Source organism: Elephas maximus, chromosome 10, assembly GCF_024166365.1.
Source record: "Elephas maximus indicus isolate mEleMax1 chromosome 10, mEleMax1 primary haplotype, whole genome shotgun sequence".
Lineage (NCBI taxonomy): Eukaryota > Metazoa > Chordata > Mammalia > Proboscidea > Elephantidae > Elephas > Elephas maximus.
In genome coordinates, this window is record NC_064828.1 from 27,106,685 (window position 1) to 27,178,773 (window position 72,089).

General features: G+C 37.5%; 1 protein-coding gene across 1 annotated transcript; it reads left to right on the plus strand.

Annotated features, from left to right (window-relative positions):
- The first annotated feature begins 40,570 nt into the window (after positions 1–40,570).
- Positions 40,571–41,497, plus strand: LOC126084590 (olfactory receptor 4K15-like). The gene has a single exon (XM_049899185.1). It carries the CDS (start codon positions 40,571–40,573, stop codon positions 41,495–41,497), a length of 927 nt encoding a protein of 308 aa, XP_049755142.1.
- The last annotated feature ends 30,592 nt before the right edge of the window (positions 41,498–72,089 follow it).

Genomic DNA, 72,089 nt, shown 5'->3' on the forward strand with positions numbered 1-72,089 from the left:
AGGATTTATTCCTTTTTTTTTCCTTCTATACTGATTTGGAGTCAGTAGGACACACCCATATGGTTTTCCATAAGAGTCCCATTATCTTTAAAAGATGTAGAGTCTATGGAATTATTCAAAATTAAATAATCAATGATAGAGATTTGGATTAAGATTTGACCTCTGGTTCCTAGTCCTGTACCCTCAGCATGTGTGTCTACCTCAGGACTTACAGTACCTAGTGATCCAGAAATTCCATTAGTGTTAAAACAGTGTCTTGTTTCTTATTATTTATGAAGTTTCACCCAAATTCATGTCATGCAATAGGTTTCTTTTTTTTTTTTTTTGTATTCAAAGCCATGCATTTAAATGTGATTCCTAAGTCAGTACCTCCAAGTAATATTGCCTTCTGATTTTCAATATCTGTTTCTATGTTTACATTGTTAGCCATAAAATAGGAAGAATATGCTGATGAATGTTAAGAAAAATGATTCAAATGGAGAGTTTTATCACAGTGCTTACAGGACTTTACCAATGCTCAGTAAATTAGTATAATTATGATGGAGAAATAAAACCAGTTTGAAGACACCCTTCCTTTCTTTCTCCCTCCTTCCCCCTCTCTCCTTCCTTCCTTACTCCCTCCTTCCCTGCCTTTTTCCTTCCTTCCTTCCTTTTTTTTCCCTTTCTTTTCAAAAATCAATTGTCCTTTAGCATAGTCATGGTTTCAAGATGATACACAGAATGTGAGTTGACTTTTTTGAAGTTTTTCATGTTTGGAGATTCAAAAAATCCAAGTAATTACTTATGATTCACTCTGTGGCTTGGCTTCTTTTGTCTGTACACAAGAAAGGGGCCCTGGTGGCACAGTATTTAAGCACTAGACTGATAAGCCAAAGGTCAATGGTTTGAACACAACAGCAGCTCAGCAGGAGAAAGATGTACCAGCCTGCTTCCTCATTCTTTATAGTCTTTCTACTCTGTCTTAGGGGGTCGCTATGGGTCAGAATGGACTGGATGGCAATGGGTTTTTATATACAAGGGCGGAATGTTGATGTAACAACTTGTATTTCATCAGTCATTATTCTGCCTACTAAAACTGTGTTGTATTAATTCATTCATGCACACAATCATTCCTATTAGTATTATTTATAAATCTATTCATTAATTTGGCAACTATTTTTTGAGCTTTTATAAGCAGGCCCTTTGTAAGACCCATGCTTAAGTGTGGTGAGAAAAAAAAAAAAGGTTTGTTCCTTTGCTTGTGGAAGTTAGAATCATATTTAATTACCTGAGAGGTTATAACTTCAGCTTCCTTATTTTAAAATACATAGCAGCTAAATGATTAATAAAACAATTTTTTATACATTTTTATTTTGAGTTGATTGTTTTTGGTCCTCCCTTGGGTAATAAAGAATGTCTTAGACTACCCTCTGATCTTTGGAGCCTCTGGTATTACATCTTTCTCTGGTAAATCCATGTAGTAGGGTTTGGTTTATTTTAGGAGATTAAAGTTGAAGAAAATATATGGCCAATTACAAGAACACACAAGAGAGATTAGCCTGCTTATGAGGCTTCTTAGCCTAGTACTAGGCAAAAGTAATAGCTATGTAAAATAGTTGGAAATTTTGTGGAGTGATTTCAGCAACATGCTGAAAAGTTCATTTCTTAGCCTCCTTCAACACTTCACTGGTACTTGTATTTTCTAAGAGGGAATTTAATCTCCTTTAGTATAAGGCTTTCATTACCATAGAAATGGAATCCTTCATAATCACCTCCACCCAGCACTGGTATGCCCATTTTCCAGTAAAGGTGGCATTTGAAGATGTGGCCTCTCAAACTTGCACTTATAAGAACTCACTCAGTATACTTTTCTCAGAGTCATCATTGTTTTCAAAGTTTTATTTAAAAAGTGAATTTATCAATTTATAAGCTTTTTGACTATTTTTTTTTAAATAATGAATATACATTGGTGGACAAAAGCTTTTTAAGTTGGACAACAAAGGCAGAAAACATTTAAATAATTTTATGGAAAATATGACACAAATAAAAAGGAAAACAGTAAACTAAAATGTTTGCAGAGTATCTGTAAAAAAGGATAATACCTGAATAGCTAATGCATCTTTATAGGTAAATAATAAGAAGATGGCTAGCCCAGTAGAAAAATGGTCAAAAGATATTGATAGGCTATTGAGGAGAAAAAAAATACAAACGACAAATTCGTGAATGAATAAATGGCCAACCCCATTAATAATGGCTAAATGCATGGAAACATCATTCAGATGTACCTTCATGAAGCAAATAAGACAAAAACCGTGATATGTTGTCTTGCCAGGAATGGGACAGATGAAGAATGGGCATTCTCATACACCAATTTAGTGTGAAGAGTTGTGATATAACAAACAGAAAGTTTCTGCAGTGTATACTTATAATGAGGTATCTTAAATAAATAAGTATACCCATAAAGTTGTAGTTAAAAAATATGGTTATTATATAATAACATGGAAAACTGAAAACATTCACTTCATAAAATACCAAAAATATATTTTCAAAAGCTGGTATAAAATTACTCTGTTGATATGTAAATACATTTATGATAATCATTGAGTGATGTGTTATAAAATAATATGTATAGTACATACATATATTGATACATATATCCTTTAATTAGAGCACACAGGGATAATACATACATAATGTATGTATAGGTATTATACCTGTGTGTTCTAATTAAAGATAATTTTTAATTTTATCATATTACTTATTTGACTTTGTAAGTTAAAAAAATAGAACCTTATCAATTCAAAAGAGCCTTACTTTTTTTTTTTTTTAATCTGATGAAAAAGATGTTGTTTATGTGTCTCCTTGAGTCAATTCCAACTCCCAGCCACCCATAAGATAGAGTACAACTGCCCCATAGGGTTTGTTAGCCTGTAATCTTCATGGAAGCAGACCATTTTTGTACTTTAGAACAGTTGGTGGGTTTGAACTGCCAACCTTCCTGTTAGCAGCTGAATCGTTAATCACTCCACCAACAGGCATCCTTCATTAATATGGTAAGAAATGCTCATGACAAAAAAAAAAAAAAAAAACCTCAGGAAATACAAAATTATACACAGAATAAAATGACTCTCTTCTGGAGATAGTGTCATAGATTGAATTGTGTTCCTCCAAAATATCTGTCAACTTGGCTATGCCATGATCCCCAGTATTATGTGATTGTCCAACACTTTGTCATCTGATGTGATTTTCCTATGTATTATAAATCTTATCACTATGATGTTAATGATATGGATTAGCAGAAGTTATATTGATGAGATCCACAAGATTAGACTGTGCCTAAGCTAACCTCTTTTGAGATATAAAATGGAGAAGCAAGCAGAGAGACATGGGGATCTCATACCACCAAGAAAAAAGAGCATCCTTTGGACCCAGCGTTCCCGTGCTGAGAAGCTCCCGAACAAGGGAAGATTGATGACAAGAACCTTCTTCCGGAGCAGACAGAGGGACCTTCTTCTGGAGCAGACAGAGGGACCTTCTTCCAGAGCAGACAGAGAAAACCTCTCCCTGGAGCTGATGTCCTGAATTTGGACAGTTAGCCTCCTAGACTGTGAGACAATAAAATTTTGTTCATCAAAGTCATCCACTTGTAGTATTTCTGTTATAGCAGCACTAGATGACTAAGACAGACAACCACCGTTAACATTGTTATAGGGATGTAAAAAGTTTTCTATGTATATATAAAACCTAGAAACCTAGTGCTGTTGAGTCTATTCTAAGTCTTAGCGACCCTGTCTGTTGCAATTTTAAAAAGAGACCTCTATGGAGGTCATTTTAGCAAGTGAGTTTCATACCCCTATAGTACTTTTCTTTCATTTTGAGTAAAGAAACAGAGTTTTGAACAGTTAAGAATGTTTATTTTGCCCGATGCAGGTTTCATCAGCTATCTGGATGAAGGGGCCTGATAAGCTTGGAATCCTAAAAGGGAACAGATACAAAAGGAGCAATTAACTGACTTTTGGTGAACAAAGGAAAGTAGGGACAGAATGAAATACATCTACGTCCTTTACCATCTTGACGATTTTGACCAAGGTGTGAAAGCATCTTTGTTGTTGCTATTAGCTGCTGTTGAGTCAGTTCTGACTCATGATGACCATGTGTGAGCAGAGTATAACTGATCCATATGGTTTTCCATGTTGTGACCCTTTGGAAGCAGATTGCAAGATCTGTCTTCTGAGAATCCTCTGGGAGGGTTTGAACTGCCAACCCCTAGTCTAGTAGTCAAGTACTTAACTGCACCTACTAGGGAACGTATGGAAGGCAATTTATTGCTCTACAATGACTTCCTGTCTTCTCTTCCAGAAATAGAGTGCTACATGCAATGACTTAACTCTCCCCCAGGTCAGGATTTTTTGGGAATTTCTGTCCAGAGAACGAGCCACTTCCGTTTCTTGATCAATGGAATCAAAAGTAGGGTGCACATATGTATCCCAGCAGGTAAGGTGCTCGAATGTGAGAAACATATTAGTAGTTCATTCTTGCTTAAACTTCAATTATATATTATATTGCATGTAATATTTTAGTGAATATATATATGTATACAATTTATGGGTAAAAGAATAAACCTGGTCATAGCCTTTTGCTATTAGAGAGGTGCAATGAAAAAAATCTGGAGACCACATTTCTAAAGGCAAGATTCCTATGATGTTGCATCCAGGTGTACTTTATTCTGGCATCCTGTTTAGCTTCTTCATAATTATCCTAGTAAATTAATTTTCATACCAAGTAAAAACTTAAAAATTTACCAAAATAGAACTGTTTTATTTCTCAGGTTAAAAAAAAAAAAAAAAAACCTGAGGCTCTTAAGAAACAGTTTTTTCTAGTGCTTTCTTCAAAGAACACAGATATAATTAGCCAGTAAAATAAAACCACTTCTCTCTCGACTGTTATGAAGCCAAAAATACATTTAGATCTACAAATATTATTGAACACAATCTATGTGCAATGTGCTTTGAAAAACAAACAAAGAAAAACAAAGGACAAAATATGGTCCCTTTCCTTCAGAATCATAAAATATGTTACAAAAATTGTAGGCAAGAGAGGTTGATCATATCAGCAAATATGACATTTTTTGTGTACTTCATATTGATGATCACATATTAAATTCACTCAATGTCAGAGTCATTGGGTGAAGAAGAGCCATCACAACTTTACAAATAGTTTAAATTAATAATGCTTAAAAAAGATTAAAAAAATGACATTAATTATATTATCTCAAATATTTATTTACATGCTTGAATGCAAATAGATGCCACTAAAGTGCATTAAATAGTCTCCTGTGTTAAGTAGGATGAGAAAACACTTTGGTATTTGTCTACCATGTTAATTCGCATATAGAAATGTTTTCATCATTGATGGAAAAAAGGCATAGTACCGAATGTCTATGGGTCTGACAGCTATTTTAAAGATTTCACCTAATATAACAACTCTTACAGCAATTATATGAAGCATATATCATTCCCCTAATTTACAGAGGCAAAGATTGAAGCACAGGAACTTAATGAACATGTCCAAGGTCATACTGCTAGAAATGACAAGAGATAGAATTTGAAACCTATCAGTTTGACTCTAGAGCTTCATTGCCCTGTTTACTAGGAATTTTTAAATGGTGGAGGTGAGGGGTAAAAATTGTATTTTCAGAATATAGCTGCCATGCTGTGATGCAGAGTTGAAAGCCAAGCACATGCAGTCTCTACAAAAGAAATGGCTATAGACAATGTGTATCTGCGTGCTTAACAGGATCTAAAGGAGCTCCGATGGTGCAATGGTTAAGCTCTCAGCTGCTAACTGAAAGGTTGTCAATCTGAACCCACAAGCAGCTCCACAGGAGAAAAGACCTGGCTCTCTATTCCCGTAAGGATTACACCTAGGAAAGCCTGTGAGGCAGTTCTACTCTGTCCTACAGAATCCACTGAGCCTGAATCTACTCAACTGCACATAACAACAGCACGAAAATCTGCAGTATATAAGTATATAGAGTGAGGTTTGATGCCAGGCTTGGCTTTGCTCACTTACTCCCACAATCCTGTGATATTATTTCCAATTCCACGTCTTTACAGGACATTTTCTGATCTGATCTCAGAAACTTGAAATCATAGACCAAGGAAATAACTCAAGAGTGGCTGAATTTGTGTTGCAGATTCTTTCAGGTCCTCGAGAGCTACAACTTTTCTATTTTGCATTTTTCGTGCTTTTCTATTCATCCATTGTGCTGGGAAACCTACTCACTGTGCTCATGGTCCTCTCTGAACCTGCTCTACACACACCCATGTACTTCTTGCTCAGCAACCTCTCCTTCATTGATGTGGGTCTATCCACCTTTGCCAATCCCAAAATGATTGTTAACTTCCTCAAGGAGCACAAGACCATCTCCTCTGAGGGCTGCATGGCCCCGGTATTCTTTCAGCATGTCTTTGCTGGTGGTGAAATGATGCTCCTTGTGGCCGTGGCATATGACAGATATGTAGGCATATGTAGACCCCTGCACTATGCAGCCATCATGAGTGTATGCAAGTGTACAGGCCTTGTCATGGGCTCCTGGCTCATTGGGGTCCTACACTCGGTAAGCCAGTTGGTTTTCATAGTAAACCTTCCATTCTGTGGTCCAAATCAAGTGGACAGCTTTTTCTGTGACCTTCCTTTAGTTATCAAACTTGCTTGCACTGATACCTATATCTTTGAGAAACTGATGTTTTTAGACAGTGGTCTAATGGATATGAGCTCTTTTGTGCTCTTGCTTATCTCCTACACAGTCATCCTGGTCACTGTGAGACGTCGATCCTCAGCAAACATGGCCAAGGCCCAGGCCACCCTGACTGCCCATGTCACTGTGGTGACCCTCTCCTTTGGGCCTGGCATTTTCATCTATGCCTGGCCTTTCAGCAGCTTCCTAGTGAATAATATCCTCTCAATATTCTATGTTGTTTTCACCCCTCTCTTAAACCCCTTTTATCTACACGTTCAGAAATAAGGAGATAATATCAGCAATGCAGAAACTGAGTAGAAAACAAGTAAGTTCCTAAAGGTTTCTTGGCTTTCCCTTGTGGTAATGACAACCATACTAAAGGCATCCACTTGTATCCTTTGCTATATTTGAACTAAGCATTTAAATACTTGGAGGTAATTTCTTTTCATATAGGAATGGTATTTGTTGCAATGTGAACTCTACCAACTATCCAAACTTAAGGACTAAATCGTGAATATCTTTGGTGAACTCAGAAACCAAATTACATTCATGTACTTAACCACGTAAATACAGCATATTTCACCATCTTTCGGATATTAAAATATGGACCCACAACTAGTGTTTCTTTGTCTCAACATATTAAATTAAAGTTCTGAATTGCCACTCAAAGTCAGTAGTTCAATGACTACATGCCATAATGAATGTCTCAGTCTATATAAATAAAAGTTTTTTTTCAGCAACACTGCTAAGTATATGTCTTTGCTCTATGTATTCTTTTACCAATCTCTTGGTCCTGCTATCTAATCTATACCACCTACCTTAGTCATCTAGTGCTGTTATAATGGAAATACCAAAAATGGGGGGCTTTATCAAGCAGAAATGTATTCTTTCACAATCTTTGAGGCTACAAGTCCAAATTCAGGGTATCAGCTCTAGTGGAAGCCTTTCACGTTCTCTGCCAGCTCTGGGGGAAGGTCCTTGTCATCAATCTTCCTTTGGGTCTAGGAGTTTCTCAGTGCAGGGACTCCAGGTCCAAAGAAGGTGTTCCATTCATGGCAGATAAACTTAATCCTGAAGATGTGTTTTGCCTCATTAACATAACTATCTCTAATCCTGCCTGTTTAACATCATAGAGGTAAGGATTTATAATACATAGGATAATTACATCAGATGGCAAAATAGAGAATCGACTCAATGGCAATGTGTTTGGGATTTTTTTTTATATGTTTTTTTTTATAGTTTATAAATGGTATCTTTATATATTATCTCAATTGACATTCACAAAACACCACAAGGTTAGAAGATTATACTTCTATTACTGACAATGTTGAAATTTAGGTATTCAGAATACTTGAAGTAAAATACCTATGAATTCTGGAAGCATTCTTTAAAACAAACATATGATGTCATCGTATCCGAAAGAGTGCAAGCTTTGAGAGAAGAATGGTGATGGGAAGTGATTTCAGGTAGTCAAAATGACGGGAAGCCATTAGGTAGAAATTTTGTCCTTTCAAGAGTGTAAAGTACAGTTAGAACCCTTGGATCTGAGGCTCTTAGAGCCTTTTCCTTCTATGATGTGGTTTTGAAGAGTGTTCTGAGAAGCACAGGGAAAATATCAAAAATGTGTTCTAATTTGCCTGACCTATGGATAGAAAAATTGTTCACTCTTGGAAATCATAATCATTGGATTGTCCATATATGAATTCAGAGTTTGAATTTATACTCTCTGCATAGTCAGAAAAGCTTTAATATGAAAAAAATCAGCATAAAATATAGTTCATTCCAGGGGTCAGTGAAATTCTTGGGGCATTTGGAAAAATAAAGACAAAAACTTCTCTGTTGGGCCACACCCTTAACACTGGTCACACAGAATTCTGACACACAAAGACCTGCTAAATTTGAGTTCATAATCAAACTCACAAAACACATAGGAAGCATATCTACAATGAACAAGTGTCAGAAGACAGAATAAACAGTAGGCTAACCTCCCCTTTCCCATGTAAGTAATAAATCTATTGGAAAAGGATATGAAGTGAACATGTTTAAAATGGTTTAAATATTAAAAGTGAATAAAAATAATATTACCATTAAAAAAAAGCAGGTGAATGATGCACTTGGGAAAATGATTTTTTTTGTTCTTCTGTATTCCTTCTCCTATTTACCAGTGAAAACATGCGAATTTTCTTTGAAATAAACATAATAATACTCTAAGAATTGGAGAGATGAAGACAGACAGGCTAGAGATTCAAGGAATGACCTGGTAGTAAGTTCCCTGAATTTTCTTGGAGGTGAAGAAGCCAGAAATTCAGAGATATCAATGGGAGCAAAAGGAAGACAGAAAGAAGAGGGGTAGAAGGGAAGGAAAGGGAAAGTAATGAGAGAAAAGGAAAGGGAAAAAAAGGAAAAGAAAGAAGGAAAGTAGGAAAGAAGGAAGGAAAGAAAGAAGGACCTGGAAAGAAGTAGCCTAGCAATACAGAAAACTTTTAGATGGTAACCACTCTACTCTAGCCAAATACGACAAAAAAACAAATTTTGGTGCCAACCCCATTCATGTCAGCATAGGTCAAGTGGGGATCCTACACTTCTACTTCCCCTTCATATCAGGCGCAACTCTCCCCTCCAACCACCTGTGGTGGAGGTCAAAGAAGGCCAAGCAAGGAACCACCATTTCACTCTCATGGGGTCTGTTGAGGCCATATAGCAGTAACAAAGTATTTCTCCTACTCCCAGTCTAAGAGGTATCAGTGGAGGTCTAGTGGAATGTCAGAACTCTCACTACCATCAAGCAGTGCCAAGGAACCCTCCTCCTTGGGTATCAGTGGAGGTAGAGTGGGAAACTTCACTTCTACTTCCACTTTGCAGTAACAAGGCAACATCCCCCCCTTCCATTCCACTGTCAGAGTGGTATAAGGAAAACCAGCTAAGATAGAAGGTTTAAATGAAGTCCATTCCAATAATACTTAAAATAACTAGGTTTCAAGAAAAAAAAATTACTAGCCATACAAACAACCAGGAAATCTCACCATGAATGAAAAAGGACAGTAGATGCCACACCAAGGTGACAGAGAAGTTAGAAGTATCTGACAAATATTTTAAAGCAGTCATCATAAAAATGTTTCAATGAACAATTATGAACACACTCAAAGCAAATGAAAAACATAAAAATCCTCAGCAAAGAATAGAAATTTTCAGCAAAGAAATAGGAGATATAAAGAAAAACAAAATGAAAATTTTAGCAATAACCAAAATAAATAAATTCAATAGGTGGGCTTAACAGCAGAGTGGAGGAGTTGGAGTAAAGAATAATAGTGAACTAAACATAGAAAAATACAAATTACATAATCTTTTTTTTTTTAAGAGAAAATAGACTAAAAATAAATGAGAATGCTGTACGTTCAAGGAGGAAGAGCATAACTTCTCACTCCTTAAGTGTGAGCTCCCCATAGAAACTTTCTTCCAAAGAGTAAAATATGAAAAAGAGGAAAAAAGTCTAACTTTACTGTGGAGAAAACCAACAAACATTGTCTCAGCCAGGTACTCAAGGTCAATGCCAATAGTAATAGGTTATGCTGATAACATGTACCCTTCATATGATATGATGAGTATGAAATCTTTTTCTTGTGTTCTTCATTCCATATCCATATCCTGGGTAATCATGAGAAAATCCATATCCTGAATATAATCATGAGGAAAACATTAGGCAAAAAAAGAAAAAAATTCAGTAAATGAACAGACCTCTGGGAACTGTGAGACTATAACAAAAGATCTAACATTTGTGTCATCAGAGTCCCAGAAGGAGAAAAAAAAAGGAATTGAAACCACTTGAAATAATTACTGAAAACTTTCCAAATTTAGCAAAGGCCATACATCTACAGGTTCAAGAACCCAAGCAACCCCCAAACAGGGTTAACCCAAAGAAATTCATAACAAGACAAATGGTGGTCAAACTACTGATAACTACAGACAAAACAAAAAAAAAGAAACACTGAAAATAGTAAAAGAGAAACAACACTTTACTTACAAGAAAAAAAACAATTCAAATGACAGTGGCTTTAACCTCAGAAGCCGTTTTGGTCAGAAGGAAGTGGAATAACATATTTCAAGTGCTGAAGGAAAAGAACCGCCAACTCAGAATCCTATACCCAACTAAAACATCCTTCATGAATGAAGAAAAATAATGACATTTTAGGATGAAGAAAAATTGAGATTATTTGTCGCCAGACTGCTGATCCTAAAGGAATGGATAAAGGACAAACAGAAAGGAACCAATAAAAGACAGAATCTTGGAACATCTGGAAGGAAGGAAGGAAGAACACGAAAATCAAAAATATAGGCACATACGATAGATATTCTTTCATCCGTTGAGTTGTTAAGATCCTGTTAAGTGGTTGAAGAAAAATTACAACACTATCTAATGTGATTTGAAATGTATGTAGATAAAATATTTGAGATAATTATATTATTGATGGTGGAGGGTAAAGGGGCATAGAGGAAGGTAAGGTTTGTATGCTTCAATTGAACTGAAAAAATGACATCACAAGTAGACTGTAATATATTATGTAGGTATAATGTAATATCTAGATAAACCACTATAAATGCTGTCCAAAGAAATACATTCAAAACACTAGTTAAATCAAAGGACATTTTAATAAAAATCTAAGTAACCTATACCCACAAACAACAGGAAGGGAAAAAAAAAAACAGATATGCATCAGAGGGACAATCAGAAAACAAAAAATAAAATGGCCAATACAAGCACAAATTTATCAATAATTTCATTAAACATAAAGGGTCGAAATACACCATGTGAAAGGCAGAGATTGGTAGTGGATTAAAAAAAATTGATACAAATATGTTTTTATTATTGTTGTTAGGTGCTGTCGAGTTTGTTCCAACAATTAGGAACCCTATGTACAACAGAATGAAACATTGCCTGATCCTGCACCATCTTCACAATCTTTGTAATGTTTGAACTCATTCTTGCAGCCAATGTGTCAATCCATCTCATTGAGGGTCTTCCTCTTTTTTGCTAAGCCTCTACTTTACCAAGCATGATGTTCTTTCCCAGGAACTGACCCCCCTGACAACATGTCCAAAGTATGTGAGACATAGCGACACCATCTTTGCTTCTAAGGAGCATTCTGGCTGTATTTCTTCCAAGACAGATTTGTTTGTTCTTTTGTCAGTCCATGATATATACAATATTCTTTGCCAACACCATGATTCAAAGGCATCAATTCTTAGTTCTTCCTTTTTCATTACCCAGCTTTCACATGCAGATGAGGCGATCGAGAACACCATGGCTTGCTCATGCTCACCTTAGTCTTCAAGGTGACAACTTTGATTTTCAACTCTTTAAACGTGTCTTTTGCAGCAGATTTGCCCAATGCAAAGCTTCAATTGAATTCTTCACTGCTGCTTCCATAGGTGTTGATTGTGGATCCAAGTAAAATGAAATCCTTGACAACGTCAGTGTTTTATTTGTTTATCATGATGTTGCTTCCTGGTTCTGTTTTGAGGTTTTTTGTTATCTTTATATTGAGGTGGAATCCGTACTGAAGGCTGTAGTCTTTGATCTTCATCAGAAACTGCTTCAAGTCCTCTACACTTTTAGCAAGCAAAATTGTTTCATCTGCATAACGCAGGTTGTTAATGAGTCTTTCTCCAACCCTGATGCCACTTTCTTCTTCATATAGTCCAGTTTCTCTGATTATTTGTTCAGCATATAGGTTGGTTATGTGTGGTGAAAAGATACAACCCTGATGTGCATATTTCCCGATTTTAATCCACACACTATCCCCTTGTTCTTTTTGAATGACTATGTCTTGATCTATGTACAGGTGTCTGACAAGAAAATGAAGTGTTCTGGAATTCCCGTTCTTTGCAACGTTGTCCATAATTTGTTATGATCCGCACAGTCGAACGCCTTTGCGTAGTCAATAAAACACAGGTATACATCTTTCTGGTATTCTGTGCTTCAGACCAGGATCCATCTGACATCAGCAATGATATTCAGTGTTCCACATCTTCTTCTGAATTCAGCTTGAATTTCTGGCAGCTCTCTGCCAATGTACTGCTGCAAAGGCTTTCGAAAGATCCTCAGCAAAATTTTACTCGCATGTTATATTAATGATATTATTTGATAATTTCCTCATTTGGTTGGATCACCTCTCTTTGCAATACGCATAATTATGGATCTCTTCCAGTAGGTTGATCAGGTAGCTGTCTTCCAAATTTTTTGTCATAGACGAGTGAGCACTTCCAGTGCTGTGTCTGTTTGTTGAAATATCCTAATTGGTATTTTGTCAGTTCCTGGAGTCTTGTATTTCACCAATGCCTTCAGTGTAACTTGGACCTCTTCCTTCAGTACCTTCAGTTCTTGATAATATGTGACCTCCTGAAATGGTTGAACATCAACCAATGCTTTTTGGTACAGTGACTGTGTGTATTGCTTCCATCTTCTTTTAATGCTTCCTGCATCATTTAATATTTTCCCTGTAGAATCCTTCAATATTAAGCCTTTGTTTAAGACCCTCCAAAATATAGTCCAGTAAAACTCTCTGACATATGCTATGATCTAGCCAAGCTCCAGCAGTGGTCCTTGTGTCACTGCTACTTTTCTTCACTCACGCCTTTGTTTATTTTGGTCTACATATACTTCATAACCTTTTTTCCCTCACTATTTTATTTTTTTTTGTATCTCTGCCTTTCAAAACTTTATGTCTCATTTAAGGCCCTTCACAAAGACTATATTTTTGTCTTTTTCCTTCTTCTTTGCATTTATTTCTTTCTCTATCCTTCTCTTTCTTCATACTTCTTCCTTTCTGGAAAAATATAATCTCTCCCAATGCTGAATATCTCTGCAGTTTTGTTTGATCTTCTCTTGCAATATGTATACTTTCTCTTTGTATTATTTTTCTTTTATTCTTTAGTTGCCCATTCTAAGTTGCAAGCACCATGTAAATAGGCACTTTGTCTTACTCATTCTTGACTTGCTATCCTGTGGTTTGGATGTAGTAGATACTCAATTTTTTTTAATTATTGAATAAAATTTAATTGAGGGATACAGAAAAAAAAAAGACATATTCCATTTTGTCCATGTGAGTTATAGTTTTGCTACATTTCAACATTTTGCTATATCTATTATTTGAGCAGCAGTCCCTGGATGGTGCAAATAATTAATGCACTCAGCTGTTGAATGAAAGATTGGAGGTTCAAGTCTACCCAGCTGTGCCTCAGAAAAAAGGGCTGGTGTTCTACTTCCCCCAAATTAGCTATTGATCTCAGGGGACATCTAGCTCAATCGACATAACATAGTTTATAAAGAAAATGTTCTACATCCTACATTGCTGAGTAGTGTCTGGGGTCTTAAAAGCTTGTGAGTGGCCATCTAAGATACTCCACTAGTCCCACTTCATCTGGAGCAAGGGATAATGAAGAAAACCAAAAACTCAAGGGAAAGATTAGCCCAAAGGACTCATGGACCACAATTAGCACAGCCTCTACCAGCCTGTGTCCAGTACAACTTGACGGTTCCTGGCTACCATCGCCAACTGCTCTCACAGGGATCACAATTAGAGGGTCCCAGGCAGGGCTGGAGAAAAACGTAGAATAAAATTCTAACTCACAAAATGACCAGACTTACTGGGGTCTGACAGAGACTGGAGAAACCCTGAGAGTATGGCCCCCGGAAAACCTTTTAACTCAATGCTGAAGTCACTTCAGAGGTTCGCCCTTCAGCCAAAGATTAGATAGGCTCATAAAACAAAACAAGACAAAAAGGGGACACTAGCCAAGGGGCAAAGGCGAGAAAGTGGGAGGGGACAGGAAAGCTGGCAATGGGGAACCCAAAGTCGAGAAGGCGAGAGTGTAAACATGCCTGGGGTTGGCAACTAATGTCGCAAAACAATATGTGTGTTAATTTTTTAATGAGAAACTAATTTGCTCTATAAACCTTCATCTAAGTAATAACAACAAAAAAATTAGCCATTATAAACTTTATGAAGCTCATTTCTACTCTGACACCCAAGAGGTTGCCATGCATAGGAGTTGATTTGATGACAACTGGAACTGGATTATTACAGCAATTAGAATGTGGCTTGAAACAATATTTATTTCACAGAGCCCACAGAGAGAATAAGTTACTTTATAAGACTCTAATGATAACTCTAAAAAATGCTCAGACATCTTGCCTGTGAATAAATATTCATAAGAAATTAATGCCACACTAGTAACAAGAGGCTAAAGAAAGGTTGGGACCATGATCCTTAAAAGTGTGAGTCCCTAGGTAGAAATAATACTTGCTAGTCTTTTTTTTTTTTTTTTCAGTCTGTGATATAAAAGAACTTGTTAGTAATCATCCCACTGGGACAAAATTACCCTTCAATGACAAATCATTTTCATCTCCACCTCCTCTGAAAGAAAGTGTACAAAGTACAAGTGAGACAGATTGCAAGCTGTATGAGAAGATCACATTTCTAATGTCATGATAGCTCCGGTTATTCCAGTAGAACTTCTGAAATAAAAGAGTCGGCAAATTCCAACTGTCTTAGTAAAGTCCATATGGCAACCCAGCAGTGACTCATGTAAGTTTTAGTACTTCCATCATTTCAAAAAGCTCTTTGTAGACAATCTATTTTAAAATAGTTTCCTATTTCTTTTAATTCTATTGATAAGATTGAATTTGCCTCACCATATTTGAACTTCCGCTTAATGTCCAGAGATGAGCTAATGCTTTATATGCCACTCAACCTCATGTCTGCAAAAGTGCATCTTCCTCTTCTGCAGACTCAGCCCCTGTGATCTCTGAGTTTATTCTCCAGGTATAGGAACCATAATGTGGTTCTTCCGTGAATGGACAGTGTGTTCAGTTAAATTGCTTCTTTACACATATATGCACATATATTTCTTTAGTTGATGTATTGATCTTCATGCTCGTTGTTAGGCAAACATGTAATATTTGAATACTTAGAATACAATTTATATAAAGAAAATTCCAGCTTATCACTTTTTTGTCCTTTGATTAGGTTAATAGTAAACTTCACTATTAATAACCCTTCAAGTATAGCTTTATTCTTATATTCTTATGTATATGCATTTTTGTATGGCATATATATATTATGTATAAGTCTGTATATTTGTATGCATACTTCTGATTATATTTATTCCTGTCTACATTTATACATACTTCTGTACATGTATACAAAACCAAACTAAACACGTTGATGTCGAGTCGATCCTGACTCAGAGAAACACTATAGGACAGAGTAGAGCAGCCCCGTAGAGTTTCCAAGGAGTGTCCACTGGATTCGCCCTGCTGATGTTTCGGTTAGCAGCCATAGCATTTAACCCCTATGCCACCAGTGCTTCCATATGTATATGTCTTATAAAATGCTTTGTGGAATTCCTAGCACATAATGAGTATACAAGAAATGGTGGCTATTAATATCTCATTCAAAAGCTCTCCAAATAAATATAACAATCCAACTGTAATTTATATGTTTTTTTTTTTATGTTTAATAGTTTCTAGATTTTTCTAGACGTTGTCTTTGGGTGCCATTCTTGGAACCCTGGTGGTTCAGTGGTTAAGAGCTCAGCTGCTAACCAAAAGGTGAGCAGTTCAAACCCACCAGCCGCTCCTTGGAAACTCTGTAGGGTGTTTCTGTTCTGTCCTATAGGGTCACTATGAGTCAGAATTGACTCAATGGCAACAAGTTTTTGTGCATGTGTGTCATTTTTAGTTTATAGTTAGTTATAGAGATTATCTCAGATTCCATATATTCAAAGGTCCCATATTATTTGTGCACTGGCTTCAGTGCCTCAGCTAGGTGGTAAATGAAATATCCACAATTTAGTACTCAGAAACAGCCAATACATACAAACTCAGCCTAACTCTGTTAGCATTATAGAGATAAGTTTGAGAGCCTATCTTCTTTTGCACATGCCTTTCTGTTTGCCTCATGTGCAGATTTATTTTCCCTTTAAGGATTTGTTAATTTTTTTTTGTTTCTTTTATTTCTATAATGATTTTGGGCCAGAAGAACACACCCATATGATTCTGCATAAGATTCCTAATAAGTTTAAAAGATGTAGAGTGTATGGACTTACCCAAAATTAGTCAATGATAGAGATTTGTATTAAGATTTGATTTCAACTTCCTAGTTCTACCCTCAGCATGTGTATCTATCTTAGGACTTATACTATCCTTGTTCTAGAAATTCTGTTTATGTTAAAATAGTCTCTTATTTATTATTATTTATGAAATTCCATCAAAATTCATGTCATGCAATAGTTTTTTTATTCAAAGCCACGCATTTAAAGTCAATTCATAAGTAAATAGCTATAAGTAATATCGTCTTCTGCTTTTTCATATCTGTTTCTATTTTTACATTGTCAGCTATAAAATAGGAAGAATATGCTGATGAATACCAAGAAAAATAATTCAAATGGAGAGTTTTAACATAGTGCTTAGAGGAATTAGCCAATGCGAGTAAATTAGTATAATTATGATGGAGAAATATAATCAGTCTGAAGGTGCCTTTCCTTCCCTCCTCCCTCCCTTTCTCCCTCCCTCCTTGTCTCCCTTTCCTTTTTCTTTTCCTTCAAGATGATAAACAGAATGAGTTGACTTTTTTGAAATGTTTCATGTTTCAAGTTTCAAAAAACCCAAATAATTACTTATGAGTGACTAACTCTGTGGCTTGGTTTCTTTTGTCTGTACACAAGGAAGAAGCCCTAAACCCAGTAAAACCCAGTGCCATGGAGTCGATTCTGACTCATAGCGACCCTATAGGACAGAGTAGAACTGTCCCATAGAGTTTCTGGTACAGTATTTGAGCACTATGCTGATAACCACAAGTTTAGTGGTTTGAGCACAACAGCAGCTCCACAGGAGAAAGATGTAGCAGTCAGCTTCCTCAAAACTTATGGGGCAGTTTAGCTCTACTCTGTGTCAGAATGGACTTCATGGCAGAGGGTCCCTGTCAGAATGGACTCCATGGCAATGGGTTATGTAAAAAAGGATGAAATAATAAAGTAACAATTTGTATTTCCTCAGTCATTATGCGGCTCACTAAAATTCTGTTGTATTCATTCATACATGCATATAATCATTCATTTTATTATTTATGAATCTATTCATTAATTTGGCAACTATTTTTTGAGCTTTTATAAGCAGGCTCTTTGTGAGGCCCAGGCTTAACTGTGGTGAGAAAAAAAGCTTCCTTCCTTTGCTTGTGGAGTTGGGAATCAGATATAAGCACCCGAGAGGTTATAATTTCAGCTTCCTTATTTTAAAATAAACAGCAACTAATGAGTAATAAAACAAATTTTTATACTTTTTTCTTTGGCTTTTTTAATAATTTTGACTGTGCTTTCAGTGAAAGTTTACAAATCAAGTTAGTCTCTCACACAAAAACCCGTATACACCTTGCTACACACTCCCAATTACTCACCCCCCAATGAGACAACCTGCTCTCTCCCTCCACTCTCTCTTTTCATGTCCTTTTCCCCAGCTTCTAACCCCCTCCATCCTCTCTTCTCCGCTCCAGACAGGAGATGCCAACATAGTCTCAAGTGTCCACCTGATCCAAGAACCTCACTCTTCACCAGCATCCCTCTCCAACCCATTGTCCAGTCCAATCCAAGCCTGAAGAGTTGGCTTCGGGAAAGGTTCCTGTTCTGGGACAACAGAAGGTCTGGGAGCCATGACCACCGGGGTCCTTCCAGTCTCAGTCAGACCATTAAGTCTGGTCTTCTGAGAATTTGGGGTCTGCATCCCACTGCTCTTCTGCTTCCTCAGGGGTTCTTTGTTGTGTTCCCTGTCAGGGCAGTCATCGGTTGTAGCCGGGCACCATCTAGTTCTTCTGGTCTCAGGATGATGTAGTCTCTGGTTCGTGTGGCTCTTTCTGTCTCTTGGGCTCGTAATCACCTTGTGTCCTTGGTGTTCTTCATTCTCCTTTGATCCAGGTGGGTTGAGACCAATTGATGCATCTTAGATGGCCGCTTGTTAGCGTTTAAGACCCCAGACGCCACTCTTCAAAGTGGGGTGCAGATTGCTTTCTTAATAGATTTTATTATGCCAATTGACTTAGATGTCCCCTGAAACCATGGTCCCCAGACCCCTGCCCCTGCTACACTGACCTTCAAAGCATTCAGTTTATTCAGGAAACTTCTCTGCTTTTGGTTTAGTCCAATTGTGCTGTCCTCCCCTGTATTGCGTGCTGTCTTTCCCTTCATCTAAAGTAGTTCTTATCTACTATCTAATTAGGGAATACCCCTCTTCCACCCTCCCTCCCTCCCCCCTCTCGTAACCACAAAAGAATGTTTTTTTCTCAGTTTAAACTATTTCACAAATTCTTACAATAGTGGTCTTATACAATATTTGTCCTTTTGTAACTAATTTCACTCAACATAATGCCTTCCAGGTTCCTCCATGTTATGAAATGTTTCACAGATTCCTCACTGTTCTTTATCGATGTGTAAGATTCCATTGTGTGAATATACCATAATTTATTTATCCATTCATCCATTGATGGGCACCTTGGTTGCTTCCATGTTTTTGCTATTGTAAACAGTGTTGCAATAAACAGGGGTGTGCATATATCTGCTTGTGTAAAGGCTCTTATTTCTCTAGGATATATTCCAAGGAGTGGGATTGCTGGAGCGTATGGTACTTCTATTTCTAACTTTTTAAGGAAGCCCCAAATTGATTTCCGAAGTAGCTGTAACATTTGACACTCCCACCAGCAGTGTATAAGTGTTCCAGTCTCTCCACAGCCTCTCCAACATTTATTATTTTGTGTTTTTTGGATTAATGCCAGCCTCGTTGGAGTGAGATGAAATCTCATTGTAGTTTTGAACCACATTTCCCTAATGGCTTATGATCGTGAACATTTCCTCATATATCTGTTAGCTACCTGATTGTTTTCTTTAGTGAAGTGTCTATTCATATCTTTTGCCCATTTTTTCATTGGGTTATTTGTCTTTTTGCAGGTGAGTTTTTGCAGTATCATGTAGAGTTTAGAGATCAGGCGCTGATCAGAAATGTCATAAAAATAGCTAAGAACTATTTCCCAGTCTGTAGGTAATCTTTTTACTCTTCTGGTGAAGTCTTTGGATTACCATAAGTGTTTGATTTTTAGGAGCTCCCAGTTACCTAGTTTTTCTTCTATGTTTTTTACAATGTTTTCTATACTGTTTATGCCATGTATTAGGGCTCCTATCGTCGTTCCTTTTTTTTTTTGTTCTATGATCTTTATCGTTTTAGATTTTATATTTAGGTCTTTCATCCATTTTAAGTTAGTTTTTGTGCATAGAGTGAGGTATGGGTCTTGTTTCATTTTGTTGCAGATGGATATCCAGTTACGCCAGCACCATATGTTAAAAAGACTGTCTTTTCCCCATTTAACTGTTTTGGGGCCTTTGTCAAACATGAACTGCTCATATGTGGATAGATTTATGCCTGGATTCTCAATTCTGTTCCATTGGTCCATATATCTGTTGTTGGACCAGTACCAGGCTGTTTTGACTACTGTGGTGGTATAATAGGTTCAAAAATCAGGTAGAGTAAGGCCCCCCACTTAGTTCTTCTTTTTCGGTAATGCCTTATTTATCCGGGGCCTCTTTCCCTCGCATATGAAGTAGGTGATTTGTTTCTCCATCTCATTAAAGAATGTTGTTGGGATTTGGATTGGAATTGCATTAAATGTATAGATCACTTTTGGTAGAATAGTCATTTTCACAATATTAAGTCTTCCTCTTCATGAGCTAGGTATGTTCTTCCACTTATGTAAGTCTCCCTTGGTTTCTTGTAGAAGTATACTGTAGTTTTCTTTGTATAAGTCTTTTACATCTCTGGTAAGATTTATTCCTAAGTATTTTATCCTCTTGGGAGCTAACGTAAATGGCATTGCTTTGGTGATTTCCTCTTCGATGTTCTTTTTGTTGGTGTAGAGGGATCCAATTTTTGTATGATTTTTGTATGTTTATCTTGTATCCTGATACTCCCCTGAACTCTTCTATTAGTTTCAGTAGTTTTCTGGAGGATTCCTTAGGCTTTTCTGTGTATAAGATCATGTCATCTGCAAATAGAGATACTTTTACTTCTTCCTTGCCAATCTGAGTGCCCTTTATTTCTTTATCTAGCCTAATTGGTCTGGCTAGGACTTCCAGCACAGTGTTGAATAAGAGTGGTGATAAAGGGCATCCTTGTCTGGTTCCCGATCTCAGTGGGAATGTTTTCAGGCTCTCTCCATTTAGGGTGTTGTTGGCTATGGCTTTGTATAAATGCCCTTTATTATGCTGAGAAATTTTCCTTCTATTCCTATTTTGCTGAGAGTTTTTATCATGAATGAGTGTTGCACTTTGTCAAATGCTTTTTCTGCATCAGTTGATAAAATCATGTGATTCTTGTCTTTTATTTATGTGGCGGATCACATTAACTGTTTTTCTAATGTTGAACCATTCCTGCATACCTGGTATGAATCCCACTTGGTCATGGTGAATTATTTTTTTGATATGTTGTTGAATTCTATTGGCTAGAATTTTGTTGAGGATTTTCGCATCTACATTCATGAGGGATATAGGTCTATAATTTTCTTTTCTTGTGGTGTCTTTACCTGGTTTTGGTATCAGGAATATGGTGGCTTCATAGAATGAGTTTGGGAGTATTCCACCCTTTTCTATGGTCTGAAATACCTTTAGTAGTATTGGTGTTAATTTTTCTCGAAAGTTTGGTAAAACTCTGTATTGAAGCCATCCAGGCCAGGGCTTTTTTTTTTTGGTAGTTTTTTGATTACCTTTTCAATCTCTTCTTTTGTTATGGGTCTATTTAGTTGTTCTACCTCTGATTGTGTTAGTTTCGGTAGGTAGTGTGTTTCTAGGAATTCATCCATTTCTTCTAGGTTTTCAAATTTGTTTGAGCATAGTTTTTCATAGTAATCTGGTATGATTCTTTTAATTTCAGTTGGGTCTGTTGTGATATTGCCCATGTCATTTCTTATTCAGGTTATTTGCTTCCTCTCCTGTTTTTCTTTTGTCAGTTTGACCAATGGTTTATCAATTTTGTTGATTTTTTCAAAAAACCAGCTTTAGGTCTTATTAATTCTTTCAATTATTTTTCTGTTTTCTATTTCATTTAGTTCAGTTCAGCTCTAATTTTTATTATTTGTTTTCTTCTGGTGCCTGTGGGTTTCTTTTGTTGCTCTCTTTCTATTTGTTCAAGTTGTAGGGATAGTTCTATGATTTTGGCCCTTTCTTGTTTTTGGATGTGTGCATTTATTGATATAAATTGGCCTCTGGGCACCGCTTTTGCTGTGTCCCAAAGGTTCTGACAGGAATTGTTTTCGTTCTTATTGGGTTCTATGAATTTCTTTATTCCATCCTTAATGTTTTCTATAATCCAGTCTTTCTTGAGCAGGTTATTTTTCAGTTTCCAAGTGTTTAATTTCTTTTCCCTGCTTTTCCTGTTATTGATTTCCGCTTTTATGGCCTTATGGTCAGAGAAGATGCTTTGTAATATTTCAATATTTTGGATTCTGCTAAGGCTTGCTTTATGACCTAATATGTGGTCTATTCTAGAGAATGTTCAATGTGCACTAGAAAAGAAAGTATAGCTGTTTGCTGTTGGGTGGAGTGTTCTGTCTATGTCTACAAAGTCAAGTTGGTTGATCATGGCATTTAGATCTTCCGTGTCTTTATTGCGCTTCTTTCTGGATGTCCTGTCCTTCACCAAAAGTTGTGTGTTGAAGTCTCCTACTATTATTGTAGAGATGTCTAGCTCACTTTTCAATCCTGTTAGAGATTGTTTTATGTATCTTACAGCCCTGTCATTGAGTGCGTAAATATTTAATATGGTTATATCTTCTGGGTGTATTGTCCCTTTAACCATTATATAATGTCCTCCCTTATCCTTTCTGATGGGTTTAACTTTAAAGCCTATTTTTTCAGAAATTAATATTACCAATCCTGCTCTTTTTTTGATTGTTGTTTGCCTGATATATTTTTTTCCATCCTTTGAGTTTTAGTTTGTTTGTGTCTCTGATTTCTAAGGTGTGTCTCCTGTAGGCAGCATGTAGACGGATCTTGTTTTTTAATCCATTCTGCCACTCTCTGTCTCTTTATTGGTGCATTTAGTCCTTTTATATTCAGGGTAGTTATGGATAGGTATGAATTTAGTGCTATCATTTTGGTGTCTTTTTTCGTGTGTTGACAGCTTCTTTTTCCCACTTGATTTTATGTGCTTAGATTTGCTTTATATGTGGTCCCTTCCTTATATTCATTATTGTTGATTTTGTTTCTGCTGAGTCTGTATTTTTCCCATGTATTTTATTTTGATGAGTAGGATAGTTTGTCTCCTTTGTGGTTACCTTATTATTTGCCCCTATTTTTCTGTTTATAACTAACTTTTATGTCTTCCAATAGCTGTATCTTCCTGTCCATATGGAAGGTGTATGATTACATTTCTTCGTCCCTCTTTATTATTTTAATGTTGTCTTTTTTTATATAATAACATCGCCATTACCCTGTGTTGGGCTTTTTTTTTTTTTTTTTTTAATCTTGCTTTGTTTTTTTTTTTTTTTTTTTGGATTTCACTTTCTGGGTTGACTTCTGGTTGTTCTGCCCAGTGTTCTATTATTGGGTCGATACCTGATATTACTGATTTTCTAACCAAAGAACTCCCTTTAGTATTTCTTGTAGTTTTGGTTAGGTTTTTACGAATTCCCTCAACTTGTGTTTATCTGGAAATGTCTTAATTTCTCCTTCATATGTAAGAGACAGTTTTGGTGGATATATGATTCTTGGCAGGCAATTTTTTTCCTTCAATTTTTTAAATATGTCATCCCATTGCCTTCTTGCCTGCATGGTTTCTGCCGAGTAGTCTGAGCTTATTCTTATTTGCTCTCCCTTGTAGTTGACTTTTCTTTTATCCCTCGATGCTCTTATACTTATCTCTTTATTTTTGTTTTTGGCAAGCTTGATTATAATATGTCTTGGTGACTTTTTTTTAAGATCTACCTTATGTGGAGTTCGATGAGCACCTTGGGTAGATATCTTCTAATCTTTCACAATATCATGGAAGTTTTCTGCCAACAAATCCTCAACAATTTTCTCTGTATTTTGTTATCCCTCCCTGTTCTGGTACTCCAATAATTCACAGGTTATTTCTCTTGATAGAGTCTCACATGATTCTTAAGTTTTCTTCATTTTTTAAAATTCTTTTAAGTGATTTTTCTTCAAATATATTAGTGCTAAGTGATTTATCTTCACGTTCAGAAATTCTAGCTTCTACTTGCTCAATTCTGCTCCTCTGACTTTCTATTGAGTTATCTAATTCTGTAATTTTATTGTTAATCTTCTGAATTTCTGATTGCCGTCTGTCTATGGGTTTTTTTCAGCTTCTTAAACTTTTCGTTATGTTCCTGAATAATCTTTCTGATTTCTTCAGTTGCTTTATCTGTGTGTTCCTTGGCTTCTTCTGCATATTGCCTCATTCCCTTCCTGATGTCTTGAAGGGTTCTGTATATTAAACTTTTGTATTCTGCATCTAGTAATTCCAGAAATGCACTTTCATCTAAAAGATCCCTCGTTTTTTTTGTTTTGAGAGCCTGTTGAGGTGATCATGGCCTGTTTCTTTATGTGACTTGATATTGACTGTTGTCTTCAGCCATTTTTAAGTTATTATATTAGTTTATGCTTGCTTACTGTGTTGTAGCTGCTTGCTTTGTTTTGTTTTGGTATACCCCTATGGGTTGCTTAAGTGAGCTCACTTGATTATTCTTGCCTTTGGAGCTCTGGTGTCCTGTCCCCAGCTGGCTAAAGCTGTTATCAGGTATATCAGTCTAGGAGTCCATTCAGCTTTCTTGTATGAATTCAGCTCAGGTTTCCAGGTAGCTGATATCAAGAGTGTGGCACAGGCTCTGTCCTCCAGTCCTAGAGGGGCAGGGGTGATTGGCTTATATACGCATATCTGATTGCAGCAGGGGGTCACGCTCTGAACAAGGCAGGGGGCTGAGAACCGACCCCCAAATATCTCTGAGGAAAAAGCGTCTCTCTTCCCTAGAGCAAGTTGGTGGGTGGGCTCTGCAGAGGGACCATGGGCACCCAAAGTTTTTAGTTGTAATGACTGGGAGGTACCAGTTATCCCTGGACCCCTGTTGCAGGTGGCTGGGCAACCCAAGTGGAGCCTCCAGTCCTTAGGTCCCTGATGTGGGTAGGTGAGGACCTTGTTTAATAGGCAAAGCAATGTCAAATGTCAAACACCCACCTCTCCACTGCACCGCTGAAATGGTTGGAGTTTGCCAACAAGGGCCTACTCTCCTGAAAGAGGCCCACACAGGTCCATGCAGAGGGAAATGTGCTCAAGGTCCACAGACGGTTTATGCCTGGACAGGAGCCACTTCTGTCCTGAGCTCCCCCAGTTAATGGAGCTACCAAATTATCTTTTCCCCCCAGTTGCAATTTTTTTTCCTTCCCCAACCAGGAGGACAGCTCCAGGTGCTCACCAGTGTCTATCTCAGGCCCAGGGATTCAGCTGCTGAAGCCAGCTTGGAGGTGGGGGGGTGTGGCTAAATGTACACGAGTACTTAGCTTTTGCTGAGAGCACCCTTCTCCTCAGGTTCCAGAGGTGTGAGTGGGCTGTGTGTCTGGCTGCTTCTCCCTGAGGAAACTGAGGCCAAACGCTAGGACCAGCCCACCGCAGCCGCTGCTGCCACTCCGGGAATGGTGCCTGAGGGTTCCCCATGATTCAGGTCCAGTAACTCCTCTCCGCTTCTGAACAGTTTCTTCCTTCCCCCACCCCTCAGTTCGTTGTCTAAGCTTGCCTTTGATGCTCTGGGCTCCTACCTTGTCACAAATATACTCGTTTCACTTGTTTTTTTTCAGGTCTTTTTTGTAAAGAGGGCTTGACGGAAGCATCTGTCTATTCCGCCATCTTGGCTCCACCTCCCGGCTTGATTGGTTTTTGTATGTCCCTTGGATAATAAAAATATCCTGGACTTTCATCTGATCGATGGAACTCATGGTACTCCATCTTTCTCTGCTAACTCCTTTTATTAAGGCTTGGTTTATTTTAGGGGATTAAAGTTAAAGTTAATATATGGCCAATTACAAGGGACATGCAAGAAAGTTCAGCCTGTTTATAAGGCTTCTTAGTCAGATACCAGGCACAAGTATCAGCTAGATGAAATTTGAAATTTTGTGGAGTGAGTTTAGAATTTTTTCTCTTTTAGCATAAGGCTTTGATTAGCATAGAAATGGCATCCTTCATAACCAACCTCATCCAACACTGGAACTTTCATTTGTCCAGTAAAGGTGGAATTTGAAGATGAGCTCTCTCAAACATTCACTGTTAAGAACTCACTCAATATACATTTCCTATAGTCACCATTGTTTTAAGTTTTGTTTCAAAACTGAATTTATCAATTTATAATCATTTTCACTATACTTTTTTAAATAATGAATCTACCTTGGTAGGCAAAGGCTTTTTAAGCTGGACAACAAAGGCAGAAACCATTTGTGAAAATAACAGATCTAAATTTGTTAAAATATTTTAAATAATTTTATAGAAAATTTGACATAAAATTAAAAGGAAAATAGTAAATTAAAATATTTGTGGAATACCTGTAAAAAAAGATAATACCTTCATAGGTAATGTGTCTTTTTAAGTGACTAATAAGTAGATGGAGGGCCCAATAGAAAATGGTCAAAGGACATGGACAGGCAATTGAGGAGAAAAAAAATACAAATGTCCAATTCATGAAAGAATAAATGGCCACCTCTATTAATAATCATTGAAACATCAATCAGATGCACTTTCATGTAGCAAATAAATAAAGTTAAAAAATGTGACACGCTGTCTTGCCAACTTGCTCTCTTAAATGGTACAGGTAAAATGCCTCGAGTCACACCTAGGTGAATCATGGCTCCTGGGCAAATGTTCCAAGTCAGAAGGTGGAAGTTACTCTGTTCTCTTTCACTGTTTTCCTTGGGACAAAACTATGACCCCTTATGAGATTCCATCACATCAGTTGGGACATGGAGGGGCAGGTTTCTCTGGCCATAGGAATAAGCAAGTGATCCAAGACTGGCCAGTTATGATCTTCCAGACTGTGATTGGTCCAAGGGTCAAACAAGGTTAAACCTTGGCTTAGGGTCAAAGCCTCACCAAGATATTTGATATATGGATCCTGAGTGACTGTTTCTCTTCTCTCCAGGATTGTGACCTATGAGAACCTTGTTAGCCTTGTAGAATTCCTTGTTCTTTTTGAGTAACCGCCATAGTTTAGAGGGGCTGGCAGCAGTCCTAGCTCCAGCGATGGCTCCAAACAGGCATACTCATACATCAATTTAGTGTGAAGAGTTGTGGTATAATGAACAGAAAGTTTCTGAAGTGTATACTTATAATGATATGTTCTAAATAAATAATTATATACATCCATAAAGTTTTAGCTAAAAATACAGCTATTAGATAATAATAGGGAAAATTGAATCCAACCATATAATAAAATCGACTCGACGGCACTGGGTTTCTGGGATTATATAATAAAATATCAAAAATACATTTTTAAAAAAAGTTGACATAAAAGTGCTCTAATGACATGGAAAAATGTTTATGAAATTGTTGAGTGGCAGGTTATAAATCAATATGTACTCTATGACAATGATATATATATCCTTTAAGTAGAACACAGAGGAATAAAAGCTATATATGTAAGCATATGTATGTGTTTTTATGTGTATATATACATATGTGTGTGTTTTAATCAGATAATTTTTAATTTTATCATGTTATATTTTATTTTTCTAAATTAAAAGAAAAAACAGAGTATATTAATTCGAAACAACCTTACTTTTTTTTTTTTTTTGGTCTGTTAAATCTGATTTAAAATAAATGTTGTGTGCCCTGATTCAATTCTGAATCATAGCCTCACTGTAGGATAGATTAAAACTGCCTTATAGGGTTTCCTAGTCTGTAACCTTTACAGAAGCAGATCACCAGGTCTTTCCTACTTTGGAAAAGCTGGTTTGAACTGCCAAACTATCTGTTAGCAGCTGAGTGCTTAACTGCTGCACCAACAGAGCTCCTTGATATAAAAGATAATACACACTTATCATAGAAAAACAAATAACTCAGAAAATACAGAAAGGTATACAGAATGATTCTCACCCAGAGATAATCACTGTTAACACTGGCATAGGCTTGTGAAAGGTTTTCTATGTATGCATGCACTGTTGCAACAGTAAAAAGAAATATCTATGGAGGTGATTTTAGCAACTGAGTTTCAGATCCCTGTAGGGCTTTTCTTAAATTCCAGGTAAACAAACAAAGTTTTGAACAGTTAAGAATGTTTACTTTATCTGACTGCAGGTTTCACTAGCTGTCTGGAGAAAGTGGCCTGATGACCTTGGAATCCTCAAAGGACACAGTTGCAAGGGGGGCAATGAACGGACTTTTGGTGAAGAAAGGAAAGTAGGGACAAAAGATAGAATTTACCATCTTGACTATTTTGACCAAGGTGAGCAAGCACCTTTGAAGTTGTTGTTAGCTACTGTTGAGTCAGTTCTAACTCTTGGTGACCTCATGTGTGCCGAGTAGAACAGATCCATAGGGTTTTCAAGGTTGCTACTCTTTGGAAGCAGAATGCCAAGTCTGTCTTCTGAGGAGCTTCTATGTGGTTCAAACAGCCAACCGTTAGGGTAGTAGTCAAGTGCTTAACCATTTTCACCACCCAGGGAACCTAGGGAAAACACCTTACTGCTCTACAATGACTTCCTGTCTTCTCTTCCAAAAACAGAGTGCTGCATGCAATGACTTAACTCTCTCCCAAGTCAGGCTTTTTTGAAATTTTTCTCCAGAAATTGAGACACTTCCATTTCTTGGTCAATAGAATCCAAAGCAGGGTACACAGATGTATCCCAGCAGGTAAGCCTCTTTAATGTGAGAAAAACATTACTAGCTCTCTTGATATTTATGAAATATTCTTTCTAAAATTTCAATTATACTGTATGTAATGTTTTAGTGAATATGTATACGTATATAATTTATAGGTAAATGAATATAACTGGTCATAGCCTTTTGCTGTTATTGCTGTTGTTAGGTGCCACTGAGTCCATTCCAACTCATAGTGATCCTGTACCACAGAATGAAACACTGCCGAGTCCCGCACCATCCTCACAATCGTTGCTATGCTTGAGCCCATTGTTGCAGCCACTGTGTCAATCCATCTCATTGAGAGTCTTCTTCTTTGGCCCTCTAACTTACCAAGCATGATGTCCTTTTCCAGGGACTGATCCCTTCCGATATCAAGTCCAAAGTATGTGAGATATAGTCTTGCCATCCTTGCCTCTAAGGATCATTTAGTTGTACTTCTTCCCAGAAAGACTTGTTTGTTCTTTTGGCATTCCATGGTATATTCAATATTCTTTGCCAACACCACAATTCAAAGGGGTCAATTCTTCTTAAGTCTTCCTTATTCATTGTCCAGTTTTCACTTTCATATGAAGCAATTGAAAACACTATTGCCTTGGTCAGGCAAACCTTAGTCTTCAAGGTGAAATCTTTGCTTTCCAACACTTTAAAGAGGACTTTTGCAACAGATTTGCCAGATGCAATGAGTTGTTTGACTTCCTGACCGCTGTTTCCGTGGGTGTTGATTGTGGACCCAAGTAAAATAAAAGTCTTGGGAGGAGGAGCGAAGATGGCAGAATAGACAGAGGCTTCTGCAAGCCCTTTTTCAACAAAGGCCCAAAAAAGCAAGTGAAACGAGTATATGACAAGCTAGGAGCCCTGAACATCAAAGGGAAGCTTAGAAAACTGAGGGGCAGGGGGAGGAAGAGAGGGTTCAGAAGCAGAGAGGAATTACCGGACCTGAAATGCAGGGATCCCTCAGGCACCATTCCCAGAGGAGCGGTGGCATACTGGTACTAGCACTGTGTCGTAGTTTCCTCAAGGTCAAGCAGCCAGCTACATAGGCACATAGCCTACTCACACCTCAAGAATCAGAGAAGAACTGTGCTCTCGGCAAAAGCTAAGTACTTGAGTATATTTTACCACGCCCCCCACCCCCAATCACGAGCCAGGTTCAGTGGCTGATTTCCCCGGGCCTGAGATTGGACTTGCTGAGCACCTAGAGCCATCCACCCAGCGATGGAGAAGGAATAAATTTGCAATTGGAGGAAAAGATAATTTGCCAGCTCCACTAACTGGGGAAGCCTAGAACAGCAGCGGCTCCTGTCCAGATATAAATGGTCCATGGAGTTTGAGTACGTTTCCACTCTGCGTGGCCCTGTGTGAGCCTATTTCAGGAGAATAGGCCCTTGTTGGCAGACTCCAACCATTTCGGTTGTGCAGCAGAGAGTTGGGTGTTTGATATTTGGCATTGCTTTGTCTATTAAACATGGTTCTCAACTACCCACATCAGGGGCCTAAGGACTGGTGGCTCCACACAGGTCATGGAGCCACCCACAACAGGGTTCCAAGGGTAACTGGTACCTCCCAGTCCTTACAACCAAAAATATTGGGTTCCCATAGTCTGTCTGCAGAACTCTTCAACCTGTGTGCTCTAGAGAACAGGGACACGCTTTTCTCAGAGGCATGTGGGGGACTATTCTCAGCCTCCTGCCTTGTTCATAGTGTGACACCCTGCCACAACCAGATACTGGTACATAAACCAATCACCTCTGTCCCTCTAAGACTCTAGTACAGAGCCTGTACCACACACTTGATGATCAGCTACCTAGACACCTGAGCTGAATTCATACAAGAAAACTGAATAGACTCCTAGACTGACACACCTGATAATGGCTCTAGCCATCTGGGGACAGGATTTCAGAGTTCCAAAGGTGAAAATAATCAAGCTAGCTCACTCAAGGAACCCACACAGGCATATTTAAAAAAGAAAACAAAGCAAGAAGCTATGACACAGTAAGCAAATATAAAATAAACTAATACAATAGCTTATAGATGGCTCAGAGAAAATAGCCAATATCAAGTCACATAGGGAAACAGACTATGATCTCTTCTACAAGCTCTCGAAACGAAGGATCAAGGGATCTTCTAGATGATAGTGTGTCCCTGAAATTACCAGAGGCAGAATACAAAAGATTACTATACAGAACCCTTCGAGACATCAAGAAGGAAATGAGGCAATATGCACAACAAGCCAAGGAACACACAGATAAAGCATTTGAAGAAATTAAAAAGGTTATTCAGGAACATAATGAAAAATTTAATAAGCTGGAAAAATCCATAGACAGACAGCAATCAGAAATTCAAAAGATTAACAATAAAGTTACAGAAGTAGACAACTCAATAGAAAGTCAGAGGAACCGAATTGAGCAAATGGAAGGCAGAATTTCTAACTTCAAGGTAAAGCACTTGGCACTAATATATTTGAAGAAAAATCAGATAAAATAATTTTATAAAAAATGAAGAAAACTTAAGAATCATGTTGCACTCTATCAAGAGAAATAACCTACAAGTGATTGCAGTAACAGAACAAGGAGGGATAAAAGAAAATACAGAGAAAGTTGTTGAAGATTTTTTGGCAGAAAACTTCCCTGTTATCGTGAAAGATGAGAACATATCTATTCAAGATGCTGATCGACCTCCACGTAAGGTAGATTTTAAAAGAAAGTCACCAAGACATATTATAATCAAACTTGCCAAAACCAAAGATAAAGAGACAATTATAAGAGCAGCTAGGGATAAACAAAAAGTCACCTACAAAGGAGAGCCAATAAGAATAAGCTCAGACTACTTGGCAGAAACCATGCAGGCAAGAAGGCAATGGGATGATTTATATAAAAAATTGAAGGAAAAAAATTTCCAGCCAAGTATCTGATATCAGGCAAAACTGTCTCTCAAATATGAAGGAAAAATTAGGACATTTGGAGATAAACAGAAGTTTTGGGAATTCATAAGCACCAAACCAAAACTACAATAAATACTAAAGGGAGCTCGTTGCTTAGAAAAGTAATAATATCAGGTATCGACCCAAGACTAGAACACTGGGCAAAGCAATCAGAAGTCAACCCAGATGGGGAAATCACAAAATTAAATAAAGATAAAACAAGCTCAAAACAGGGTAACAGTGATGTTATTATGTAAAAAAGGACAACATTAAAACCATAAAGAGGAATTAAGAAATGTAGTTATAGATCTTCTATACAGAGAGTAAGACAAGGCAATACAAAGAAATAAAATTTAGGTTTAAATTCGGAAAAATAGGGGTAAATAATAAGGTAACCACAAAGGAGACAAGCTATCCTACACATCAAAATAAAATACAAGAAAAAAACAGAGTCTCAGCAGAAACAAAATCAACAATGAACACGAGGAAAGGACAATATATAAAGATAATCTACTCAGCACATAAAATTAAGTGGGAAAAAGAAACTGTCAACAACGCACAAAAAAGACATCAAAATGATAGCACTAAATTCATACCTATCCATAATTACCCTGAATGTAAATGGACTAAATGCACCAAAAAAGAGACAGAGTGGCAGAATGGATTAAAAAGCAAGATCCATCTATATGCTGCCTACAAGAGACACACCTTAGACTGAGAGACACAAACAAACTAAAACTCAAAGGATGGAAAAAATATGTCAAGCAAACAACAATCCAAAAAGAGCAGGAGTGGCAATACTAATTTCTGACAAAATAGACATTAAAGTTAAATCCATCACAAAGGATAAGGAAGGACACTATATAGTGAAAAAGGGACAATACACTGAGAAGATATAACCATATTAAATATTTATGCACCCAATGACAGGGCTGCAAGATACATAAAACAAACTCTATCAGCATTGAAAAGTGAGGTAGACAGCTCCACAATAATAGTAGGAGACTTCAACACACCACTTTTGGTGGAGGACAGGACACCCAAAAAGAAGCTCAGTAAAGACATGGATGATCTAAATGCCACAATCAACCAACTTGATCTCATAGACATATACAGAACACTGCACCAACAGCAACCAAGTATACTTTCTTTTCTAGTGCACATGGAACATTCTCTAGAATAGACCACATATTAGGTCATAAAGCAAGCCTTAGCAGAATCCAAAATATTGAAATATTATAAACCATCTTCTCTGACCATAAGGCCATAAAAGTGGACATCAATAACAGAAAAAGCAGAGAAACGAAATCAAACACTTGGACACTGATCAATATCCTGCTCAAAAAAGACTGGATTATAGCAGACATTCAGGATGGAATAAAGAAATTCATAGAATCCCATGAAAATGAAAACACTTCCTATAAGAACCTTTGGGACACAGAGAAAGCAGTGCTCAGAGGTGAATTTATATCAATAAATGCACACTCCAAAAAGAGGAAAATGCCAAAATCAAAGAATTATCCCTAAAACATGAACAAATAGAAAGAGAAAAACAAAAGAAACCCACAGTCACCAGAAGAAAACAAATAATAAAAATTAGAGCAGAACTAAATGAAATAGAAAACAGGAAAACAATTGAAAGAATTATAAAGTTTTTAAAGCTAGTTCTTTGAAAAAGTCAACAAAATTGACGAACTTACAAACTTACAAAAGAAAAACAGGAGAGGAAGCAAATAACCCAAATAAGAAATGAGATGGGCTATATTAAAACAGCCCCAACTGAGATGAAAAGAATCATATCAGATTACTATGAAAAATTGTACTCAAACAAATTTGAAAACCTAGAAGAAATAGATGAATTCCTTGAAACACACTTCCTACATAAACTAACACAAACAGGTAGAACAACTAAATAGGCCCATAACAAAAGAAGAGATTGAAAAGGTAATCAAAAAACTGCCAACAAAAAAACCCTCTGGCCCAGACGGCTTCACTGAAGAGTTCTAGCAAACTTTCAGAGAAGAGTTAACACTACTACTACTAAAGGTATTTCAGAGCATAGAAAATAATAGAATTCTACCTAACTCATTCTATGTAGCCACCATATCCCTGATACCAAAACCGGGTAAAGACATCACAAAAAAAAAAGAAAATTACGGACCTATATCCCTCATGAACAAAGGTGCAAAAATCCTCAACAAAATTCTAGCCAAAAGAATTCAAGAATATATCAAAAAAATAATTCACCATAACCAAATGGGATTCATACCACGTATGCAGGGATGGTTCAACATTAGAAACACAATTAATGTAATCCGTCATATAGATAAAACAAAAGACAAGAATCACTTGATTTTATCAATTGATGCAGAAAAAGCATTTGACAAGGTTTAATACCCATTCATAACAAAAACTCTCAGCCAAATAGGAATAGAATTAAAATTCCTCAACATAGTAAAGGGCTTTTGTTCAAAGCCATTAGCCCACATCATGCTAAACAGAGAGAGCCTGAAAGCATTCCCCTTGAGATCTGGAACCAGACAAGGATGCCCTTTATCACTGCTCTTATTCAACATTGTGCTGGAGGTCCTAGCCAGAGCAATTAGGCTAGATAAAGAAATAAAGGGCATGCAAATTGTCAAGGAAGAAGTAAAAGTATCTCTATTTACAGATGACATGATCTCATGTACAGAAAACCCTAAGAAATCCTCAACAAACCTACTGAAACTAATAGAAGAGTTCAGCAGATTATCAGGATACAAGATAAACATACAAAAATCAGTTGGATTCCTCTACATGAACAAAAAGAACATCAAAGAGGAAATCACCAAATCAATACCATTTACAGTAGCCCCCAAGAAGATAAAATACTTAGGAATAAATCTTACCAGAGATGTAAAAGATTTATACAAAGAAAACTACAGTACACTTCTGCAAGAAACCAAAAGAGACCTACAGAAGTGGAAAAACGTACCTTGCTCATGGATAGGAAGGCTTAGCATTATAAAAAAGTCTATTCTACCAAAACCAATCATGGATTTAATGAAATTCTGATCCAAATTTCTATGATATTTTTTAATGAGATGGAGAAACAAATCACCAACTTCATGTGGAAGAGAAAGAGGCCCTGGATAAGTAAAGCATTACTGAAAGAGAAGAACAAAGTGGGAGGCCTTACTTACTCTACCTGATTTTAGAACCTATTATACCGCCACAGTACTCAGAACAGCCTGGTACAGGTACAAAAACAAATACATAGACCAATGGGACAAATTGAGAATCCAGACATAAATCCACCCACATATGAGCAGATGATATTTGACAAAGGTCCCAAAGCTGTTAAATGGGGAAAACACAGTCTTTTTAATAAATGGTGCTGGCATAACTCAATATCCATCTGCAAAAAAATGAAACGAGACCCATACATCACACCATGCATAAAAATTAACTCAAAATGAATCAAAGACCTAAACATAAAATCTAAAACGGTAAAGATCATGGAAGAAAAAATAGGGGCATTAGCCCTAATACATGGCATAAACAGTATACAAAACATTCCTAACAATGCAGAAGAAAAACTAGATAACTGGGAGCTCTTAAAAATCAAACAGCTATGCACATTTAAAAACTTCACCAAAAGAGTAAAAAGATTTTCTACAGACTGGGAAAAAGTGTTTAGCTATGACATTTCTGATCAGCCCCTGATCTCTAAAATCTACATGACACTGCAGAAACTCGACTGCAAAAAGACAACCCAATTAAACAATGGGCAAAAGATATGAACAGACACTTCACTAAAGAAGACATTCAGGTAGCTAACAGATACGTGAGGAAATGCTCACAATCACTAGCCATTAGAAAAATGCAAATCAAAACTACAGTGAGATTCCATCTCACTCCAACAAGGATGGCATTAATCCAAAAAACACAAAATAGTAAATGCTGGAGAGCTTGTAGAGAGATTGGAACTCTTATACACTGCTGGTGGGAATGAAAAATGGTACAGTCACTTTGGAAATCGATTTGTCACTTCCTTAAAAATCTAGAAATAGAACTACCACAGTAATCCCACTCCTTGGAATATATCCTAGAGAAATAAGAGCCTTTACACAAACAGATATATGCACACCCATGTTCACTGCAGCACTTTTTACAATAGCAGAAAGATGGAAGGAACCAAGGTGCCCATCAATGGATGAATGGATAAATAAATTATGGTATATTCACACAGTGGAATACTATGCATCCATAAAGAACAGTGATGAACCTGTGAAACATTTCATAACGTGGAGTAATCTGGAAGGCATTATGCTGAGTGAAATCAGTCAGTGGCAAAAGGACAAAGATTGAATAAGGCCACTATTATAAGAACTTGAGAAACATTTTAAACAGAGAAGAAAATATTCTTTTATGGTTACAAGAAGGGGAGGGGCAGAGAGTGGGAGAGGAGTTTTCACTAATTAGACAGGAGATAAGAACTACTCTAGGTGAAGGGAAAGACAACACACAATACAGGCGAGGTCAGCACAACTGGACTAAACCAAAAACAAAGAAGTTTCCTGATTAAACTGAATGCTTCAAAGGCCAGCGTAGCAGAGGCAGGGGTCTGGGGACCATGGTTTCAGGGGACATCTATGTCAATTGGCATAATAAAATCTATTACGAAAACATTCTGCATCTCACTTTGGAGAGTGGAGTCTGGGGTCCTAAACTCTAGTAAGCGGCCATCTAAGATGCACCAATTGGTCTCAACCCACCTGGATCAAAGCAGAATGAAGAACACCAAGGACACAAGGTAATTACGAGCCCAAGAGACAGAAGGGGCCACATAAACCAGAGACTACATCAGCCTGAGACCAGAAGAACGAGATGGTGCCTGGCTACAACCGATGACTGCCCTGACAGGGAACACAACAGAGAACCCCTGAGGGAGCAGTGGGATGCAGACCCCAAGTTCTCATAAAACGACCAGACTTGATGGTCTGACTGAGACTAGAAGGACCCCAGTGGTCATGGCCCCCAGACCTTCTGTTAACCCAGGACAGGAACCATTCCCAAAGCCAACTCTTCAGACAGGGATTGGACTAGACAATGGGATGGAGAGGGGTGCTGGCAAGGAGTGAGCTTCTTGGATCAGGTGGACACTTGAGACTATGTTGGCATCTCCTCCCTGGAAGGGAGATGAGAGGGTAGAGGGAGTTAGAAGCTGGAGAAAAGGACAGGAAAAGAGAGAGTGGAGGGAGCAGGCTGTCTCATTAGGGGGAGAGCAATTGGGAGTATGTAGCAGGGTGTATATTAGTTTTTGTGTGAGAGACTGACTTGATTTGTAAACTTTCACTTAAAGCACACACAAAAAAGGTCTTAACTTCCATTTTTTTTTTCCATTTATCTTGATATTGCTTATTGGAGCAGTTGTGAGGATTTTTTTTTTCTTTATGTTTAGGTGGAATCCATAATGAAGGCTGTGGTCTTGATCTTCATCAGGGACTACTTCAAACCCTTTTCACTTTCAGCAAGCAATGTTGTACCATCTGCATATCTCAGGGTGTTCATGTGTCTTCCTCCAATCCTCATACCCTGTTCTTCTTCGTATAGTGCAGCTTTTCAGATAATTTGCATAATATACACCCTTGAGCATAGGCTTAAATACAAATTTCTTCCAGTTGGTTGGCCAGGTAGCTGTCTTCCAAATTTCTTGGCATAGACTAATGAGTACTTCCAGTGCTGCATCCCTTTGATGAAACATCTCATTGGTATTCTGTCAATTCCTGGAGCCTTGTTTTTGCCTGTGCCTTCAGTGTAGCTTGGGCTTCTTCCCTCAGTACCAGTGGTTCCTGATCATATGCTTCCTCCTGAAATGGCTGAATGTCTACCAATTCATTTTGATATGGTGACTGTGTGTATTTCTTCCATCTTATTTTAAGGCTTCCTGCACTGTTTAATATTTCCCCCATAGAACCCTTCAATATTGCATCACGAAACTTGAATTTTTTTCTTTAGTTCTTTCAGCTTGAGAAATGCCAAGGGTGTTCTTCCTTTTTGTTTTTCTAGCTCCAGGTCTTTGCACATGTCATTATAATACCCTTCTTTGTCTTCTTGAGCCGCCCTTTGAAATCTTCTATTGAGTTCTTTTACTTCATTTTTTGCTTTTGCTTTAGCTACTAGATGTTCAAGAGCAAGTTTCAGGATCTCTTCTGACATCCATTTTGGTCTTTTCTTTCTTTCCTGTCTTTGTAATGACCTCTTGCTTTCTTCATGTATGATGTCCTTGATGTCATATCAGAACTTGTCTTCAGTCATTAGTGTTCAATGGATCAAATCTATTCTTGAGATGGTCTCTAAATTCAGGTGTGATATACTCGAGTTCATACATTGACTCTCGTGGACTTGTTCTAATTTTCTTCAGTTTCCCCTTGAACTTGCCTATGAGAAATTGATGGCCTGTTCCACAGTCCTCCCCTGGCCTTATTCAGACTGATGATACTGAGCTTTTTCATTGTCTCTTTCTGCAGATGTAGTTGATATGATTCCTGTATATTCCACCTGGCAAAGTCCAAGTGTATAGTTGCCGTTTATGTTGATGAAAAAGGAATTTGCAATGAAGAAGTCTTTGGTCTTGTAAAATTCAGCCATGCAATCTCTGGCATCATTTCTATCACTGAGACCATACTTTCCACCTATCCATCCTTCTTGTTTCCAACTTTTACATTCCAATCACCAGTAATTATCAATGCATTCTGATTGCATGTTTGATAAATTTCAGAGTGCAGAAATTGGTAAAAATCTTCAATTTCTTCATCTTTGGTCTTAGTGGTTGGTAAGTAAATTTGAATGATAGTATTATTAACTGGTGTTCTTTGAAGTCATATGGATGTTATCCTATCACTGACAGCATTTTGCTTCAGGGTAGATCTTGAAATATACTTTTTGATTATGAATGCTGCACCATTTCTCTTCAGTTTGTCTTTCCCAGCCAATACTTGTCCATTTCAGCTCACTAATGCCTAGGATATTGATGTTTATGCATTTCATTTCATTTTTGACAATTTCTAATTTTCCTAGATTTATGCTTCTTACATTCTAGGTTCTAATTATTAACTGATGTTTGCAGCTGTTTCTTCTCATTTTGAGTCTTGCCGCATCAACAAATGAAGGTCCCTAAAGCTTGACTCCATCCACATCCTTAAGGTTGACTCTATTTAAGGAGGCAACTCTTCCCCAGTCATATTTTGAGTGCCTTCCAACCTGAGGGGTTCATCTTCTGGCACTATATCAGCCAATGTTCTGCTGCTATTCATTAGGTTTTTAATGGCTAATTCTTTTCAGAAGTAGACCGCCAGGCCATTCTTCGTAGCCTGTCTTAGCCTGGAAGCTCCCCTGAAACCTGTACGCTATGGGTGACCATTGCTGGTGTTTCAGTGCTGGTGGCATAGCTTCCAGCACCACAGCAACACGCAAGCCCCCACAGCACAACAAACTTACAGAATCTTGGAGGTTTACTGTTAGAGAAGTGCAATGAAAAGATTTTGGAGATCAATTTCTAAAGACAAGATCGCTATGTTGTTGCATCCAGATGTTTTATTTTTGCATCTTGTTTAGTTTCTCCATAATTATCTTAGTAAATTAATTTTCATACTGTTAAAACTGGAAAATTTACCAAAATAGAGCTGTTTTTTTTTTCTCAGATTAAAAAAAAAAGATCTGAGGCTCTTAAGAAACAATTTTTTCCAGTTTTCTCCAAAGTACACAGAGATAATTAGCCTGCAAAATATAAACAATTCTATCTTAACCGATAGAAAATTAAAAATACATTTAGATCTACAAATATTATTGAATACAATCTATGTGCAATATGCTCTGAAAAGCAAAGAAACAAAAAAACAACAGAAATGATATGATTTCCCTTTCCTTCAGAGTTGTAAAATGTGTTTATGTAAATTATAATCAAGACATGCTGATCATATCTTCTAATATGACCTTTTTGGGTCTTCATTTTGAAGATCACATATTAAATTCATTCAAATTCAGAGCCATTTAGTGAAGAAGGGCCATTATGACTTTACAAATAGTCTAAATTAAGAAAGGCTAATAAAAGATAAAAATATATTATGATATGAACTCAAATATTAACATTCTTGAATTTATTTACATGCCACTAAAGTGCATAAAATAGTCTATTAAGTAGGATGAATAAACACTTTGATATTTTGTCTACCGTGTTAATTTGTACATAAAAATGTTTTCATCTTGGATGGAAAAAGGCATAGTACCTAATATCTGTGGGCCTGGTACTATTTTATATATTTCACATTTTATAACTCTTAATCCTTACAACAATTCTATGAGGCATATATTATCATTCCCAGATTTACATTTGCATGAACTGAGGCACAAACACATAATGTAGTTTTCCATGGTCATACTGCTAGCAATTACAAAACGCAGAATTAGAAATCTCTCAGTCTGACTCTAGAGCTTCATTGACGTCTTTATTAGGAATTTTATAGCAGTGAAAGTGACGTATCAAAGTAGTATGTTTTAGGACATAGCCATCATGCTAGGATGCAGAGGTGAAAGCCAAGCATACAGAATCACTACAAAAGAAATGACTGCAGACAATGTGTATTTGCATGCTTATGAGGATCTAAAGGAGCTCTGGTGGTGCAATGGTTAAGCACTCAGCTGTTAACTGAAAGGTTGGCGATTCAAACCCACCAGCAGCTCCATGGGTGAAAAGACCTGGTGATCTAATCTGGTAAAGATTACAGCCTAGGAAACCCTACGGGACAGTTCTACTCTGTGCTACCAGGTCCACTGAGTCTGAATCTACTCAATGGCACACAGCAACAACGTGAGAATCTATAGCACATAAGCATATAGAGTGAGATTTGGTGCCAGGCCTGGTTTTGCTCACTTACTCCCAAAATCCAATGATATTATTTCCATTTCCATTTCACTTCACAGGAATTTTCTGATCTGATCTCAGAAACTTGAAATCATGGACCAAGGAAATAACTCAAGAGTGACTGAAATTGTGTTGCACAGTCTTTCAGGTCCTCAAGAGCTACAACTTTTCTATTTTGCATTTTTCACACTCTCCTATTCATCCCTTGTGCTAGGAAACCTCCTTATTGTGCTCATAGTCTTCTCTGAACCTGCACTACACACAACCATGTACTTCCTGCTCAGCAATCTCTCCTTCATTGATGTGTGTCTATCCACTTTTGCCACTCCCAGAATGATTGTTGACTTCCTCATGGAGCACAGGACCATCTCCTTTGAGGGATGCATGGCTCAAATATTCTTTCATCATGTCTTTGCTGGTGGTGAAATGATGCTCCTTGTGGCCATGGCATATGACAGATATGTAGCCATGTGTCGACCCCTGCACTATGCAGCCATCATGAGTATACACAAGTGTGCAGGTCTTGTCATAGGCTCCTGGCTTATTGGGGTTCTGCACTCAGTAAGCCACCTGGTCTTCACAGTAAACCTTCCATTTTGTGGTCCAAATCATGTGGACATTTTTTTCTGTGACCTTCCCTTAGTTATCAAACTTGCCTGCAATGATACCTATACCCTTGAGATACTGATGCTTTCAGACAGTGGTCTAATGACTTTGAGCTCTTTCGTGCTTTTGCTCATCTCCTACACAGTTATCCTGGTCGCTATGAGATGTCGATCCCCAGTAGGCATGGCCAAGGCCTGGGCCACCCTGACTGCTCATGTCACGGTGATGACCCTCTTCTTTGGGCCCTGCATCTTCATCTATGTCTGGCCTTTCTGTAACTTCCCAGTGGATAAGTTTCTCTCAATATTCTATACTGTTTTCACCCCTCTCTTAAACCCTTTGATCTACACATTAAGAAATAAGGAGGTAATATCAGCAATACAAAAACTGAGGAGGCGAAAAGTAAGTTCCTAAAGGTTTCTTGGTTTTCCTTTATGATAATGATAACCATAATAAAGACACCCTCTTACATCCTTTCCTATTAAAACTGCTTAGTTTCCAACTAAGAAATTAAATAAATGGAGATAATTTCTTGTGTCTAGGAATGGGATTTGTCCGAATGTGAACTGTCACTACAAACTATCTAAACTTAAGTAATAAATAGTGAATAGCTTTGGTGAGTTCATTAACTGTACTCAGAAACCAAATATAAATTCATCTACTTAAACTTGGATGCTACATATTTCACCATGTTACAAATAAATATAAAAATCTGGGCCCAAAATTAATGCTTCTTTGTCTCTGCATATTAAATTGAAGTTCAGAATTTCCACTCAATGTTAGTGGTTCAATGACTACACGCAAAAATGGTTCTCTCTCTCTATGTAAATCGAGGGTTTTTTTTGACAACACTGCGAAATACATGCCTTTGCTCTATGTATTCACTTATGGATTTCTAGGTCCTGCCATATAATCCACACCACCTGCCTACATTTTCTAGTGGTGCTATAACAGAACTAGCACAAACAAATGTCTTCAACAAAAAGAAATTAATTATCTCACAGTCTGGGGGCTAGAATTCTGAATTCAGGGCACTAGCTCTAGAGGAAGGCTTTCTCTCTCTCTGTTGTCTCTGGGGGAAGGTCCTTGTCGTCAATATTCCCCTGGGTCTAGAAGTTTCTCAGTGGGGGAATCCCAGGTCCAAAGAGTGCACTCTGTTCCTGGCTCTTCTTTCCTGGGTGGTATGAAGTAGCTTTCCTCTCTGCTCACTTGTCTCTTTTATATCTCATAAGAGATTAACTCAAGATACAACCTAAAACTATAGCTATGTTCTGCCTCTTTAACATAACTGCTTCTAATCCTGCCTCATTAACATCATAGAGGTTAGGAAACAGGGCACATAGCATAATTACATTAGATCACAAAATGGGGGACAACCACACAATACTGGAAATCATGACCTAACCAAGTTGACGCACGTTTTGGGGGGACATGATTCAATACATAACACCACCCAATAAAACATAAGTGAGAATATATACTTTTGAAACTCTCAAAAAGTATAAGTTCATTGTTTTGACTTTTTATAAGAAGAAGTCTACGTTTTTCACTGTCTTTTGTGAATTACTGTAATGTCTGAAATATTATAGGATACATTTTGTGTGTTTTTATAGCATTTGTTTTTATAACTGAGAACTAACCACCTTAGATAACAAGAAAATGGGACTCTCCATCTTGTGCTTATAAAATAATTATTTGAATTAGACTAGAATTATTTCCTACTAATAAAACATTTTTCTTTTCTTATAAAGTTAATACCTCTATCAAATTCATATTTCTTCCACTCAACATGATAAATATGAAAATGTACAAAATATTAAAGTAATATAACATATTTAAACAATATTTTTAGAATTTCAGAATAGTATTTAATTTACACTTTTTTACCAGTAATCATTTTAACTGATATCACAGTTTAATTTGAAGCAATCATCTTACTCTGGTGTTTGAAAGAGAAACCCATACCCCAAAATGAAGTTATGCTTTTGAAATACTGTGACATAAATGGTAGATTGTAATAGGATTTAAACAATGCTTAGTTCACTTTGTTCTTTTATCACTTCACTATTCTTTAAGGCTCCATTGATACTTTTCTGAAACATAGAATTCGAAAAGAAAGAAAAAATTAATATACAACAGTATCATATGAACCCCTCCCAAAAAAAAACCCAGTGCTGTTGAGTCGATTCCGACTCATAGCGACCCTATAGGACTGAGCAGAACTGCCCCACAGAGTTTCCAAGGAGCACCTGGTGGATTCAAACTGCCGACCCTTTGGTTAGCAGCCGTAGCACTTAACCACTAAGCCACCAGGGTTTCCATATCATATGATGAATATGAAAAAGATGATAACAAAATCAAATTTATATTTTATGATCACTCTATAGTTTACAAATTGTATTTTTATGTTATCATAATTTATATCCACAAGATATCTCAGGGTTAGAAGAAGATTATACTTCTATTATTGACCATGTTGACGTTTAGAAAAATACCTATGAATTCTGGAAGCATTCTTTAAAATAAACATATGATATTATGGCATCTGAAAGAGCAGAACCTTTGGGAGAAAAAGGGTGGTCGGAAGTGATTTCAGGTAATGAAAAAGATATAGGCCACTAGGGAGGAAGTTTGTTCCTTTAAGAGTGTGAAGTAGAATTAGATCCCTTGAACCGGGGACCCTCAGAGCCTATTCCTTCAGTGAAGGTGTGGTTTAGAAGATTGTTTTGAGCAGCAGAAAGAAAAGACCAAAAATGTGTTCTAATTGATTTGGTCTATGGATAAAAAAAAATAATATATGGATAGAAAAATTGTTCATTCTTGGAAATTATAATCATAGGATTCTCCATATGTGAATCCAGAGCTTGATTTATACTTTCTGCATAGTCGAAAGAACTTAAATCTGAAAAAATCAGCATAAAATATAGTTCACTCCAGAGGTCAATGAAATTCTTGGGGCATTTGGAAAAACTAGGACAAAAAACTCTCTGGTGGGCCATACTCTTAACACTGGCCACACAGGATTTTTGCACATGAAGATCTGCCAAATTTGAGTTCACGATCAAACTCACAAAACACGTGGGGAGCATACCTACAATAAACAAGAATTAGAAGACAGAATAAACAGTAGACTAACCTCTCCTTCCCCTCTTAAGTAAGTAAAAAAACTATTGGGAAAAGACATGAAGTGAATATGCTTAAAAATGGTTAAATATTCAAAATGAATAAAAAAGAGGTAATATTACTATAAAAAACAAACAGGGAAGAAGATTTTTTTCTTCTTCTGTATTTCTTCTCCTAATTACCATTGAAAATATTGGCATTTTCTGTAAAAGAAACAATAATACTCAAGAGTTGGAGAGAAGAAAATAGATAAGCTAGTAAAGAGTGACCTGGTAGTAAACACCCTGGGTTTTCTTTTTGATTATGTATACTGGATTTGGAGGTGAAAAAGCCAGAAATTCAGAAATGTCAATGAGAGTAAGAGAAACTAAGAAAGAATGGGGATGGGGGGACAGTGGGGGAAAGGAAGGAAAGAGAAGGGGAAGGAATTAAAGGAAAGGAAAAGGATAGAGAGAAAAGGAAAGAGGGAAAGAAGGAGGGAAGGAAGGAAGGGAGGGAGGGAGGAAGGGAGGGAGGGAGGGAGGGAGGGAGGGAGGGAGGGAGGGAGGGAGGGAGGGAGGGAGGGAGGGAGGGAGGAAGGAAGGAAGGAAGGAAGGAAGGAAGGAAGGAAGGAAGGAAGGAAGGAAGGAAGGAAGGAAGGAAGGAAGGAAGGAAGGAAGGAAGGAAGGAAGGAAGGAAGGAAGGAAGGAAGGAAGGAAGACCTAATCTCCCTATACATAGGACCAGGCAAGAGGTAACCTAGCAGTAAAGAAAACTTTTAGACAGTAACCACTGTACTCCAGCCAAACTCCACCAAAAAAAAAAAAAAACTTGGTGCCAACCCTACTCATGTTAGCAGAGGACAAGTGGGGATCCTAGACTTCTACTTTCCCTTCGTACCAGGCCCAACTCCCCCTCCCCAAATCCTGTGATGGGGTCAAAGAAGGCCAAGCAAGGAGCCAGCACTTCACTCCCATGGGGTGATAGGAGGCCACAGAGCAGGTAACAAGGCATTCCTACTACTCCCAGTCTAAGAGGTATCAGTGGAGGACTAGTGGAGAGTCAGAACTTTAGCTGCCATCAAGCAGTACCAAGGAACCCCCCACCTTGGATATCAGCAGAAGCGATGTGGGAAACCTGGCTTCTACCACTACCTTGCAGTAACAAGGCACCAGCCCCCCAATCCCCTGCCAGAATGGTATAAGAAAAAAATCAGCTAAAATGGAACATTTAAATGAAGTCCATTCTTATAATACTCAAAATGTCTAGATTTCAAGAAAAAAAATCACTAATCATATAAATCACCAGGAACTCTTACCATGAATGAAAAAGGACAATAGATGCCACACCAAAGTGACAGAGATGTTAGAAGTATCTGACAAATATTTTAAAGCAGTCATCATAAAAATGCTTCAATGAGCAATTATGAACATATTCGAAACCAATGAAAAAAATAAAAATCCTCAGCAAAGAAATAGGAGATACAAAGAAAAACAAAGTGGGAATTTTGGCAATAACCAAAAAAATTAATAAAAAAATAAATTCAACAGATAGGCTTAAAAGCAGAGTGGAGGAATTGCGGTAAAGAAGAACTGTGAATCGAACATAAAAACCCATTGCCATCGAGTCGATTCTGACTCATAGCAACCTATAGGACAGAGGAGAGCTGCCCCATAGAGTTTCCAAGGAGACCTGCTGGATTTGAACTGCTGACCTTTTGGTTAGCAGCCCTAGCACCTAACCACTACACCACCAGGGTTTCCGAATTGAACATAGAACAATAGAAATTACATAATCTGAGAGAAAATAGACTAAAAGTAAATGAACAGGACATTCTGCCCTTAAGGAGCTGGAGCATAACTCCTCACTCCTTAAGTGTGAGCTCCCCATAGTAAGAGTAAAGTATGGAAAGTAGGAAAAAGACTAATTTTACAATGGAGAAAACGACTAACACTATCTCAGCCAGATAATCAAGGTCAACATCAATAGTGATAAGTTATGCTGATAACATGCACCCTCCATATGATGTAATGAGAATGACAACTTTTCTCCAGTATTCTTCCCCCCAAAATTCATAACCCTGGCCTAATCATGATAAAAACACATTGCAAATTTCACTTGACAGAAATTTTACAAAATATCTAACCATTATGACTGAACACTGTTAAATCATCAAAAACAAAGAAGTCTGAGAAACCGTCATAGCCAAGAGAAGCCTAAGGAGACGTGATTGCTAAAGGTAATGTGGTACCCAAGATGGGATCCTGGAATAGAAACATATATTACCTATAAACTAAAGAAATTCAATTTTTTTATAGATTGTAGGCAAAAATAGTACATCAGTGTTAGTTTATTACTTTTGACATGTATACCATACCAAAGTAAAATTTTATTAACACAGAAGCTAAGTGGTTATATAGCAACTCCTTACTATCCTCAGTTTTTTTCTGTAAATACAAAAAAACCTCAAAAAAAAAAAAAATTCCAGAAAATGAACAGACCTCAGGGAACTGTGGGACTATAATAAAAGATCTAACATTTGTGTCATCAGAGTCCCAGAAGGAGAGAAGAATGAAGGTAGAGTTGAAACCACTTGAAATAATGGCTGAGAAGTTCACAAATTTAACAAAAGCCATACATCTACAGATTCAAGGACCTGAGCAACTCTCAAACAGGGTAAACCCAAAGAAATTCATACCAAGACACATGATGGCCAAACTTCTGATAACTAAAGAAAAAAAAAAATTGAAAATAGTAAAAGAGAAACAGCACTTTAAGTACAGAGGAAAAAAAAATCAAATGACAATGGCTTTGCTATCAAAACCATGTTGGCCAGAAGAAAGTGCCATAACATATTTCAAGTGCTGAAAGAAAAGGACTGTCAACTCAGAATCCTATACCGAACTAAAATACCTTCATGAAGAAGAAGAAATGATAACATTATAAGGTAAAGAAAAAGTAATTTGTCACCAGCCTACCAACCCTAAAAGAATGGGTAAAAGAATAAACAGAAAGGAATGAATAAAAGAAGGATCTTGGAACATCTGGAATGAAGGAAGAACATGGAAAGGAATTATACTGGCACATACAGTAGATTTTCTCTCATCTCTTGAGTTGTCCAGATCATGTTTAATGGTTGAAGAAAAATTATAACACTATCCAATGTGATTTGAAATGTATGTGGAGGAAATATTTAAGACAATGATATTATTGATGGTGGAGAGTAAAGGGACATAAAGAGAAGTAAGCTTTGTATGCTTCACCTGAACTCTAAAAATGACAACACGAGTGGGCTCTAATAAATTACATAGATATAATATCTAGAGAACCACTACAAATGCTGTCCAAAGACATGCATTCAAAACCCTATATTTGAAACAAAAGGACATTTTAATAAATATCCAAGTAACTTACAGGAAGGCAAGAAAAAGGAAACAGATATGCACCAGAGGATATAACGTAAAACAAACAAAAAAATGGAAGATGTAAGCCCTAACAAATAAATTTCATTAAATGAAAATGGTCAAAATACACCATGTAAAAGGCAGAGATTGGTAATGGATGAAAAAAAGAAATTGACCCAACTATGTTGTTGTCGTTAGGTGCCACCAAGTCAGCTCCAGCTCATAGCTACCCCAAGCACAACAGAATGCCCCATCCCGTGCCATCCTCACAATCGTCATTATGTTTGAGCCCATTTCTGCAGCTACTATGTCAATCCGTCTCTTCGAGGGTCTTCTTTTTTGCTGACCCTCTGCTTTACCAAGCGTGATGTCCTTCTCCAGGGACTGATCCCTCATGACAACATGTCCAAAGTACGTGAAACAGTCTCACCATCCTTGCTTCTAAGGACCATTCTGATGATATTCTTTCAAAGACAGATTTGTTCTTTCTCTTAGCAGTCGGTGGTATAGTCAATATTCTTTGCCAACATCACAATTCAAAGGCATCAATTCTTCTTTGGTCTTCCTTATTTATTGCATGCATATGAGGCAACTGAAAACGCCATGGCTTTGGTCAGGTGCAATTTAAACTTCAAGATGGCATTGCTTCTTAACACTTCGAAGAGGTCTTTTGCAGCAGATTTGACCAATGCAATGTGTCGTTTGATTTCTTTACTGTTGCTTCCATGAGTGTTGATTGCTTATCCAAGTAAAATGACATCCTTGACAACTTCAAACTTTTCTCTGTTTGTCATGATGTCGCTTATTGGTCCAGTTGTGAGGATATTTGTTTTCTTTATGCTAAGGTGTAATCCATACTGAAGGCTTTGATCTTCATCAGTAAGTGCTTCAAGTCCTCTTCACTTTCAGCAAGTAAGGTTGTTGTCATCTTCATATTGCAGGTTGTTAATGAGTCTTCCTCCAATCCTGATGCTTTCTTCTTTATATAGTCTAGCTTCTTGGAGTAACTGCTCAGCATACTGGTTGAATAAGTATGTTGAAAGGATACATCCCTAAAGCACACTTTTCCTGTCTTTAAACCATGTAGTATTCCATTTTTCTGTTTAAATGACTGCCTCTTGATGTATGTATAGTTTCCTCAAGCACAATTAAGTGTTCTTGAAATTCCTGTTCTTTGCAATGTTATCCATAGTTGGTTATGATCCACAGAGTTGAATTCCTTTGCATATTCGATAAAACACGGTAAACACCTTCATGGTATTCTCTGTATTCAGCCAGGATCCATCTTACAGCAGAAATGATATCCCTGGTTCCCCATCTTCTTTTGAATCAGGCTTTAATTTCTGACAGTTCCCTGTCGATGTACTTCTGCAGCCACTTTTGAATGATCTTCAGCAAAATTTTACTTGTGTGTGATGTTAATGATATTATTCCACCATTTCCACATTTGACTGGATCACCTTTCTTGGGAATAGGCATAAATATGGATCTCTTGCAGTCAGTTGCCCAGGTAGCTGTTTTCCAAATATCTTGACATAGGTGAGTGAGCACTTCCAGTGCTGTTATTTGATTGTTGAAACATCTCAGCTGGTGTTCCGTGAATCCTTGGAGGCTTGTTTTTCGCCAAGCCCTTCTGTGCAGCTTGGACTTCTTCCTTCAGTACCATCAGTTCCTGATCAAGAGGTTGAACTTTGACCAATTGTTTTTGGTATAGTGACTCTGTGAAGTAGAGAAAACATATTTCTTTAGTGTTTTAGTATTGAAGTAGAGAAAATATATTTTCTAATGTTTTAATATAACTTTATAAGCTAGTCTTTGAAATGTAATTGTTTACTCTGGAATCTGTCCCACGATTGTTCCTTTAAAGAAAAATAAGGTATTTAAAGAAAAGTAAGGTAATCAATTTTTAGTTACTGATTAAACTCTGTTCCTCTCCCAAGGAAAAAATACACAAAACTGAAGTGGCTGAACAAAGCTTAGATCCTTCTTGTAACAGAAACCAGGATGGCAGGAAGAGACTTGCAAGACTCCAGAATGGCATTAAGAGACTTGTAGAACTTCCATAATAGATCACTTTATCGTCGTGTCTACCTCAAAGAAAACCCATCATTCCTGAAAACCTCTAAACCCTGACCTTCCCCCTATAAAAACTCTAATTAGTCCTCTTGGTTTAGACAGAATTTGAGAACAATTTAACCCTCTCTGTCTCTTGAATACCGGTATTCAATAAAGCCCTTTTACTGCTTACCTCCTTCTGTCTCAATACTGGCTTTGCAGCAGGCAGCAGGAATCCGTAATTTGGGGTAACATCTGTGTATTCCTTCCATCATTTTTCGATGCTTCTTGCATCAGTTAATATTTTCCCTGTAGAATACTACAATATTGCAACTTTAGGCTTGAAATTTTCCTCCAGTTCTTTCAGCTTAAGAAGTACCAAGCAATCTCTTCCCTTTTGGTTTTGTATCTCCAGGTTTTTGCACATGTCATTATAATACTGTACTTTGTCTTCTTGAGCCACCCTTTGAAATCTTTTGTTCACCTCTTTTACTTCATCATTTCTTCCATTTGTTTTAGCAACTCGACCTTCAAGAACACCTTTCAGAGTCTCCTGACTTCCATTTTGGTCTTTTCTTTCTTTCCTGTCTTTCAAATGACCTCTTGCATTTTTCACGTATGATGTCCTTGATGTCATCCCTCAACTTGTCTGGTCTTTGGTCATTAGTGTTCAACTCATCAAATCTATTCTTGAGATGGTATCTAAATTCAGGTGGGATATCCTCAAAGATGTTTTATGGCTCTCATGGACTAGGTCTAAATTTCTTCTTTTTTTTTTTTTAATTTTTATAGGGCTTTAAGTGAAAGTTTACAAATCAAGTCAATCTCTCACACAAAAACTTGTATACACCTTACTACACACTCCCAATTGCTCTCCCCTTAATGAGACAGCCCATTCCCTCCCTCCACTCTCTCTTTTTGTGTCCATTTCATCAGCTTCCAATCCTCTCTACCCTCTTATCTCCCCTCCAGGCAGGAGATGCTAACATAGTCACAAGCGTCCACTTGTTCCAAGAAGCTTACTCCTCACCAGCATCCCTCTCCAACCCACTGTCTAGTTTAATCCCTTTCTGAAGAGTTGGCTTTGGGAATGGTCCGGTCCTGGGGCAACAAAAAGTCTGGGGGTCATGACCACCAGCGTCCTCAGACCATTAAGTCTGGTCTTTTTACGAGAATTTGGGGTCTGCATCCCACTGCTCTCCTGCTCCCTCAGGGGTTCTCTGTTGTGTTCCCTGTCAGGCCAGTCACCGGTTGTAGCCACGCACCATCTAGTTCTTCTGATCTCAGGCTGATGTGTAGTTTCTGGTTTATGTGGCCCTTTCTGTCTCTTGGCTTCATAATTACCTTGTGTCCTTGGTGTTCTTCATTCACCTTTGATCCAGTTGGGTTGACACCAGTTGATGCATCTTAGATGGCTGCTTGCTACTGTTTAAGACCCCAGACGCCACTCTCCAAAGTGGGATGCAGAAAGTGTTCTTAATAGATTTTTTTATGCCAGTTGACTTAGATGTCCCCTGAAACCATGGCCCCCAAAACCCCACCCCTGCTACTCTGGCCTTCAAAGCATTCAGTTTATTCAGGAAACTTCTTTGCTTTTGGTTTAGCCTGTACTGTGTGTTGTCTTTCTCATCACCTAAAGTAGTTCTTATATACTACCTAATTAGTGAATACCCCTCTCCCACCTGTTCTCCCTCTCCCTTCTCATAACCATCAAAGAACATTTTCTTCTCTGAATAAACTATTTCTCCAGTTCTTATAATAGCAGTCTTATACAATATTTGTCCTTTTGCAACTAATTTCACTCAGCATAATTCCTTCTAGATTCCTCAATGTTATGAAATGTTTCAGAAATTCATCACTGTTCTGTATCTATGCGTAGTATTCTATTGTGCGAATATACCATAATTTACTTATGCATTCATCCATTGATGGTCACCTTGGTTGCTTCCATCTTTTTGATACTGTAAACAGTGCAGCAATGAACATGGGTGTGTATATATCTGTTAGTGTAAAGACCCTTATTTCTCTAGGATGTATTCCAAAGAGTGGGGTTGCTGGATAGTATGGTAGGTCTATTTCTAGCTTTTTCAGGAAGCTCCAAATCAATTTCCAAAGTGTTTGTACCATTTTACATTCCTACCTGCAGTGTGTAAGTGTTCCAATCTCTCCACAGCCTCTCCAACATTGATTATTTTGTGTTTTTTGGATTAATGCCAGCCTTGTTGGAGTGAGATGAAATCTCACTGTAGTTTTGATTTGCATTTCTCTAATGGCTAATGATCGTGAGCCCTTCCTCATGTATCTGTTAGCTACCTGAATGTCTTCTGTAGTGAAGTGTCTATTCATATATTTTGCCCATTGTTTAATTGGGTTATTTGTCTTTTTGCAGTTGAGTTTTTACAGTATCATGTAGATTTTAGAGATCTGACGCTGATCAGAAATGTCATAGCTAAAAACTTTTTCCCAGTTTGTAGGTAATCTTTTTACTCTTTTGGTGAAGTCTTTGGATGAGCAGAGGTGTTTGATTTTTTAGGCACTCCCAGTTATGTATCTTTTCTTCTGCATTGTTAGTAATGTTTTGTATACTCTTTATGCCATGTATTAGGGCTCCAAACCTTGTCCCTATTTTTTCTTCCAAGATCTTTATCATTTTAGATTTTATATTTAGGTCTTTGATCCATTTTGAGTTCGTTTTTGTACATGGTGTGATTTATGGGTCTTGTTTCATTTTTTTGCAAATGGATACCCAGTTATGCCAGCACCATTTGTTAAAAAACTGTCTTTTCCTCAATTACCTGTTTTCTTGCCTTTGTCAAATATCAACTGCTAATATGTGGATGGCTTTATATCTGGGTTCTCAATTTTGTTCCATTGGTCTATGCATATGTTGTTGTACCAGTACCAGGCTGTTTTGACTGCTCTGGCGGTATAATAGGTTCTAAAATCAGGTAGTGTATTGCCACCCACTTTGTTCTTCTTTTTCAGTAATTCTTTCCTTATCCAGGGCCTCTTTCCCTTCCATATGAAGTTGGTGATTTGTTTCTCCAACTCATTAAAAAATGCCGCTGGAATTTGAATTGGAATTGCATTAAATCTATAGATCACTTTTGGTAGAGTAGACATTTTTATAATGTTAAGTCTTCCTTTCCATAAGCAAGGTTTTTTTTCTGCTTATGTAGGTCTCCTTTGTTTTCTTGCAGAAGTGTTTTGCAGTTTTCTTTGTATAAGTCTTTTATATCTATGGTAAGATTTATTCCTAAGTGTTTTATCTTCTTGGGGGCTACTGCAAATGGTATTGATTTGGTGATTTCCTCTTCGATGTTCTTTTTGTTGATGTAGAGGAATCCAACTGATTTTTGTGTGTTTATCTTGTACCCCAATACTCTGCTGAACTCTCAGTTTCAGTAGTTTTTTTGAGGATTCTTTAGGGTTTTCTGTGTATAAGATCATGCCATCTGCAAATAGAGACACTTTTACTTCTTCCTTGCCAATCTGGATGCCCTTTATCTCTTTATCTTGAATAATTGCTCTGGCTAGGACCTCCAGCACAATGTTGAATAAGAGTGGTGATAAAGGGCATCTTTGCCTGGTTCCCAATCTCAAGGGGAGTGCTGTCAGGTTCTCTCCATTTAGGATGATGTTGGCTATTGGCTTTGTGTAAATACTCTTTTTTATGTTGAGGAATTTTCATTCTATTCCAATTTTGCTGAGAGTTTTTGTCATGAATGAGTGTTGAACTTTGTCAAATGCTTTTTCTGCATCAGTTGATAAAATCATGTGATTCTTGTCTTTTGTTTTATTTAACTAATGTCGAACCATCCCTACATACCTGGTATGAATCCCACTTGGTCATTGTGAATTATTTCTTTGATATGTTTTTGAATTCTATTGGCTAGAATTTTGTAGAGGATTTTTGCATCTACATTCATGAGGGATATAGGTCTGTAATTGTCTTTTTTTGTGTGTGGTATTTTTACCTGGCTTTGGTATCAGAAATATGGTGGCTTCATAAAATGAGTCTGGGAGTATTCCATCCTTTTCTATGCTCTGAAATACCTTTAGTAGTAGTGGTGATAACTCTTCTCTGAAAGTTCGGTAGAACTCTGCAGTGAAGTAGCCCTGGGCAGGGCTTTTTTTTTGTTGGGAGTTTTTTGATTACCTTTTCCATCTCTTCTGTTGTTATGAGCTTATTTAGTTGTTCTACCTCTATTTGTGTACTTTAGGTAGGCAGTGTGTTTCTAGGAATTCAACCATGCCTTCTAGGTTTTCAAATTTGTTACAGTACAATCTTTCATTGTAATCTGATATGATTCTTTTAATTTCAGTTGGGTCTCTTTTAATATCACCCATCTCATTTCTTATTTGGGTCATTTGCTTCCTCTCCTGTTTTTCTTTTGTTAGTTAGGCCAATGGTTTATCAATTTTGTTAGTTTTTTCAAAGAACCAGCTTTTGGTCTTGTTAATTCTTCCTATTTTTTTTCTGTTTTCTATTTCATTTAGTCCAGCTCTAATGTTTTATTATTTGTTTTCTTCTGGTGCCTGAGGGTTTCTTTTGTTGTTCTCTGTTTGTTTAAGTTGTAGGGATAATTCTTTGATTTTGGCCCTTTCTTCTTTTTGTATGTGTGCATTTATTGATATAAATTAACCTCTGACCACAGCTTTCGCTGTGTCCCAAATGTTCTGATAGGAAGTGTTTTCATTCTCATTGGATTCTATGAATTTCTTTATTCCATCCTTAATGTCTTCTATAATCAGGTCATTTTTGAGCAGGGAATTGTTCAGTTTCCAAGTCTTTGATTTCTTTTCCCTGCTTCCTCTTATTGATTTCCACTTTTATGGCCTTATGGTCAGAGAAGATGCTTTATAATATAATGTTTTGTATTCTGCTCAGGCTAGCTTGAACTGAAGAAAAACTTCAAGCCTCGAGTTGCAATAGTGAAGGATTCCATTGGGAAAATATCAAAAGAAGATGGAAGGAATACACAGAGTCATTATACCAAAAAGAATTAGTCGATATTCAACCGTTTCAAGAGGTGGCATATGATTAGGAACCGATGGTACTGAAGGAAGAAGTCCAAGTTGCTCTGAAGGCATTGGCAAAAAACATGGGTCCAGGAATAGATAGAATGTCAATTGAGATGTTTCAACAAACAGATGCAGCACTGGAGGTGCTCACTCGTCTATGCCAAGAAATATGGAAGACAGCCTCCTGGGCAACTGATTGGAAGAGATTCATATTTATGCCTAGTCCCAAGAAAGGTGATCCAACCAAATGGAGAAATTATAGAACAATATCATTAATATCACACGCAAGGAAAATTTTGCTGAAGATCATTCAAAAACGGCTGCAGCAGTATATCAACAGGGAACTGCCAGAAATTCATACCGGTTTCAGTAGAGGGCGTGGAACCAGGGATATCATTGCTGATGTCAGATGGATCCTGGCTGAAAGCAGAGAAAATCAGAAGGATGTTTACCTCTGTTTTATTGACTATGCAAAGGCATTCAACTGTGTGGATCATAACAAACTATGGATAACACTACGAAGAATGGGAATTCCAGAACACTTAATTGTGCTCATGAGGTACCTTTACATAGATCAAGAGGCAGTTGTTTGGACAGAACAAGGGGATACTGATTGGTTTAAAGTCAGGAAAGATGTGCGCCAGGTTGTATTCTTTCACCATACCTATTTAATCTTTATGCTGAACAAATAATCCGAGAAGCTGGATGATATGAACAAGAATGGGGCATCAGGATTGGAGGAAGATTCGTTAACACCCTGCGTTATGCAGATGACACAACCTTGCTTGCTGAAAGTGAAGAGGACTTGAAGCACTTACTAATGAAGATCAAAGACCACAGCCTTCAGTATGGATTACTCCTCAACATAAAGGAAACAAAAATCCTCACAACTGGACCAATGAGCAACATCATGATAAATGGAGAAAAGGTCAATGTTGTCAAGGATTTCATTTTACTTGGATCCACAATCAACATCCATGGAAGCCGCAGTCAAGAAATCAAAAGATGCATTGCATTGGGCAAATCTGCTGCAAAGAACCTCTCCAATGTGTTGAAGAGCAAAGATGTCACCCTGAAGACTAAGGTTCGCCTGACCCAAGCCATGGTATTTTCAATCACATCATATGCATGTGAAAGCTGGACAATGAATAAGGAAGACTGAAGAAGAGTTGACACCTTTGAATTGTGGTGTTGGGGAAGAATATTGAATATACCATGGACTGCCAAAAGAACGAACAAATCTGTGTTGGAAGAAGTGCGGCCAGAATGCTCCTTAGAGGCAAGGATGGAGAGACTGTGTCTTACATACTTTGGACATGTTGCCAGGAAGAATCAGTCCTGGAGAAGGACATCATGCTTGGCAGAGTACAGGGTCAGCGAAAAGAGGAAGACCCTCAACGAGGTGGATTGACACAGTGGCTGCAACAATGAGCTCAAGGATAACGACGATTGTAAGGATGGCACAGGACCAGGCAGTGTTCCGTTCTGTTGTGCATAGGTTTGCTATGAGTCAGAACCGACTCGACGGCGCCTAACAACAACAACAAGCCTAGCTTTATGACCTAACATGTGGTCTATTCTAGAGAATGTTTCATGGGCACCAAATAAGAACATATACTTCATTACTGTTGGGTGGAGTGTTCTGCATATGTCTATGAGGTCAGGTTGGTTCACTGTGGCATTTTGATCTTCCGTGTCTTTATTGAACTTCTTTCTGCATGCTCTGTTCTTCACCGGAAGTGGCGTGTTGAAGTCTCTTACTATTATTGTGGAGCTGTCTATCTCACATTTCAAAGCTGATAGAGTTTGTTTTATGTATCTTGAAGCCCTGTCATGGGGTGCATAAATATTTTATACAGTTCTATCCTCTTGGTATTTTGTCCATTTAATTTTTATATAGTGTCCTTTTTTTCTTAGCCTTTATAATAGATTTAACTTTAAAATCTATTTTGTCAGAAATTAATATTGCCATTCCTGCTCTTTTTTGATTGTTGTTTGTTTTATATATATTTTTCCATCCTTTGAGTTTTAGTTTGTTTGTGTCTCTAAGTCTAAGGTGTGTCTCTTGTAGGCAGCATATAGACAGATCATTTTTTAAATCCATTCTGCCACTTTCGGTCTCTTTATTGGTGCATTTAGTCTATTTACATTGAGTGTAATTATGGATATGTAAGAATTTAGTGCTTTTATTTTTATTTTTTTGTGTGTGTGTGTTGTTGACAATTTCTTTTTCCCGCTTAATTTTTTGTGCAGTGTAGATTATCTTTTTTGGGCAGGCTTAGATTATCTTTATATATTGCCTTTTCCTAATATTTGTTTTTGTTGATTTGTTTCTGCTGAGCCTGTTTTTTTCTTGTATTTTATTTTGGTTTGTAGGATAGTTTGTCTCCTTTGTGGTTACCTTATTATTTACCCCTATTTTTCTAAATTTAAACCTAACTTTTATTTCTTTGTATCACCTTGACTTCCTCTCCATATGAAAATCTGTGACTACATTTCTTAGTCTCTCTTTATTGTTTTCATCTTGTCTTCTTTCACGTAATAGAATTGCTGTTTCCCTGTTTTCAGCATGTTTTTATCTTGACTTATTTTTGTGGTTTCGCTGTCTGGATTGACATCTGATTGCTCTGTCCAGTGTTCTACTCTTGGGTTGATACCTGATATTATTGATCTTCTAACCAAATGACTCCCTTTAGTATATCTTGTGGTTTTGATTTGGTTTATATGAATTCCCTAAACTCCTGTTTATCTGGAAATGTCCTAATTTCACTTTCATATTTGAGACACAGTTTTGCTGGATATAAGATTCCTGGATGGCAATTTTTTCCTTCAGTTTTTTATATAAGTCATCCCATTGCCTTCTTGTCTGCTTGGTGTCTGCGGAGCAGTCTGAGCTTATTCTTATTGACTCACCTTTGTAGATGACTTTTTGTTTATCCCTAGCTGCTCTTAAAATTCTCTCTTTATCTTTGATTTTGGCAAGTTTGATTATAATATGTCTTGGTGACTTTCTTTTGACATCTACCTTCTGCGGTGTTCAGTGAGCATCTTGGATAGATATCTTTTCATCTTTCTCTATATCAGGGAAGTTGCCTGCCAACAAATCTTCAACAATTCTCTCTGTATTTTCTGTTATCCCTCCCTGTTCTGGTACTCCAATCACTCGTAGGTTATTTCTCTTGATAGAGTACCCATGATCCTTAAGATTTCTTCATATCTTTAATTCTTTTATCTGGTTTTTCTTCAAATATATTGGTACTAAGTGCTTTATCTTCAAGTTCACATTCTGCCTTCCACTCGCTCAATTCAGCTCCTCTGACTTTCTACTGAGTTGTCTACTTCTGTAATTTTATTGTTAATCTTTTGAATTTCTGATTGCTGTCTATGGATTTTTCCAGCTTATTAAATTTTTCATTATGTTCTTGAATAATCTTTTTAATTTCTTCAACTGCTTTATCTGTGTGTTCCTTGGCTTGTTCTGCGTATTGCCTCATTTCTTTCCTGATATCTTGAAGGGTTCTGTATATTAATCTTTTGTATTCTGCCTCTGGTAATCCCAGGAGGGCACTTTCATGTAGAAGATCCCTTAAATCTTTGTTTTGAGAGCTTGTTAAGGTGATCATGGTCTGTTTCTTTATGTGACTTGATATTGACTGTTGTCTCCAAACCATCTATAAGTTATTGTATTAGTTTATTTTATGTTTGCTTACCGTATCATAGCTTCTTGCTTTGTTTTGTTTTGATATGTCCAGATGTGTTGCTTGAGTGAGTTAGCTTGATTATTTTCACCTTTGGAGTTCTGATGTCCTATCCCCAGATGGCTAAAGCTGTTATCCAGTATATCAGTCTAGGAGCCCCTTCACTTTTCTTGTATGAATTCAGCTCAGGTGTCCAGGTAGCTGATCATCAAGCATGTGGTACAGGCTCTTTCCTCCAATCTTAGAGGGGCAGGGGCGATTGGTGTAGGTACTGGTATCTGGTTGCAGCAGGTGGTCACGCTCTGAACAAGGCAGGTGGCTGAGACTTGTCCCCCATGTGTCTCTGAGGAAAGTGTGTCCCTGTTCCCTAGATAATACAGGTGAGTGGGTTCTGCAGACGGAGCACAGGCACCCAATGTTTTGGTTGTAAGACTGGGATGTACCAGTTATCCTTGGGCCCCTGTCACAGGTGGCTGGGTGACCTGAGTGGAGCCACCAGTCCTTAGGCCCCTAATGTGTGTAGATGAGGACCCTGTATAATAGGCAAAGCAGTGTGAAACATCAAACACCCACCTCTCCACCACACAGCTGAAACGGTTGTAGCCTGCCAACAAGGGCCTATTCTCCTGAAACAGGCCCACATAGGTCCATTAAGAGGGGAAAGGTACTCAAAGTCCACGGACCATTTATGCCTGGACAGGAGCCACTTCATTCCTGAGCTACCCCGGTTAGTGGAGCTTACAAATTATCTTTTTCCCCAATTGCAAATATATTCCTTCTCCAAGGCCTGGAGAATGAATCTAGGTGCACAACAGGGCCTATCTTAGGCCCAGGGAAATCCACAGTTGCTGAAACCAGCCTGGGTGCAAGGGGTGCAGTAAATTATATGCAATTACTTAACTTTTGCCTAGAGTGCCATTCATCTCTGCTTCTGGAGGCGTGATTTGCCTGTGTGGCTGGCTGCTTCTCCCTGAGGAAACAGCTGTGGAATGCTAGTATCAGCCCGCCTCAGCTGCCCCCAGGAATGGTGCCTGAGGGCTCCAGTGATTCAGGTCTGGTAACTTCTCTCTGCTTCTGAACCATCTCTTCCTCCCCCCACCCCTCAGTTCATTTTCTAACCTTGCCTTTGACGTTCGGGGTTCCTTGCTTGTCATGAATATACTTCTGTCATTTGTTTTTTGGGTCTTTGTTGTAAGAGGGCTCTCCAGAAGTATCTGCCTATTCTGCCATCTTGGCCCCACCTCTCAAATGTATTCACTTTTGTTGACTACTAAGGATTTTTAACATTTAATATTAAAAAAGCAACTCATGATACATTATCATTGCAGAAAAAATTTTTTTTTTCTTTTTTTTGGGGGGGATCAGATATTCCCTGCTGAGCTTTTCCATTTTTTTCATACTAGCATGGGGAATATCACTAAAGATTCAATCGATTCAATGCTTAATGAAGTACACAGTTCTCCCAAGTCTGTTAGAAACAAAGTACTCATAATTGGCAGTGGGTGTGACACAGGTGAATAGCCCTGGGAGTTAGGAAAAGTTGACAGTGTTCTGGTTTTCTGGTCTTCAGCAATTTCCCCCAGCAAACAGCTAGGTGACAAGAAATGTCCATGGAACGCATTCATCCTCCATGGTCCAGTTCGGCCCCTAGCTCTGAATGAAATAGAGAAATGATGAAATGGGAAAGTGTGGAATAGAGTGCCAAGATGAGGATGAGATCTAAGTCAAGACCTATAACAGCTATGATCTCTGAGCTCAAAAAAAGTATAAATCTGATTTGAAAGAAGTCAAAATTTTTTCACCTTTCACAAAATCTGCAGATGATAGAATCACTATATAAAAATTAATTTTTTTGTGTGTGTGATAGGGTATTTCACAAAATATTGTAAAATGGAATTTTATGAATTTTGTTACATGAAGATTTAGGCTCATAATCCTAGCAGCTAAGCTAACATGCTGTGTTGCACTATGGTCTAAAATACTCCTAGTAATTTGTAAAATCTTGCTCCAGTACAAAAATAATCCCATCTGTACTGAGTTTTCACATATTTTACCCCAGAATGTTTGTGCTGTCAATAAAAATATCCACAGATTAACTTAGCCTATACAAAAAAAATTTATAAAAATTCAATGCGGCACTTTTCAAATCCACCATTATTTTATTTCTTTGCCCTCTCATACAGTACTTCATGGGTGTTCACATACCACAGTTCCTTTTTTTTTTTTTTTTTGCAGCATTATTAAATTACTTGATGTTGTTCACGTGTCATTTATCCTTTTGTCATTTTATCCTTAAACCCATGTTGACATCAATATATAATAGTTATCCAGTTTTAAATCTGTAAAATATTTACATAGCACAGCACATTAAGCTTTAGACACTTAGCAATTCAACTGCATAAAATAGGACAAGACCCACATTATGTATGTTGTGAATCAGGTATTCATCAGTCTTTGATATGGTGTCTGTACACTGGTTCAAAGGGCAACAGAGGCAACAGGCAGTTACTCTGGAGAACACTGATCTGAAAACTTATTATGATGTTACTCCAGTGTCATGTACCATCCCAACTTTCTCAAGGTGATCTCATCCTGGAATGACAGATAAAGCTAATACGAAAATGGACATTTACTCTGTGGAAGTATCCTACTCATACTATGTATTTACTGTGATTTGGAACATAACTCATCACAAGAACTTTTCTCAATCACCCCGATCTTTTTGTTTGGGTGATCTATAAATCTTGCATTCTACTTGCTTCTTTCCTTGAATTGGCAATAAAATCAAAGATTATGTGGATGGTAACAACTGTCTGTAGATACGCTGCATGCAATTTACCCTCACAACTTGGAAAATAAGGCTTTATCTCTATAGTGAGGACTTGTTATTATAGCTATCTTGTATTCTTCCTTCAAAGCCCGTATGATTCTTTTTTTTTTCCCCCTCAAGACTTGAATCCAATTATTCCCTTCATTTTCACAAAAATACAAGGGTTTCTTTTGGAATAAGCAAAAAAAAGATCATACCACTGCAGTTTCAAGTAGGGTATCAGGAAACTGACATGGATTACAGATCGGCCCCTTCCTTTCAAAAAGTACTCCATCAGGACAGATTGAGAACTACTTCTATTCCTCTAGTATATCTTTAGAAAATTATTAAGGTCTGCAGTGCACCTATAATGGGAACTCGAATCAGACATATCAATGCAGTCACTGGTTTTAGAAAAAAAACCATAAATCCTGGACTAGATATCAGGTCACTGTATTTTGGAAACACATGGTTCAGAACCTGAAGCAAAGCCTAGGTAGTGAATGAGAGGAGAGAAGCTAGAAACCCACAGAAGACTAGGTAGTAGAGAAAGATCAAGCCTCTTTCCCTCCCTGACACTGTCAGCCCAGAAGTGCCATCACCCATCTGGTCTGCACAGCATGTCGTCTTCTGTTGCAGCTGCCACTCACACCACTGACCTTCATTCACAGCCCCCCTGCTAGAATCAGACACTCATTCTGGGATAGAGAGTCTCATCTCCCAAGCAGGACATTTAACTGGGGCATTATCCAGAAAGGGAGCAAGTGATTCTGAGAAAGTAGCATTTTATTGAACCTAGCCCTGGGCTGTGTGCTCCAGGAACTTTCTGCTTGTCAAGTTGAAGATGAAGAGCTTCCACTTGGCCAGGCTCTGACAGAAGGATCTTCTCATTCATTAATGTGTATGTGTGGCTGATGAGGTGACCAGAGCCTAAGGTGATTCACAGGCAGGTACCAGAAGTACTGTTGATCTGTATAATGTAAGCATACTCATGCATTTCAAGTGTTACAAGGTTTTTCAAATATTAAAAAAAAAATTCTGAATAATCATTAGTTTAATGAAGACATCATATTCCATTATTTGTGTTTCATCATTACATATTTTTTTAGTATTTAAATATTTTCTGCAAGATTATGATCCTTTTCCTCTGAAAGTTTCCCAGAGTTAAATTAGGAGGGCAAAATGAGAGTATTCTAAGTTTCTTATTATATTTTTCGAAATTGCTTTTCAGAGTATTTTTCTTACTGCATACTAGGCACAGATTTTTGCATCATGGAGTATACCAAAATGAAAATAAAAGAGTTTGCATTCCCAGAAGTTAACTCTGGAAAGTAATTAAGGCGAGCCAGGAGGCTAGTCATTATGGTCAAGAGACATCGTTTCTTCAGCTTAAAACCCTAATACAGGGAAGAAACTTAAAGAAAGTGGCACAACAGGTTTATAAGGGCTGTGAGATATACTTAAGAAATAATCCAAATCCTCACACAATACCTCCTCCCTTAATAAAACCTGTTCAGCAACAGGGAACATACCCAGCGGAAGATTGGCAAATAGATTTTACAATGATGTCCTCATCCTGAGGGTTCAAATATCTGTTGGTCTTTGTTGATAACTTCACAGGATGGGTAGAGGGTTTCTCTTCTAGGACTGAGAAAGCTGCTGTAACTATGTAAATGGCTCCTAAAAGACATCATACCCAGGTTTGACCTACCTTGGTCTCTCCAGAGTGACAATGGCTCTGCATTTACTCACATATAAGCTCCCCTTGGTGTGGAGAACTCAATCCTCAGGAAAAGTTAAAAGGGTGAACCAGACTCTATCAAATTCATGTTTTTTCTACTCAACCTGATAAAAATGTATGAAAATGTTCAAAATATTAAAGTAATATAACATACCTAAATAATGTTTTTGAAGTTTCAGAATACTATTTAATTTAAATTCTCTTTTACCAGTTTTCATTTTAAGTGATATCACATTTTAATTTGAGGCAATCTTCTTGATCTTCTGATGTTTAGTGTTAGAAAGATAATGCCACACACCAAAGTACAGTTATGTTTCTGAAATAGTGTGGGATAAATGGTATATTGGAACAGGATTTAATATCAATTAGACATAAAACAATGTTTAACTCATTTTGCTCCTTTATAATTTCAACATTCCACAAGGCCCTGTTGATTCTTTTTGAAACATAGAATTAACAAACAAAAAAACCTAAAAAAGGACAGTGTCATATGATGAATATGATAATGAAAATAAAGTCAAATTTCTATATAATGGTCAATATATAGTTTACAAATTGTGTCTTTATATATTACCTTAATTGACATTAGAAGACAGTTATACTTCTATTACTGACAATGTTGAAATTTAGGTATTCAGGATACTTAAAGTAAAATACCTATGAATTCTGGGAGCATTCTTTAAAACAAACGTATGACGCCATGACATCTAAAAGAGTGAAGCTTTGAGAGAAGAATGGTGAAGGGAAGAGATTTCAGGTAATCAAAATGATAGAAGACCATTAGGTAGAAATTTTGTCCCTACAAGAGTGTGAAGTAGAATTAGATCCCTTGGACCTGAGACCCTTAGAGCATTTTCCTTCAGTGAAGATGTGGTTTTGAAGAGTGTTCTGAGCAGCACAAGGAAAATACCAAAAATGTGTTCTAATTAGCCTGATCTATGGATACAAAAATTGTTTACTCTTGGAAATCATAATCATGGGATTGTCCATATATGAATTCAGAGTTTGAATTTTTTTTTTTATGGATACAAAAATTGTTTACTCTTGGAAATCATAATCATGGGATTGTCCATATATGAATTCAGAGTTTGAATTTATGTAATAAATATAGATCATTCCAGGGGTCAAAAAATTCTTGGGGCACTTGGAAAAATAAAGAGAAAAATCTCTCTGGTTGGCCACACCCTTAACCCTGGCCATACAGGATTCTTTTTTATTTTTTTAATTAATTTTTTATCGAGCTTTAAGTAAAAGTTTACAGATCAGGTCAGTCTTTCATACAAAAATTTACATACACCTTGCCATACACTCCTAATTGCTCTCCCTCCAATGAGACAGCACAGTCTGTCCCTCCACTCTCTCCTCCTGTCCATTCGGGTAGCTTCTGGCCCCCTCTGACCTCCCATTCCCCCTCCAGACAGGAGATGCCAACATAGTCTCATGTGTCCACTTGATCCAAGAAGCTTGTTCTTCACAAGCATCATTTTTCATCCCATATTCCAGTCCAATCCCTGTCTGAAAAGTTGGCTTTGGGAATGTTTCCTGTCCTAAGGTAACAGAAGGTCTGGGAACCATGGCCTCTGGGGTCCCTCCAGTCCCAGTCTAACCACTGAGTCTGGTCTTCTTATGAGAATTTGCGGTCTGCATCCCACTGCTCTCCTGCTCCTTCAGGGTTTGTCTGTTGAGTTCCCTGTCAGGGCAGTCAGCGGTTGTGGCCGGGCACCATCTAGCTCTTCCGGTCTTAGGCTGATGTAGTACCTGATTTATGTGGTCCTTTCTGTCTCTTAGGCTCGTAATTACCTTGTGTCTTTGGTGTTCTTCATTCTTCCTTGCTCCAGGTGGGTCAAGATGAAATAATGCATCTTGGATGGCCACTTGCTAGGGTTTAAGACTGCAGACCCCACTCTCCAAAGTGGGATGCAGAATGTTTTCTTAATAGATTTTATTTTGAAAATTGACTTTGATGTCCCCAGAAACCATGGTCCTCAAGCCCCTGCCCCTGCTATGCTGGCCTTTGAAGCATTCAGTTTGTTCAAGAAATTCTTTGCTTTTGGTTTTGTCCATTTTTATTGACCTCGTCTGTACTGTGTATTGTCTTTCCCTTCACCTAAAATAAAACTTATCTACTATCTAATTTTTTTTTTTTTACTATCTAATTAGTGAATACCCCCTCCTTCCCTCCCTCCCTTCCCCCCTCTTAAGCATCAAAGAATATTTTCTTCTCTGTTTAAACTGTTTCTCCAGTTCTTATAATAGTGGTCTTATACAATATTTGTCCTTTTGCAATTGCTAATTTCACTCAGGAAACCCTGGAGGCATTGTGGTTAAGTGCTATGGCTGCTAACCAAGAGGTCAGCAGTTCAAATCTGCCAGGCGCTCCTTGGAAACTCTATGGGGCAGTTCTACTCTGTCCTGTGGGGTTGCTATGAGTCAGAATAGACTCAACGGCAGTGGGCTTGGATTTTGGTTTGGAATTTCACTCAGCATAATGTCTTCCAGATTTCTCCATGTTATGAAATGTTGCATGGATTCAACATTGTTCATTATCAATGCATAGTGTTCCACTGGGTGAATACACCATAGTTTATTTATCCATTCATCCATCGATGGGCACCTTGGTTGCTTCCAACTTTTTGCTATTGTAAAGAGTGCTGCAATGAACATGGGTGTGCATATATTTGTTAGTGTAAAGACATTTCTCTAGGATATACTCCAAGGAGTTTGATTGCTGGATCATATGGTAGTTCTATTTCTAGTTTTTTAAGGAAGGGCCAAATCGATTTCCAAAGTGTTTGTACCATTTTACTTTCCCACCGGCAGTGTATAAGTGTTCCAGTCTATCCACAACCTCTCCAACGTCTATTGTTATGAGTTTTTTGGATTAACGGCAGCGTTCTTGGAGTGAGATGGAATCTCATTGCAGTTTTGATTTGCATTTCTCTAATGGCTAATGATTGTGAGCATTTCCTCATACATCTGTTATCGGCCTGAATGTCTTCTTTAGTGAAGTGCCTGTTCATACCCTTTGCCCATTTTTTAATTGGGTTATTTGTCTTTTGTGGTTGAGTTTTAGCAGACTCATGTAGATTTTAGAGATCAGGCGCTGATCAGAAATGTCATAGCTAAAAACTTTTTCCCAGTTTGTGGGTAGTCTATTTACTCTTTTGTTGAGGTCTTTGGATGAGCATAGGTGTTTGATTTTTAGAAGCTCCCAGTTATCTGGTTTCTCTTCAGCATTTTTAGTAATGTTTTGCATTCTGTTTCAGCCATGTATTAGGGCTCCTAACATTGTTCGTACTGTTTCTTCCATGATTTTATATTTTTTATGTATATAGATTTTATATTTAGGTCTTTGATGCATTTTGAGTTAGCTTTTGTGCATCGTGTGATTTATGGGTCTTGTTTCATTTTTTTGCAGATGCATATCCAGTTATGCCAGCACCATCTGTTAAAAAGTCTGTCTTTTCCCCAATTAACTGACTTTGGGCCTTTGTCAAATATCAGCTGCCTATATATGGGTGGATTTATGTCTGCATTCTCAATTCTGTTCCATTGGTCTATGTGTCTGTTGTTGTATCAGTACCAGTCTGTTTTGACTACTGTGGCAGTATAACAGGTTCTAAAATCAGGTAGAGAGAGGCTTCCTATTTTATTCTTCATTTTCAGTAATGCTTTGCTTATCTGGGGCCTCTTTCCCTTCCATATGAAGTTGGTGATCTGTTTCTCCATCTCGTTAAAAAAAGTCATCGGAATTTGGATCAGAATTGCATTGTATCTATGGATCACTTTTGGTAAAATAGACATTTTTACAATGTTAAGTCTTCCTATCCATGAGCAAGGTATGTTTTTCCACTTATGTAGGTCTCTTTTGGTTTCTTGCAGTAGTAGTGCCTTTTATTTTTCTTTGTACAGGTCTTTTAAGTCTCTGGTAAGATTTATTCCTAGGTATTTTATCTTCTTGGGGGCTACAGTAAATGGTATCGATTTGGTGATTTCCTCTTCGATGTTCTTTTTGTTGGTGTAGAGGAATCCAACTGGTTTTTGTATGTTTATCTTTTATCCTGATAACTTTGCTGAACTCTTCAATTAGTTTCAGCAGTTTTTTTTGAGGACTCTATGGTTTTCTGTGTATAAGATCATGTCATCTGCAAATAGAGATACTTTTACTTCTTCCTTGCCAACCTAGATGCCCTTTATTTCTTTATCTAGCCTAATTGCTCTGGCTAGGACCTCCAGCACAATGTCGAATAAGAGTGGTAATAAAGGGCATCCTTGTCTGGTTCCCGTTCTCAGGGGGAATGCTTTCAGAATCTCTCCATTTAGGATGATGTTGGCTGTTGGCTTTGTATAAATGCCCTTTATTATATTGAGGAATTTTCCTTCAATTCCTATTTTGCTGAGAGTTTTTATCATGAATGGATATTGGACTTTGTCAAATGCCTTTTCTGCATCAATTAATAAAATCATGTGGTTCTTGTCTTTTGTTTTATTTATAGGAGAGATTACATTAGTTGTTTTTCTAATGTCGAGCCATCTGTGCATACCTGGTATGAATCCCACTTGGTCATGGTGAATTATTTTTTTAATAAGTTGTTGAATTCTATTGGCTAGAATTTTGTTGAGGATTTTTGCGTCTAAGTTCTTGAGGGATATAGATCTGTAATTTTCTTTTTTTGTGGTGTCTTTACCTGGCTTTGGTATCAGGGATATGCTGGCTTCATAGAGTGAGTTAGGGAGCATTCCGTCCTTTTTTATGCTGTGAAATACCTTTACTAGTAGTGGTGTTACCTCTTCTCTGATAGCTTGGTAGAACTCTGCAGTGAAGGCATCCAGGCCAGGGCTATTTTTTGTTTGGAGTTTTTTTGATTGCCTTTTCAATGTCTTTTTTTGTTATGGGTCTACTTAGTTGTTCTATTTCTGTTTGTGTTAGTTTAGGTTGGTAGTGTGTTTCTAGGAATTCATCCATTTCTTCTAGGTTTTCAAATTTGTTAGAGCACAATTTTTTTGTTGTAATCTGATATGATTCTTTTAATTTCAATTGGGTCTGTTGTGGTATTGCCCAATTCACTTCTTATTTGGGTTATTTGATCCTTTCCTGTTTTTCTTTCGCCAGTCTGGCCAATGGTTTATCAATTTTGTTAATTTTTTCAAAGAACCAGCTTTTGGTCTTGTTAACTCTTTCCATTGTTTTTCTGTTCTCTAATTCATTTAATTCTGCTCTAATTTTTATTATTTGTTTTCTTTTGGTGCTGACAGTTTCTTTCGTTGCTCTCTTTCTCTTTGTTCAAGTTGTAGGGACAGTTCTTTGATTTTGGCCCTTTCTTCTTTTTGTATGTGTGCATTTATTGATATAAATCCACCTATAAGCACTGGTTTCAATGCTTCCCAAAGGTTCTGATAAGAAGTGTTTTCATTCTCATTGGATTCTATGAATTTCTTTATTCCCTCCTTAATGCCTTCTATAACCCTGTCTTTTTTGAGCAGAGTATTGTTCAGTTTCCAAGTATTTGATATCTTTTCCCTACTTTTTCTGTTATTAATTTCTACTTTTATGGCCTTATGGTCAGAGAAGATGCTTTGTAATATTTCAATATTTTGGATTCTGCTAAGGCTTGCTCTATGACCTAATTTTGTTATCTATTCTAGAGAATGTTTCATGTGCTCTAGAAAAGAAAGTATACTTTGCAGCTGTTGGGTCGAGTGTTCCGTATATTTCTATGAGGTCACGTTGGTTGATTGTGGCATTTAGATCTTCCGTGTCTTTACTGAGCTTCTTACTGGATGTCCTATCCTTCACAGAAAGTGGTGTGTTGAAGTCTTCTACCATTATTGTGGAGCTGTCTATCTCACTTTTCAATGCAGTTGGAGTTTGTTTTATGTATCTTGTAGTCCCATCATTGGGTGCAAAAATATTTAGCATGTTTATATCTTCCTGGTAAATTGTCCCTTTAATCATTATATAGTGTCCTTCTTTATCCTTTATGATGGATTTAACTTTAAAGTCTATTTTGTCAGAAATTAATATCGCCCTCCTGCTCATTTTTGATTGTTATTTGCTTGATATATTTTTTCCATCCTTTGAGTTTGTTTGTGACTCTAAATCTAAGGTGTGTCTCTTGTAGGCAGCATATAGCTTGATTGTTTTTTCTATCCAACCTGCAACTCTCTGTCTCATTATTGGTGCATTTAGTCCATTTACATTCAGAGTAATTATACATAGGTATGAGTTTAGTGTCGTTTTGATGCCTTTTTTTGTGCATTGTTGACAGTTTTCTTTTTCTACTTACTTTTTTGTGCTGAGAAGTTTTTCTTTGTAAATTGTGTGTTCCTCTTTTTCATTGCTGTTGAATTTGTTTTTGCCGAGTCCTTATGTTTATCCTGGTTTTTATTTTGAAGCATGGGGTTGATAGTCCTCTTTGTGGTTACCTTAATATTTACCCCTATTTTTCTAAGTATAAATCTAACTTGTGTCATCCTATATTGACTTGATTTCCTCTCCATGTGGAAGATCTATGCCTCCTATATTTAGTCCCTCTTTATTGATTATTGTCATGTTTTACATAACGACATCAATGATTCCCTGTTTTTATTTTTTTATTAATTTTATTTTATTTTTGTGATTTCCCTATCTGAACTGATATCAGGATGTTCTGTTCTACGTCCTTGTGTTGTGTTGATATCTGATATTATTGCTTTTCTGACCGAAGAACTTCCTTTAGTAATTCTTGTAGCTTATGTTTGGTTTTTTGCAAATTCTCTAAGCTTGTGTTTATCTGTAAATGACTTAATATCACCTTCATATTTAAGAGAGAGTTTTGCTGGATATGCGATTCTTGGCTGGCAGTTTTTCTCCTTCAGTGCTCTATGTATGTCATCCCATTGCCTCCTTGCCTGCATGGTTTCTGCCGAGTAGTCCGGACTTTTTCTTTCTGATTCTCCTCTGTAGGTGACTTTTCATTTATCCCTGGCTGCTTTTAAAATTTTCTGTTTATATTTGGTTTTGACAAGTTAGATGATAATATGCCTTGGTGATTTTCTTTTGGCATCCACCTTGTATGGGGTTCGATGTGCATCTTGGATAGATATCCTTTCAAGATGTCAGGGAAGTTTTCTTAAAAAAATCTTCAACAATTTTCTCTATATTTTCTGTTATCCCTCCCTGTTCTGGGATTCCAATCATGTGCAAGCTATTCTTCTTGATAGAGTCCCACATGATTCTTAGGGTTTCTTCATTTTTTTTAAAGTTCTTTTATCTGATTTTTCTTCAAGTGTATTGGTACCATTTGCCTTATCATCCATCTCCCTAATTCTGCATTCCAATTCCTCAATTCTGCTCCTCTGACTTACTATTGAGTTGCCTAGTTTTGTAATTTTATTGTTAGTCTTTAAAATTTGTGAATGCTGTCTCTCTATGGATTCTTGCAGCTTATTAAATTTTTCATTATGTTCTTGAATAATCTTTTTGATTTCTTCAGCTGCTTTATCTGTGTGTTCCTTGGCTTTTTCTATACATTTCCTTATTTCATTTCTGATGTCGTCCCTGGTGTCTTGAAGCATTCTGTATATTAGTCTTTTGTATTCTACATCCGGCAATTCCAGGAATGTATCTTCACCTGGGAGAGATCTTGAGTCTCTGTTTTGGGGGTTTATAGAAGCTATCATGGTCTGCTTCTTTATGTGATTTGATATCAGCTGCTATCTCCGAGCCATCTATAAGTTATTGAAATAAGTTATATTTGCTCACTGAATCTTATCTTCTTGTTTTGTTTTGTTTCAATATACCCAGAAGGGCTGCTAGAGTGCACTAACTTGATTGTTGGAGACTTTGAAGCACTTATGTCTGTTATCAGATGGTTAAAGCTGTTACCAGGTATATGAGCCTATGAGTCCATTCAGTATTCTTGAATAGAGTAAGCTCAGGTGTCCTGATGGTCAGTCACCTAGTGTGTGGTGTAGGTTTTCACCTACCATCTTAGAGCAGTAGTGGTGATGGTTGTACACACCAGTTGCTGGTAGCAGCAGGGGGTCACACTCCCAAGAGGGTAGGGTGCTGACAGCCTTCCCCCAAGTGCCAGTGAGGAAGGAAAATTTCTGTTCTCTAGAATGCTCTGGTGGGTGGGCTCTGCAGCTGTGCCTTAGGCACCTAATGCTTTTACTGGTAAAGACTGGTAGGCACCACTATCCTCAGACTCTTTTCGTAGGTGGGTAGGTGGTGTGGATGGAGCCTCAGCCCTCAGTTCCCTTTGTGGGTAGGAAAAGGCTCTGTTTAATAGGTAGAGTGATATCAGACCTCCAAAACATGCCTGTCCATGGCTCAGCTGAAACAATTACCATCAGACCTCTAACAGAATTGCCTTTGCATTATAATAGCCACTTGGTTCCATGTCGTGGTGAAAGCCAAAGACTGTGGATCTCTTAAGTCTGGAATTTAGCTGCTTCTGTTCTGATCTTCCAGTTTAGGGAAGTCAGGAAAGGATTTTTCTCAAGATTGTTAATTGCTGCTTTTCCCAGGCCAAGAGAATGGGTTAGAAAAAAGCAGGGCACTTCTATCTCTGGCCCAGGGAATTTGAATGTTAGTGAAGACGACTGGGGCAGGGAGGGGAGGGAGTAGATAGATTAAAAAAAAAAAATAGAAGAGAGTAAAATAGATAAAATCACTTGTGTGGGGAAGGCTGTTTTATCTGAGATTCCAGAGGGGTGTGTAGCATATATGAGCTTCCTGGGTCCCCTCCGAGAATTCCCCAGGGCACTGGGCTGTGTCCAGTGCTTGCCTTGTCTCAGGAAGCCACCATCAGCCCCACTGCACTCGTGCCAAAGCACCACACCAAGGAATAAGGACTGGGTCACTGCTCCAGCTTCATGACTAGTTGCTGATTCTGTGCAGTCTCTCACTCCTCTGTCACTAAGATCGATTCCTTAGTTCTGTGTTTGATGGTCAGGGTTTGTAGATTGTCATGTATGTAATCAATTCACTTGTTTTTTCGGGTCTTTGTTGCAAGAGGGTTCTGGCTAGTCAGACATCTTGGCCCCACCTCCCCACACAGGATTCTTCCACACAAAGACCTACTAAATTTGGGCTCAAAATCAAACTCACAAAACACACAGGGAGCATAGCTACAATGAACAAAAGTTAGAAAACAGAATAAACAGTAGACTAACTTCCCATTCCCAA

Bases quoted from the DNA above. Each gene is read 5' to 3' on its own strand.
- LOC126084590 (XM_049899185.1), top strand. From the start codon at position 40,571: ATGGACCAAGGAAATAACTCAAGAGTGACTGAAATTGTGTTGCACAGT.